The sequence below is a fragment of the Hydra vulgaris genome, chromosome 01 (assembly GCF_038396675.1).
Source record: "Hydra vulgaris chromosome 01, alternate assembly HydraT2T_AEP".
Lineage (NCBI taxonomy): Eukaryota > Metazoa > Cnidaria > Hydrozoa > Anthoathecata > Hydridae > Hydra > Hydra vulgaris.
In genome coordinates this window covers 28,260,312-28,332,400 of record NC_088920.1, presented here as the reverse complement: position 1 = coordinate 28,332,400, position 72,089 = coordinate 28,260,312, and the positions used below count along the sequence as shown (strand labels likewise).

General features: G+C 28.3%; 3 protein-coding genes and 3 long non-coding RNA genes across 8 annotated transcripts; 2 read left to right on the top strand and 4 right to left on the bottom strand.

The window, feature by feature from the left end:
• Positions 1 to 3,427: 3,427 nt before the first annotated feature.
• LOC136074856 (uncharacterized) lies at positions 3,428 to 5,342 on the bottom strand. Of its 2 annotated transcripts, XR_010635506.1 has the most exons (5): positions 5,307 to 5,342; positions 4,945 to 4,968; positions 4,830 to 4,853; positions 4,023 to 4,165; positions 3,428 to 3,862 (listed from the first exon to the last, which is right to left on the bottom strand). It is a non-coding gene; the product is annotated as an uncharacterized LOC136074856 (long non-coding RNA). The 2 variants fall into 2 exon arrangements; XR_010635505.1 differs by lacking the exon at positions 5,307 to 5,342 and having other exon boundaries at positions 4,945 to 5,161.
• Positions 5,343 to 17,636: 12,294 nt separating this feature from the next.
• Positions 17,637 to 18,630, bottom strand: LOC136075260 (uncharacterized). Its single transcript, XM_065787832.1, has 3 exons — positions 18,474 to 18,630; positions 18,178 to 18,389; positions 17,637 to 17,920 (listed from the first exon to the last, which is right to left on the bottom strand). Exons 1-3 carry the CDS (start codon positions 18,508 to 18,510, stop codon positions 17,642 to 17,644), a joined length of 528 nt encoding a protein of 175 aa, XP_065643904.1. The 5' UTR covers positions 18,511 to 18,630; the 3' UTR covers positions 17,637 to 17,641.
• A 1,935-nt stretch (positions 18,631 to 20,565) lies between these two features.
• Positions 20,566 to 31,567, top strand: LOC136074855 (uncharacterized). The gene is made up of 3 exons (XR_010635504.1): positions 20,566 to 20,684; positions 20,815 to 21,038; positions 31,003 to 31,567. It is a non-coding gene; the product is annotated as an uncharacterized LOC136074855 (long non-coding RNA).
• Positions 31,568 to 34,644: 3,077 nt separating this feature from the next.
• Positions 34,645 to 35,391, bottom strand: LOC136074303 (zinc finger MYM-type protein 1-like). The gene has a single exon (XM_065786609.1). It carries the CDS (start codon positions 35,389 to 35,391, stop codon positions 34,645 to 34,647), a length of 747 nt encoding a protein of 248 aa, XP_065642681.1.
• A 520-nt stretch (positions 35,392 to 35,911) lies between these two features.
• On the bottom strand, positions 35,912 to 36,718 carry LOC136074302 (uncharacterized). Its single transcript, XM_065786608.1, has one exon. The coding sequence runs from the start codon at positions 36,716 to 36,718 to the stop codon at positions 35,912 to 35,914; it is 807 nt and encodes a 268-aa protein (XP_065642680.1).
• Positions 36,719 to 69,396: 32,678 nt separating this feature from the next.
• On the top strand, positions 69,397 to 71,540 carry LOC136074854 (uncharacterized). 2 transcript variants are annotated; one of them, XR_010635502.1, is made up of 4 exons: positions 69,397 to 69,698; positions 69,803 to 69,986; positions 70,711 to 70,795; positions 71,165 to 71,540. It is a non-coding gene; the product is annotated as an uncharacterized LOC136074854 (long non-coding RNA). The 2 variants fall into 2 exon arrangements; XR_010635503.1 differs by lacking the exon at positions 70,711 to 70,795 and having other exon boundaries at positions 69,411 to 69,698.
• The last annotated feature ends 549 nt before the right edge of the window (positions 71,541 to 72,089 follow it).

Sequence of the window (72,089 nt, the reverse complement as noted above, 5' to 3'; positions counted from 1 at the left end):
GAGATTTATAGAAATAGAAAATAGAATCTAGAGAAAGAAAGTGGCGAGCTCGATAAAGAGATGCAACCTTAGCAGATGCTAATTTTGCAACAGATTTGATATATGGTTTCCAAGAAAAATTGGAAGTAAGAGTTAATCCTAGAAGATGAAGAGTAGGTGACTCATCGAGTACATCACAGTTCATAAATATAGGAAGATCTAAATTATTGCGATAACGATTGGCTGAAAAAAATTGAGTTTTATCTGAATTAAAGTTCACAAGCTACTGTGAGCCCCATGCTGTAGCAGAAGTGAGATCCTTTTCAAGCTCAAATGCCCCCTCCAAGCAATCAGAGGGTGTTGGTTTCTTATCACGACAAGAATAAATGGTAGTATCATCAGCAAACAATGCCACCTTAGATGTGAGAATTTCTGGAAGATCGTTAATGTAAATTAAAAAGAGTATAGGGCCAAGAATAGGACCTTGAGGAACCCCTGAAGTTACAGAATAAGAAGAAGAGTGTTGTCCATCGAGGACAACTTTTATGCAACGATTGGAAAGGAAGGATTCAATGATCTTAAAGATGTTGCCGGATACACCATAAGAAGAAACCTTATGGAGAAGACCAGCATGGCAAACTTTATTAAACGCTTTTGAAATGACAAGAGCAATGGCCTTAACCTCTCCACCTTCATCTAATGCACGATAAAACCTGTCAGTTATTACTGTTAGCAAATCAGCTGTAGAACGAAAAGATCGAAATCCATATTGATGGTCAGAAAGTAAGTTATTAGATTCAAGGTGAGAAATTAAGTGTTTGTTAATTAAAGATTCAAAAACCTTGCTTATGATAGGAAGAAGACTTATGGGACGGTAGTTAGACAAATCAGATCGCTCCCCAGAATTTTTGAAGATAGGGATAACAGATGCGGCTTTCCAGCAGGCTGGAAAACAAGACTCTGATAAGCACTTGTTGAATAGTTTCAAGAGAATAGACGACAGCTCCGGAGAACACCTCTGCAAGACAATAACAGGTATGTTGTCCGGGCCACAAGCTGTAGAAGAGTCTAGGCAGGAAATCACTTTAGATACAGATGCTGGAGTGAAATGAATGTCAAGCAATGGATCAACCTGTTTGTTGGCAATATCAGGTAGAACGTAACTAGTGGAATCAAGAGATGATATTGATGAAAAGTTTTTAACAAACAATTCGGCTTTGTTATTAGGTGAGGTTACAAATTCTGAACCATACAAGAGAGATGGAATTATAAGTTTGCCTTTATTATTGATATTATTAAAGATTCTCCAGAAGTCACGAGAGCCTAATTTTTGAGATGAGATACGAGATTTCATGACCTGAGAATAGCGGGTTTTGGCGTTAGACAAAACCTTTTTACAGTTGTTTCTAGCAGTAATAAACAGACGTCTGTTTTCTGGAGAATTGTTTTGCTGATAAATATGGAAGTAACGGTTTCGATTGGCAATCGCAGCAGCACAGTGTGAGGAAAACCATGGAGGAGAGTGAGACTTGACCTGGAATCGTCAAGAGGGAATAAAAGATTCCGTGCCAGCCTGAATCCACGAAGTTATGTAAGAAGCACATTTGTCGACAGGAAGTTGAAAGATTTCTACCCAAGGGCCATCACGAAGAAAATCACGGAAAGAATCCCAATCAGCTTTACTGTAGTTGTAAGAGGTTCGATAATAGGGGTAATCAGGTGATGGAGAAGAATGAGATTTTAGTTTTAAAGAGATCAAACTGTGATCAGAAGCACCTAAGGGTGAATGTGGAGAAACTGAGCATTGACTATGATCAGAAGCAAGACATAAGTCGAGTAGAGATGGTAAATGGTTAGGGTTGTCAGGAAAGCGAGTTGGAAAGTTGACTATTTGAGTTAGGGATTGAGAAAGGCAAAAGTTGTGGGCTTTAATGCCTGCACAGTCACTGACACTAGAGCCAAGCGATTAAGAGTGGACACTAGAGCCAAGCCATTCAGATATATATATATATATATATATATATATATATATATATATATATATATATATATATATATATATATATATATATATATATATATATATATATATATATATATATATATATAGGTACGTGGACTGAAATTTTTGAAATTCAGAGTAGACACTAGAGCCAAGCCATTCAGATATATATATATATATATATATATATATATATATATATATATATATATATATATATATATATATATATATATATATATATATATATATATATATATATATATATATATATATAGGTACGGGGACTGAAATTTTTATATTGAGAGTATACTAGAATGTTATATATCATTTGAAAGCCCTTTAATACTGTATTTTAAAAGTGAAAAATTTATCGAAAACGAACAATTCAAAAAAAAGTTATGACGGTTTTAGTAGCATATTTTAGATATATGGATTTGTTAAAAAAACTAATGCCAAACTTTTTTTTTTTAACTTAAACTGTTATAACTTTGTCAAATCTTATTCAAATGTCTATAATTTGGTACCAAAATATAGATGTAAGAGTAGGCTACAAGTTTTTATTAGTCTATAGATATAAGGCGTCTTTAGTGGGCCCGGGGGATACCGGAAAACAACATCATAACCCTGAAAAACTACAAGTTTTCAACATGAAAAAGTGTTATTTTGATGAAATTAGTTATAATTATACACAAAAATTTGTTGCAATTTGCTTCCATTTTATTTATTCCGAATATTAGAGTTGTATCTTCGATTAACGGTTGGGTGTCTTTGTTATGGTCTAACACCCTCGCAGTGAAATGTTACATTCTAATAAATATTTTAAACTAGAGAACACCCAGATAATATTGTGTGTTCATAAGTATAATCTACATTTTCTTACTTTACAGCCTACATGAGTGGTATAGAAAACCAATATGGGTGGGGCGAGTGCCACGCCTAACGCCCTAACTCTTCTCCAACCTAAAAAGAATATATAAAAAAAAAACAGATTTGAAAAACGATTTTAAATTGTGTAACTAAAATAGAAAATTATAATACAAAATTTTTTTACCACATAAGGTAGGGTGAGGTGTGTGCCACGCCCGCCACCCTTCTCCAACTAAATTTTTTTTTTTTTCAAGAAAATTGAAGAACGGTTTTAAATAGTGTTTCTTTTAAAAGAGAGAGATTAGTTGAATTTTTTTTTTATCACATTTGTTAGGGAAGGGGCGTGTACCACGATAATAACCCCCCACCCCCTTCTCCAACCTGAAACTGAAAAAAATGGTGTTAAATTGCGTTTTTTTTAAAAATAATTAGTTTAAAAAATTATTTTACACATTTATTAATTATTTTACACATTACAATGACCCCCCCCCCCCCCCCCCCCCCAAAAAAAAAAAAAATGCAAAAGGTAAAACCAATTTTAAAATTTGTATTTTAAAAATTTTTAAAATATAAAACGTAATTAATTTGTGTCTTGGCTTTTAGTAAATGATAATATTTAAAACTCCAATAGTGAAACTAAATAATTCATTTTTAACAATAGACACCACGTGAAGGCCTGTCTCACTGACACGCTTGGGGCTTGGTATGTAAAGGGTTGATTACAAAATTCAATAAAATTTGTACAATCCCTTTCATAATTTCGAGTCAATTTTTTAGAAGCATTAATAACATTATAGAGTTGACGTGTACTTGTGTTTAAACTAAATAACTCATTGACTAGTTTAAGAGTTTTCACAAATGATTCACCGTTATTAGTGAATAAGAGAACTACATGTCTGTTTTTAGAGTCTGTGTGTATGTGTATTTCGCCATGTAAAGTGAAGCTTGTGGCTAAATACTTTTTCACTGCATCCTGCAACACACATCCACTATTTTTTGGACCCATATTTCCTGTAAAAATGTAAAAAATACAGATAATTTCTATATTATAATTTTAATTAAACTTTGTGAAAAGTAAATCTATAATATATAATAATTTGATAACATTTTATAAGATTATAAGCAACATGTAAAGAAATGCAATAAAAAAAATGTACAATTTCTTACAAACCTTTCAACAGCAAGTAATTGTTAAAAGAAACTAGTATTTCAACCACAATAATGCCAATATAATTTTAAGGAACTGTACACATAAGCCATACTAGTTTAAGATCAAACAACTGTTATTGAAGTCAAACAATCAGTTATTAGTAACTAAAATAGAAATAGTAAATAAATATGCCAATTCTCCTAACATTTGAAAAATAATAATATATTTAACATTGTATTTAATTAGGGATATGAAATCCGCAAAAAAAAAAATCTACTTTAAATATCTATAAATATGTATAAATATATATACCAATTTACTAATTTTTATACTGCAACTTTTATTCACATTGAAAGTACAAAATATTTAGTTGGAACTATTACACTCCAATGCTTTGTTTTTAAATTATTTATTAAATTGAAACGAAATGGAAAAAAAAATTTATGTTATTACATATATATTTAAAAAAAAAGAGGAATGGTGGCGCCTAATAATTGTGACTTTCACCATTGACCACAAAGCTGCCACCATTCCGTCTTTGCCCACGACTTCCTATTCTGCTAGAGTTTCCAGCACCCCTCTTAGGAGGATGATAGGCCCAATTAATTTGGTCCCTATCTTTTACTTAACCCATTGCAAATACGCGCGATTTCCAGTTGGTCCAGGGTGCTGGAACCTATATCTTCTAAACTCACCATATGTAAGCTCTAAATGACAATAACTTGTTAATAAACACGGTACTGAATGAAATTATGTAACATTTGATATAAACAATGATTTGTAAAAGTGATTAACTTGATAAATATTTTTAAAAAATAAAAAATTTACCAGTTGTAGCAGGGGAAGATGTCACTAAAGATTAATAAAGTTTCAATCAAAAATAAATACTGTAATTGACAAGAAATGCATACACATATTAAAAAGTAATGATTGTTAAACTTACCACTTGTTACAGATGCAGATGGAACTAAAGTTAAAAAGTTGTAATAAAAAATATTGTAATATAAGAGAAACACATAGACATATTAAAAAGTAATAATTTTTAAACTTATCACTTGTTACAGATGAAGATGGAACTAAAGTTAAAAAATTGTAATTAAAAAATAAATTTAGCAATTTATGAATCTGAAATTGGTATTAAACCTATTCACAAATTAAAAAGTACTAGTTTATAAAATTACTAAATGTATACATTTAACAAGTGTTGAAATGAGGTAAGATTGAAAAAATATAAACTAAAGTAAAGCATACATTCTTATTCAGAATTTTATAATCATTACAAAAAATTATGCTATACAAACTTACCAGTGGTAGGCTGTGTTAATTGGACTAAAGATAACAATAAAATTGTACAATTACACAAAAAAATTTGAAATTTTTAACAGTATGTTATAAGCAATGAAAACGTTATTGGTTATGGTTATAATACAATTATAATATTACCATATAAATCACATAATTTATATATAACTTTTATATAAATTATGTGATTTATACTTACGAAATCTTAAAAAATCAGTATAATGTGCTAGGATCTAAACAAGAATCAAACAGGTAACATTAAGTAAACATTATAATGTTTTAATATTAAAACTGTTACTTTTAATTTGATCATAAACTGATAGTATCACTTAATAACAAAAAATACAATAATCATAATTTAAAAAACGTCACTAAATAATTGGAATTTATTTTTTAAAGAAGTACACAATTCAATTAATGATAAAAAATTGATAATAATAATATATTTTATTGTATTTGGAAAACACGAACAAGTTTATTGTTAAGATTAATCAATTAAGTATACGATTTGTCTTAATAAAATTGTCAACCGATCAGTTAACAATCAAATCAAAATCAACAGTTTTAATCTGACAGTGTCAGAATAAATCAAGTAAAAAAATTTATGATAAATATAAAACCTTAATCTTTTTTTTTTACGTATCAATTAAAAATAGATTAATGTGTCAATGATACATGATTTTTTTTAAATAAAAAGGTCATCGAGTCAGTGGACATTATTCTTTTTTTAAATATTACATAAAAAATAATAATAAAATTTTACATTTTAAATAAACATATGCATAATAAATAGTATTTATCATTATTGTTTTGATTTAAAAATATTTAATAATATTTTTATTATTTAAAAAAATATTAAACTTACTATTCATTAAAGAATCCAGATAATTTTTAGTTAAATTATCCATTAATCTAATCTGATAATAAAAATCAAAATAACACAATATTGCAATTTTTTCTAATAAATGGCCCCTCTGTCCGCTCCCGTATTCCGCTTAGCGAAAAAAAACAACAGAAAAACTGAATTTAGGTACCAAAAGTCCTAAACTTTTTTTTGCTGATTTTTGGCAGGTGTCAAGAAAATAGATGTAAAAAATAGGTTAACTTGCAAATAAAGCGGGATCAATATTCCTTCAACAACAAATTGTTGTGAGAACAGGGACACAATTTTCATGTAAAATTGTCAGTAAAATAATCCATGAAAAAGTATAGTAACCATAAACAAATATCATATAAAAATCAAGCTCAACCTTTCTTCTTTATAAAAATAATTTATGTTTATATATGTTTCTAATAAAAAAACGCATTTAAAAACGTTTGCCTAAGGCTACCTAAAAAAAGTGTTATACGTAATATAACACATTTTAAACTATCTGCTACCAATTATTTTTCGTTGAAGTTTGGCATGTTCATAGGAAATAAATATATAAATTTGTTAGAAAAATAAAAAAAGCGGAATCAACATTTCTTCGACAACAAATTAATGTGAGTACATCAACTAAATATTCTGGAGCAAAATAATCCATGAAAAAGTTCAGTAACCATACATAAAAGTTTTTAAATAATCAAGATTAACTTTTCTTCTTTCAAAAAAGTATCTATGTGTATATATGTTTCTAAAAAGAGACTCCACAAAACTTCGTCTACCTCACGCTGCCTAAAAAGAAGTGAAAAAAATGTTTCACAAAAGTTTAGCACAAAAATCGGTTCCGTAAATCGCGATTTCCGCGTACCTAATATATATATATATATATATATATATATATATATATATATATATATATATATATATATATATATATATATATATATATATATATATATATATATATATATATATATATATATATATATATGTATATATATATATATATATATATATATATATATATATATATATATAAAACATGCATACATAAAGGTTATTATATTCTAATATATAAATATATATATGTTAAAATATAATAATTTATAGGTATGCATTTTGTGTTTGAGAATGACTGAACCTATAAATGTAGGTATAACTTATATGGCATAATTTTTAGAACTTCTCTAAATGAATACTTCTATGCCCTTTTTGCTGTTGACTATAATCTATCAATGCATTGATTTCGATTCATATATGATGTCTTTTTCTTTGTGTTTACTTATTCGTTACATTTTTTCATATCATATTTGTCATATGATGGATTTATGCAATACAGAAGAACAAAGTATTGTAAATTTGTATAAATTTTTTAAAAACATCTACTAATAATAAGTACAGTTGATGTCTAAACTTCATTGTTGCATATGTCATTTTTAAGTAGTTTCTAGGCTTTTCTAAATGTGTTTCTTATTCACATGGTTTTACAAGCATGGTCTGCAAGCAAATTTGTGCTGAAATTTTTTTTTAGCCTTTAAGGAGAATTGATGTTGTTCTTTGTATAATATAATTTGTTTAAATATAGTAGTTTTAATAAATAAATGTTTGTTTGTTCTTGGTTTTTTACTTATCTGTTTTCAGATTCTTATAAACTAGGTAACTCAGCTAAGCAAGTTTTGTTTTGTTTTTTAGTGCTATTGGAAAGAGTTAAAAGTTATTTTTAGAGCAATTGAAAAGAACTGAAGTGTTTTTTAGTCACTTCACACAGTATAACCGGAATGATTTTAGTAAGTTTACTATTTTTTTTATTTATTTTATATTGGATTTATTTTATATTAGATATATACTTTATGTATTTAACATGGAAAACTGACTGCAATTTGTTGACACAAAAGTGATCAAAAAATTACAGTCAGTAATTTGTTGATCACTTACTTAAATAATTTTGTGCATTGTAGTCTAGATTCTTTGTTAAATTAAAAACAATTGATGTAAATAAATATAATTTAATATCTTTAATAAACGACTTATATACATAAACATAAAAAGATATGGACTTCAATAAATCTTAAGTTTAAATGTTTACAATTTTAGGGGCCTTAGGCCAAAAAAAAGACTGTAGCCCCATATTTAGAAGTAATATGTTAGTTTAAAAAAATATAATCTTAGTTTAGCGTAATTAAAACTTTTATTTCAATTCTTTTTAAATATTTTTTAAAATCTACATAAATTTATTTCTGTCTTTGTCATTAACGAGATCTTTAATCAATGAATCTATAATAATTGACTTCATTTTGCCTGCGTTGCTTGATATTAATGCAAAATTGTTTAACATTTTTTGTGACATAGTTGATCGAAAATCATTTTTTGTTAATTTTAATTTAAAAAATGACATTTCTCCAGAGCAGTTGGATATCATGAAACATTTGAAAATCCTAAGAATGATTTCAGTATTTAGAAATGTAGCCTCCATTTGTTTTTCCTTTATAAGCTGGTACAAAAACAAATGGGACAATTCAGGAGCTTGAGAATTAAAATGTTCTATCAAATACAGATGTAGATGTTCAATTTCTGCATATAAATTATCATCAATATATTCCGTGTTGTCTTCAGCTTATCTTTGTTGAATCTCGTGTCTATTAAAAATACAAATTTGTCATTCAATTCCTGATAGCATTGAGCTCTTTCTTTTAAATTTGTAGTAAGACTATTGATAGTTTTTAAAAAAACGTTTGTCTTAAACTCTTCACGTGGACTTAAATAAGGTTCTTCTGATTGGTTTTCAGCTAGTAGCGCTTTCTTATTACAGTCTCTCTTTTGTAAATAATCTGTCTAGTAACAGTAACTTTGCATCTTGTTCTATTAAATCGAATGTGTTAGTTAATCTAAGAAGATAATCTCCAAGAGATAAATAAAGTTCAGCTCATGAATCTAGAGTAATAGTTGCACTTTGCAATGATTTGGAAAAAGATTCATTCGTTGCAAAATTTGATCCCATATTACTGTTGTAAAGCAAATTCAAAAGTTTCCATTTTTGAAAGTAAATTTCCAGCCGCAGCTCTTGTTTTATGTTTCAAAACTTTAATTTATTGTAGTTCTGGTGAATGGTTTTGACCGAGTCAGCATGAGCGCTCCACCGAGTATTCGATAGTGATTTCAATGAATTACTTGCAAACTGTTCCAAAACACTCCACAACTTTGTAGAAGCAGAGAAAAAATTGTACAGTCCTTGAACAAAACCAGAAAAACTGATTCCCTCGATGCAGTAATCTACAGCAGCCTCTCCTACCAAGTTAAGAGACCTGAACATGGTAAGAATTTTGCCAGCTTATTGAACTCCAAAATTCTAGTTTTCATTCCATTATATTTTTCAGTCATATTGCTTGAGTTATCATAAGACTGGCTTCTGCAGTTGCTGATTTCCAAGTTCAATTTTACGTTAAAAAAGTCCACGGTTGCATTTGCTAAATTTTCCCCAGTGTGATTATTGATGTGAATGAAGTTGATAAATCTTTCAATAATCTCATTAGAAATTTGATCAATGTACCTCAAGATCACACATAGTTGATCTTTGTGACTTACATCAGGTGTTGAATCTACTGATAATCCATAATACTTAGATTTTAAAACATCGTCGCAGATTGATTGCAAAACTTTTCTTGCCATCAATACGGTTAATTCTTTACATGTATTCTTTGAGAGGTAGTTTGTTTTTCCAGAACCTATGTCACCATAATTTTTTATGTGTTTGGCCAATAAAGGATCAAAATGAGCAATCAACTCAAGCAGACCAATAAAATTCCTGTTGCTCTCTGACCAAAATTTTTCGTTTGAACCTCTAAAAGCTAAGTTTCTTTTGATCAATGTGCAAATTACATCTGTAACTCTTCTTTCAACCTCTCTCCAGTAGTTTTTTTTCTTTGCGATTTTCGTTAAGAAGTTGATCATTTAAAAAAACCTTGTTATTTTTTCTGTGAAAGTATGCTAATGAAGCTTTTCTGTGGTCTGATGAGTGTTCATGTCCCTGAATTGATGCTCCTGAATTTTTTTAATCTTTATATCCAGTTGAAGCTAAAGCACATTTTGAGGTTTCAAAAAGCTTGCAGACAAAACAGAATACACAACCTAATGCTGGGAAAAAAATGAGCCATTCTCTATAAAATGTTTCACCATTTACTTTTTTCCCCATTAACAAGCTTTTTGAGCAATATCGATCGCGATCTTGATACATCTTTATAGAGGATTTAAAGTCATAATTTGCATTTTGACATTTTAACGGGCCGTTCTCTATCCAAAATTGTATATCCTCAGTTAAAAGAATTTCCCTAAGTCCTGGATTACTTTTCCTATTCAATGGCAAATTGATAGGGAAATATACTCTCTCCATGTTGAGTTCCGATTCCTCGTTTAAAGTTTGAGTTTCATTAATTGAGTCCACTACAAAATCCAATATTTTTGCCTCTTTACTTATGTCACAGTTTGCAAGATTAGCTGAAGTTGGTGAATTACCATGATATTCTGCTTTTAATAAAAAACTATCAAGTTTTTATTGTTTCTTAATTTTTTTTTCTTTCGTTTTGCAGCTCCACTTTCGTAGCTTCTTCCCATATCTGTTAAAAAGTTCTGAAAATGAACACATTTAATTAATTTAACTGCTATTGTTTATGAGCACTGATTTTACTAATAGATAACACTGCACTATTTTTAATTATTAAAATTAAGTAAAATAGCCTACATAAGTAAGCGAAAGTTTGTTAAAAATAAACAGGAAAACAAACGTTAAAAATTTATGATTACTTTTTTCCCCGTGCGCTTATTTACTTTACTTAAAAGCGTCCAAAATATCGCTTAAATTTAATGCAATTTAAAATTTAAAACAATTACTTTCTTCAATTACTAAGATATTTTACTTAAAAGCGTGCACAATTTTTCTTAAAATAAACGCATTCATTTTATTTTTAATCGAATATTTTAAAACATTGTGCACAAATAATATAAAAACAAATTTATTAACTACCGTTTTTAATATCAGTCTGGAAAATTAATCAGGCTGTTTTGCAAATAAATAATGTTTACTACTATAGTAAACCTTAATTAATTAGAAAAGCAGCCCCAATTATAGTTATTTTCTTGGTTCGATAAGTTGAACCAAGTAATTCTAGAAAATTATATTTTTGAAGATTCTTGGTTGAACTTTTAATAATAAAACGTAATAATATTAAAAAAATGTCACATGTTAAATAAAATTGTTGAGTTGATTGTTTGTTAAAGTTGTTATTTATACTAATGAACAAAATGTTGCAAAATGCTTTTTGATTAATTTTTGTCTATTTAAATATTTTTTTTTTTTTATCACGAAAATATTTAGAGAAATAAAAAAGCAAAGTATGCACTTTCCAAAAATTAAAATTTAATTTTGTTGCAATTTGATTTTAAGGCCCCTTTTTTTGCAGGGCCCCTAGGCCATGGCGTATTTGGTTACTGGCAATATGTTTAATGATAATAGTGAAATTGAAGTGGATAATATTAGGCTCTAAGAAGTTATTAATGTAAATATTATTAGGCAACTTGAAAATAGTTGTGTTTAAGTAAAAGAGATAGGTCTAGGCAAGATGAGACTAATCGTTGTGAGAAATAAAAATTCTGGCAAGTAAATTTTCTACTCAGCAAGCAGAAAATTTACTTGCCAAAATGAAGTGTCAAACAGTATAATATTTGTTAATTTGATTTTACTGATAGACAATTTAGAACAAAGCAAAGAATGAATTTTACTATTTATAGTAACAATTAATAACAGTTTTGAATTTTAATGATTTTAAATTTTTTTACAATTTCAAGCATAATTATGTTCTTTTTTTTTTAGTTGCCTTTGTCATCACTTGGTTTGTTTGCTTACTGTTGAAACATGGTTTTAATTTTGTAAATTTAATATGATGTGAAATTGACTCTATTAATCATTAGTCAACAGTCAGAGAGAAGCTGGAGCTTAATTAAGAGATGCTGGAAATTTAAACAAAGGTAAAAATAATTTTGTTTACTGGTAACATAATAAAACCAGTTACTACTATTTATTGCGTGTTTTTTTACTTTAATTAACATGCTGCTTCGGAAACACTTTCTCTCCCTCTCTCTCTTTCTCTCTCTAGATGAGAGGGAGAATTAATAAAACTTTTTAATAAAAATAATTACTCGGGAGACAGTATTGCGTGCTTACAAATATTTTATGCTATGCGCAATTATTGCTGTGTTTTGTGTTGATAAACCTAAGCTGTTATAGCTATTTTTTATTCTTTATATTTTCTGTTATATTATTATCCTAATTCTACTAACAATAAAATGCAAATAATACTTTTTTAATTAAAAATAATAACTTTTTTTTAATTTCTTTATTTAGGTTTTTGCAGGCTTTACTTGACTTCCATTTTCTTGTACCTGTGTTGTGACAGATTTTAAAAAGAACTTAACTGATGTTAATGCGGTCTTTATGTCGTTAACTATAAGCAATGATATTGCTGATAGGGCGTCCAAGTTAAAATATTATTTATAGATAAATTTGTATTTAATTTTTTAAATAATATATCAAGTTAATAATGTGTTTTTGTTATTAATGGTTTAATTACTCATAACCCCTGAGGGTTGCTTACTGTTAGTTTTTTGTATTATTGCTACTGTTGTAAATTTCTACTGTTATTATCATAGTTGTAGTTGTTATTGTTATTACTACTGTTATTATTACAATGATTATTACTGTATTATTACACAGGTCAACAAAAAAAATTTTTTTTCTGGTGCTGAGCAAACAATTTGTTTTTTGTCTAGCATTTCTCATTTTAATTTCAAATACACAACTCATTTTTCACCATCACGTCAAGTTGTAAAAATAGTTGTAAACATTAATAACATTTGCACTTTCAATTAAAGTGCAAAAGCAAATTTAAAAAATCGCGAAAAAAATCATATAGTTGGGCCAGTAATGATACCAACTGTTAGCCAACTGTTTTATTATTGTTGGGCCGTTAATGGTATTAACAGTTTATATAACAGTTGGCTAAGTGTTGGTAAAAGCGTTACGGTTTTTTCACGGTACCAACTGCAGCTAATAGTTGGTTATTAGGATCGGGCCAACTATTTACCAACTGTTCAATGTTTACTGGGATGTATATCATAATATTTCCCTCTAATTTAAAATTTCATTAAAATCTTTTTTTTACTTAAGATCTGAGAATAAATACTCTTCTTCTGTGTTTTCTACGGCTTTTGTTTAAAGAGTAAGTGAATTTCCCATAGGACTCATATTCTACCAAAGTAAACGATAGCATCAATTTTACACTCTTTTCGATTAAATATTCAATATTATAATTTAAAATTTTCTCCCCATTTACTTGTGCTACTTTATATCTTGGTTATCTTGCACAAAGTAAAATACTTTTTTATCATAAAATTTAGCTTTATTCATGCTCAATATAATTTTTATTACTGATTGCCCTTCTTTAACCATGATACAATTTTAGAATTAGGAACAATAATCACTCCTTTTGCTAAAATATTGTAATCTGTTACTATTAGGAAGAAATTCTTTATTTCTTCAGCCATTTGTGTTGTAATGATAAAATCAATTGCTTTTTTTGTATTTGTTATACCTCTTACATTATTATTCTTTCTCACTCTTTCAAAGTACTCTTTACCACGTTTAAGACGTTGACTAGTCACTAATAAAAGCTTCGTTTAATGAAGAAACAAATTCATTAATACCGTCTTCTTTATTCATTAGCAATACCATTGGTCTCTTTTTTTCTGTGTCACTTTGGTGAATAACATGTCCTGCTTATGTTTCATTAGTTAAAGAAATCAAGGCTCCACTATGCATCGCGTTGATAGAAAAAACGGAAATAGCTTTAACATTTTAAAGTAATTTTTTTAACAAAGCATTAATTATGAGATATTGTTTGTTTATATATATATTTATAAAAAAAGTCCCGTCTTTTTTAAAACCGTTTTTTTGGCGGTTTATTTTCAATCCAGTTTTTTTGGCGGTTTATCCGTACTTATTCGATTTTTGATTAAAAATACATAAAACCGATAGTTTTTGATATTTAAAACTCTAAGTCTGATATATCAGTTTATCTTTTTTAGGGGTTACAGGCATTTTTTGTCTCCTACTTATATTTTCATGTTAAAAAAAAGGAAATAACATGCACAGCACCTTGTTTAAAATGTATATTTTAATGTTAAATAAAAAAAGAAATAACAAAAGTATTTTATAATAAATAAAAGTGAAATAAATTAAAAAAATCCATTCCCTTTAATTGCAGAATAAAGGTTCTGATGCTAAAATAGGTTTTTAACAATATGTGGCTATGAAAATAACCATTTTTTAAAACTTGCCTATCAATTACAGCTGCATGGGTTAATGATACTTCCTTGATTTTTTTTCTTAATACGAACCATTACTCTTTGACTTCCTAAAATTATTTAACAAAAAAAATTAAAATTTTAAAAAGTTTCATTATTGTAATAAATAGTATAGTTTAAGATATAAACATTTATTATAGAAATTATCTATTATCAAATTCTAATTCTAATAACTATATACACAAGAAAAAAACTGTATTCACTGGAATAAATAGATATAGTAGATTCTTTTTTTTTTTTTTTTTGCAAGCATAAAAAAAACATACTGTGTTGATTATGTGAAAAGACCTCAGAAATATCAGATTGGCTACCACCAACACCTAAAATGTATCATAAATAGAATTAAACGATAACATTAAATATCTAAATTTAAAGATACACATAGCTTGCTCCAATATTTACCTTTAGAACAGTTATCAGCTGAATCTTCTTACAGTATAGCTTTTATACCTCTTGCATTTTGTTTTTCTTGCAGTATAAATACATGTCAGATGTCATAAATAAATAATTAGCTGTATCCCTAGTATTTTTGGCAAAAGAAGTTAAACTTGCATGACCTACTTGTGCAGTTTTGTTGGCTTTGTTCCTGGCTTCAATGGCACTCTCAGACAAAGAACCTAATGAATACTTAAAATATTTAATAAAAGAAACACCATGAACTATCATTCTATGCACAGATTTTGACATTGGAATGGCTTTTAAAAACTGATCATTAGAAATGAGATCAAACAGACGTTTAGATTTCTGCTTAAAAATTTTTACATCTGGTCTTGTGGTTGCACTGTTCATGTCAATGAGCAGGTCCCTAAATAGTTTGATCATATTGGTATTCAAACTTAAAATTCTTCCAGTCACAGATGAATTGTTAAAGAATTTTCGTGCAACATTGCCAGTATTGGAAATACCACTTCCCTTCCTGACAAAAGATATTTTTAATTGTGTTTTGAATAAGTGCTGGAACTTTTTTTTGTTTTCAATAAACTCTTAGCTTTTTTTTGCAAGAATTTTTCTTCCTTGTTTCACTGCAGGAAGTTTGCAAGCAGTATTGAAGACCCACTTTATGCTGCATATCCATAAATGAAGACTGCAAACTCCAAGTTTTAATATATTATTGTCTACAAGTTTATCTTTATTCCATATAGTTTCCAAATTAAACTCCTTAGGACATGCTTGGCATACATGACAGTACTGAGATGCTGAACTTTTTTTAAACATTTTTGATACCACAGCATTAAGTGTTTTACCATCATTCATTGTGATATAAATAGTTGACAAACTTGAATTTATAACAAAGTATTTTCATGAAGTGTAAACTTAATATTCTCTAAATATAAAATTTCATTTTTTAAATGTTCAAATTTCTCTTGAATAAAACTAGCAGTCTCTTTGGCAAAACAAAACAAAAGATGACGGGTTGCATCTGGACTATTTGGATTACAATTTTTCCATATTATCTTTTTTCCACCTCGAATCTCCAAGAGTACAAACACTATGGTATATACATATATTTAACAAAAAAGCAAGTTTTTTAAAACCATGAAAAAGCCCTTAAAATATCAAAAGTTTAAAAAAACTAAAACTGATTTTTTTTTTGATAGAATTTTTTGATAGATTAAAAACTAAATGCAAAAAAAAAAACAAAAATTGAAAAGTTTAAATATAAAAAATCACTAAAAAATATGTACAAAATCCTATTTCCGCTAAGCGACGCATAGTGGGCTCCTGAAATTCCAACAGGACCTGTATACGTCACATTTTCTCATAAAACATCATTATTACCTTTTTAGGGTGATTTCATTTAAATCTTAAGGCTGGTTACCATCAGTCATTTAAAGCAGTATTTTTCTTTTTAGATAAATAGCTAACAAAATCGTTTGTGTTAAAAATCATTTTGCTTCCGTTTGCTAACGTATAATATATAACCACATTTTCTAATTGTAAAATTTTTTAGCAAACAATATTTACTTGTGTTAAAATAAAAAGTGTCAAAAAACAAATAAAAAACACTGATGTGGAACTCCCCTCCATGGAATGGCCGCTTGATAGTAGTAAACCATGGAGGGGGTGATAAATATGCAAATAAGCGGTGTAAAGACTTGATAGGGTGTAAAAAGTTTTCCGGAAAGGTGTAAAAATTTCCGAAAGAAAAGTAGTGTCAAAAACGGCGTCAACAGAAGTGATAGCGTCAAGTGGCGTCAAACACAATGCCAAAAAGTTTTCGAAGAGTGAAAAAAGCTAAGTGAATTCGAACCCCCATTATACTGCGACACCATTCGCACTTATGTCAGTTCCCACTTGTTCAGTCTTCCCCAACGCGAATTACTTAATGACGTTATTCATTTTGTAAATAAAAGCTTAATGAAAAAGCGCCAGGACTTTAGTAATAGCATGTAGTTTTAGCATACCTTACACAAATTTAAAATAAAAATGTGCTTTAACCAAGCATCGTTATTTAAAACTTTCAATGTAAAAGCGTATTATGTAAAAATTTTTTTCATATATTATTAAAAAACTTAAGTTTTTTAACTAAGTTTTAGAAAAAATAAAACTTTATAATGTTTTTGTTAAATTACCTGAAAATTGCATTAGTTTTTTCGTTATTTTCTTAAATAATATATATTTTATAAAGTGTTAAATTTGACCAACAACAATTTGAATATGTTAACTCCATTTTCACGCTAAATTAGTTCCGATTGTTTAATTTTCATTTTTATAATATAATAATTCCGATTGTGCGACTTTCATCACACTAAATTAATTCCGATTGCGCCATTTTCATGCTAAATTAATTCCGATTGTGCAAAATCATTGTTAAAATAACGTTTTAAAATAATACCTTATTTATCAAGCGATAATAAAAAAAACCGTAACATTCGGAAGCCAAAAAATGACTTGAATAAATTTAAAAAAATCGAATTGCAGAAATGACAAGATATATATATATATATATATATATATATATATATATATATATATATATATATACATATTTATATATGTATAATATGGCAAAGCATCCTGTTACTAAACGTTGGGAAATCAAACAAACAAAATAATTTATCTAAAGTAAACATTTCTGCGCTAAACCAACAAATAATATTCCGAAGAAAATTTTCCAGTATAAAAATGCCTTTTCAGTACCTTGCATAACACCATTGTAATAAGGGACGTTGGTAAGAAGAGCGTCATTACTACCAGTACTTTGCATATCACCATTGTAATAAGGGACAGTATAAAGAAGAGTGTTGTTATTACCAGTACTTTGCATATCACCATTGTAATTAGGGACGTTATTAAGAAGAGCGTCATTATTACATAGATCAGTTTGACAACAAGTTGCCTATAAAATAGATTTTAAAGTTATTTTTCTATCAACTTGTTTAAAATGCGATATAAATTAAAAGTATTAGATTCATAATAAAAAAATTATTTTTCGTAGATATATATACATTTGTATACATTAAAATGCTAAATTTATTTATTTTATGCCCTTATTTTTTATTATTTGCTCTATTTTTCATGTAATATAACTCATAGCTTGACAAAAATAAGAACATCCACATTAACATGTATAACTATTTATGTAAAAAGACAGACCTTACAAGAAGTAATTTTTATTGAAGAATCCATAATTGCTATTAACCTAATAGAGTCGTGACAAAACGTATTGCATTTTGAATTATATAAAGGACACGTCTTCATAGTTGAACTATATGAAGACGTTTCAATGCGAGAAATTGCGCACAATTCACAGCTTTGGGTTGTTGTCGGAGAATCGTTTATTTGGCTCCAACACAAAAAACACATTGCTAAAGAAAAGTTTGGCTTTTAAGTTTGAGGAAAAAATTGAGGTGAAAACTGAAAATACATAGAAAACATTTTGAAACACTTACCACATGGAAGAAAGAATATTGTCTGAAATAAATTCATTTTACATACGTCTTAATTATGTCGATTTAATGAATCCAGAACTTTATTCTATGCTTCGATTTCATAAATCCAGAACTTTAATCTATGCTTCAAGGTAAAAAGTAAAATCAGTGTCAGATATTGCTTTCGGTTTCATAGATATTGCTTTCGGTTTCATAGAAACCGAAAGCAATATCTGACACTGATTTTGTTAGCCTACATATACTTTTAAGTAATTGTGTAATGTAAAATAAAAGGCTTTTGTTAATATCCTTAAAATCTACTTTGTTTAAGCATACTCAAATAGATAAGAGCATCATTTTCTTTCAACTTTGTTAATCTCAATAAAACGTAGTTTGCGACCAATAATAAAATTTTATTTTCACGTGATAGAAATCTTTTTGCAATATAAGAAGATTTGTTAGGAAAAGTCAGCATTTATTTTTACTATTATATGAACGAAACTAGGAAAAAATTGTGACACAAAAACTTTCAATAGGTTATTACATATGTAATTACAAAGCCGTAGACAACTTTTTTTAATGTTTCAGCTAAGCAACCTTGAAACATGAAGAACTCCATATTTAGGTATGTTCATATATATGAGGAATGAAGTTTTCAGTTGCCTCAAATTGAGGGGGCTGTAAACTTCATACCCAGTGGGCACAGTACGTTTTTAAAACGTTCTTTGGACGTTTTTATTTGGTTTAAACCTTATAAAAACGTTTAAAAAATGTTTTAAAAACGTTTTAAAAATGTACCGTGCCCACTGGGTAGGGTCATAAAAGCCAATCAACAAAAGAATATTGAATCAAATTTGAAATTCGTTGATGAATAATAATTGAGTTTAGGAAAAAAAAAAAAAAAATTTGACTTATTTTTTTACTATTTGAGGCTGGGGGACGGGGGGCTAACGTTAGCACTTTCCTCATATATATGAGAAATGAGGCAAAGCATTCTCATTCCTCGCATATATGAACATACTTAAACATGGAGTTTTCTTTATGTTGCAAAGTTGCTTAGCTCAAACATCAAAAAAAGTTGTTTACGGCCTTGAATTACATTTGTAATAACTTATTGAAAGCTATTGTGTTGCACATTTTTCCTAGTTTAAACGGAGACTGGCCTTGAAACATGAAGAAAACTCCATATTTAAGTGCTTCATATATAAGAGGAATGAGGATGCTGTGCAAAAAATTGCGGTAATTGAAGACTGGGAACAACAAAATATCCAAAACTTCGGCCCCCCAGCCTTAAATAGGAGAGCAATAAGTAAAATTCGTTTGTTATTTATAGATCCTTAACTTAATTTGTATTCACCGACGAATTTCAAATTTGATTTAAGAAACTTTTGTTGATTGGCTTTTATGACCTTATAAAGTTTAGAGCCCCCTCAATATGAGGGGGCTGTAAACTTTATTCCTCATATATTCAAGCATACTTAAATATGGAGTTTTTTTCATGTTTCAAAGATGCCTAGCTCAAACATTAAAAAAAGTTGTCTACGGCCTTGTAATTACATATGGAATAACCTATTGAAAGTTTTCGTGTCACAATTTTTTTCCTAGTTTCGTTCATATTGTAGTAAAAATAAAATGCTGACTTTTCATAAGAAATGCTGATATAAAAGTTTTATTATATCAATTTGTATTCATTTCTAAGAATAGAAATGATTACAAATCTATTTCACATGATTACAAATCTATTTCTAAGATACAAATCTAATTCTAATTACAATTATTACAAAACTATTTCTAGGAATAGAAATGATTACAAATCCATTCATTATGGAAATCTTTTTCTTACAAAAAGATTTCTATCACGTGAGTTTAAAATCTTTTTATTGATCGCAAACCACATTTTCATTGAGATTAACTAAATTCATAGAAAAGGATGCTGTTATCTATTTGAGTATAGTTAAAAAAAGTAGCTTTTTAGGATATCAACAAGAGTCTTTAATTTTACATTACACAATTACTTAAAAGTATATTTAAGTAATTGGGTAATAAAATTTTTTTTTAGCTTTCGGTTTCATAGAAATCGAGAGCAATATCTAACACAGATTTTGCTTTTTACCTTAAAGCATAGATTAAAGTTTTGGATTAATAGAATTAAACCATAGATTAAAGTTCTGGATTCATAATATTGTAGCATAGATTAAAGTTCTGGATTCATTAAATCGACATCATTAATACGTATGTAAAATGAATTTATTTCAGACATTATTCTTTCTTCCATGTAATAAGTGTTTTAAAATGTTTTCTATGTATTTTCAGTTTTCACCTCAATTTTTTCCTTGAACTTAAAAGCCAAACTTTTCTTTAGCCATGTGTTTTTTTTGTTGGAGCCAAATAAACAATTCTCCGACATCAACCCAAAGCTGTGAGTTGTGCGCAATTTTTCGCATTGAAGCGTCAAAGTATGGATCTTTGTTTAGTTCAACTGTGAAGACGTGTGCTTTAAATAATTCAGAATGCAATACGTTGTGTCACGACACTATTAAGACTGCAGCAATTATGGATTTTTCTATAAAAGTTACTTCTTGTAAGGTCAGTCTTTTTACATAAATAAATATGCATGTTTATGTGGATGTTGTTATTTTAGTCAAGCTATGAAATTTATAACATGAAAAGTAGAGCAAATAATAAAATAAGGGCAATAAAAAAATAAATTTAGCATATTAATAATGCCATTTTTTTTTTCCTTTCAACAACACATAAACTTATCAAGAGTTGATCCTGACACTAATCTCAATCAAAACAAAGAATACCAGAAAGTTGTTACCAAAATGAAAGAACGTTAAAATCTCCCTTCATAGACAGAGTTGATAGTAAGCTTTTTTTACTTTAACAATCGAAGAGACGACAAATGTGGAATGAAACTCCTAACAAATTAGTGGTTCAATTTAAAAAAAAAAGTTGAAAGGAATATTTCCTACTAACATATATATTTTTGGCCCGTTTTTTTCTGTCTTTTTCAAAACACATATTTACGCTCAAGGATGTTATAAAACAATATAAAACTATACTTTACAACTTAAAAATTATTTTGAAATGTTTAAAATATATATATATATATATATATATATATATATATATATATATATATATATATATATATATATATATATATATATATATATATATATATATATATATATATATATATTTATTTTAAACATCTTCCAACAAGGCTGCAAGCAACTATTACATTATCAAATAGCTCTAGACGTTACGACTCGCTGGTGTAAAATTCTAAACACGATCGGCTTGGAGTGGATATGGGCCAAAAGATAGCAAAGTAGGACATACTTCTTTGGAAATATAATTTCCATGCCATAGTCGAGAAAACCATTTCGAAAAAATTAATTAAAATATGCAATTAAATTAAAAGAATTTGATTAAAGCTTTTTTGAGCAATTTAACGTCCTTAATTTATTATTTATTTTATTATTTATTATAACGTTATATTCTCATTTTTAATAATTTGACCCTAAAAACGTTTTTGAAAAAATATCTTTTAATATTCATTAAAAATTTCACTTATAGTTTTGTCAAATTATAAACACCAACAAAAAAATTAAATTCACAATCTTTAATTAGAGATTGACCGATTCAAAAAAATGACAAAAATTCCGATTCTAACTCCAATTTTTCGTTGGGATTCTGAATCTATGCCGATTCTAATTCTTTTGCGGTTCAAATTACTTTACACACGCTAATAATATTAATGCAATTAAAATGATGATTAAGTACTTGGTAATAAGAAACGCATTGTTAATTTAACAAATGCAAACTTTAATGGTGAAAATACCGACAACGTTTTTAATGGCACAGGTGGTTAACAACTTAATAAATAATATAATAGAGATACGCAGAATGTATGTAGCAGCATGTATGTTGAGCCTTATATTTATAAGTAACAAATAACATTATTATAAGTAATGGTCTAAAAGATACGCAAAATGTTTTATTTTCAGTATTTATATGTGCTCCTACTGTTAGTACAAATTGTTAAAAAATGGCAGGTTCTTGTTCAAAAATACGGCGATTTTCCATCTAAAAGTAGTTTTATCAAGGCACGGCTAATGCATGCAATCAATTAAAAACTACCTAATCATGTCTGTCCGCAACTTGAAAAAATGTGTGGAGTTTAAATCGGGCTTCAATTTTTTATTCCAAAACCCTTTTTGCTCACCGTCATCATATAAATAACTGCCTCCGTTTCACTCATTTTATTCTGCAAAATTTAATGTTTTTCACAAAGCCTATGTCGCAGCTTCACACTCTAAAACCTATGTTGTAGCATCACACTTTAAAGCTTTGGCCTAACTCTTAATATTATATTTTCGCATTACAACTTATTTTGAATTAACAACATTAAATCGATAGCACTATCCTTTATATATATAGATATATATGTGTATATATATATATATATATATACATATATATATATATACATATATTATATATGTCTTTATACAAATATAAACAGGTATATGTATATATATATAAATTTATATATTTAAACATATATATATATATATATATATATATATAAATATATATATAATAATTTTTACAACGTGTAGTGGTTTCAAAAAAATATGTTATATATATATATATATATATATATATATATATATATATATATATATATATATATATATATATATATATATATATATATATATATATATATATATATATATGTATATATATATATATATATATATATATATATATATATATATATATATATATATATATATATATATATATATATATAAATATATATATAATAATTTTTACAACGTGTAGTGGTTTCAAAAAAATATGTTAGGCTTTAGATTTAACTTGAAATTAGTTTTAAAAATGACAAAAGAAGAAGACGTTAGGGAAAATTTATGCACAAATATTTACAAAATCCTAATAGAAGCTACAATTCGACAGCAAAATTGCTGCAAATACATCCACACACCTTTAGTCGTGTTATTCAACGTTTTTCTCAAATAAAATTAATCAAACGCAATTCTGGTGGTGGAGGAAAGTAAGGTTTTAAAGATATAAAACTATTTAGAAAATTGGTTTAAAGTTTAAGAATAACCTGAACCATCACTAAGGGAACGCGGAAAACTATATGGATTTTCTCATTGTTTTGTTGCAAAAGTTAGAAACAAACATGGCTTTCATTCTTTCAAAGAACAAAAAGTGCCCAACCGTTCTGAAACTCAACAAAAAAGTACAATAACCCGCGGTAGAATGTTGTATGACAATTTAATTTCTAAAAATTTCTATATTATTGAAGACAATGAAACTTATATTAAGTACAATCATCATTAAATTCCTGGTGCTGTTTTTTGTATTGCCAAATATAGAGGAAAAGCAGATGAGAAATTTAACAACATGACAAATTCGCTAAAAAAGCTTTGATTTGGCAAGCTATTTGCAACTGTGGCAAAAAATCAGCACCTTATATTTCTCAGTCTACACTTTCTGGTCATATATATATTAAAGATTGTTTACAAAAACGGATTTTACCTCTCATTAAATCACACAATAACAGACCTGTGTTCTGGCCTGATTAAGCTTCAATTCATTATTGTAAACTAGCTATGGAATGGTATAAAAAGAATAATGTGAAATTTAAGCCTTAAACAGAAAATCCTCCAAACTGACCAGAATTGAGAGATATTGAAAAGTACTAAGTATTAAAAGTTATTAAAAGAAAAATGAAAAAAACAAAAACGCTTTGCAGAAACATTAAAGATATTAAAATATCATTTAAAAAAGTATCAAATAGTTTTGATTCTTATTCTGGGCGTAAGCTTATGGGTACCACTAAACCAAGAGCTCGAAATTATATTAGATTCCCGCAAGAATAATAATTTTTTTTTTAATGTTTGATCTTCTTATATTATTGTATTAAAATTATTACTTGGTTCGAAATAAAAATTGAGAAGTACTTTTTTTAGTTGTTTTTCTACATTCACATTTATTTCGTGTACACGCTTTATATATATATATATATATAAATATATATATATATATATATATATATATATATATATATATATATATAAATATATATTTATATATACACACACACACATATATATATGTGTATATATATATATATATACATATATATATATATATATATATATATATATATATATATATATATATATATATATATATATATATATATATATATATATATATATATATATATATATATATATATATGCATATATATGTGTATATGTATGGAAAAGACTTAACGACCTTTAAAGCAATCACTTAAAAAGAAAATTTAATATAAGAAACGGTGGTGTTATTATTTACGTCAAGAATAAGCTACGGTAAATCTTGTTTTACGTTTTACAAAAATGCAACATTCGCTTAAAAACGAAAAATCTTCATTTTCCGCGAGATATATTTTTGGACTACTTGCTTACTTTTAAATTTTAAATTAAACGACATTTACGTCAGAGTTTTTTTTTAAATGGATAATTTATAGAAATATAAGTTTGTACTTCTATTTTTCAAATTAGAAAAATGTAGGAAAACCTGTTTTTATTTTAATATGAAGTTTTATGTGCCCTAATTGATTTAGTATAGCACTATTTACTAATTACTGGTTAAAATCTTTAAAACAGTTATATAATAGAAAATGAAAAGTTTAAATACTTTTAAATCATTATTTTTGAAGTTACCAAGAGAGAAGCTTGCATATATTTATTCTTCAACTTGAACGTAGTTGGTCACACTTACGTAATTTGTAACAGCATAATTTGATCAATATTTAACTTAATACATAAAGCGTAGCACATGTCTAAATTTAAATGTATAAGTTTATTTAATATAGAATGCTACAGGATTAAGAAAACTTATATTTTTACGATTTACAAGGCTCAATTAAAGAAACGATAGTGTTAAAAGGTACGCCGAAATCCGTGTTTTACAGAACCAATTCATGTGCTATAAAATTCTGTTTCGCGTTTTTTAAACTTTGTTTTTCACCAGTACGATAGATTGATGTTTTAGATTCTGTTAATATCAGAAATATGCTCTTACTTTTTTCAATTTTATTCTTACCTTTGAGTTGGCCTATTTTTTATGCACCTGTCAAATTTAATTCATTAATTTAATGCTGCACATACCCTACTTATTGCAGCACTTTTTGTACCTTGATTAGTTTTCTTTCCGTTTATATAACAGATGAAGGAGGAAAAACGCTGAGGATTTCAATGTTTGCTTAAGATAGAATAATTTTGTGAGGTTTTATAAATAAAACTAATTTGTAAACAATGCTTTTAACAAACATTGCATTACTACTCTATAGATCAACTAGAGAAGACATTCAGTAAGAAAAGTCTATACAGGGCACTAAATTGATGAAAAACAACTTAGTTACTAAACTTTTTATGAATTTGACGAAAAACACTTACTTAACCTTTTCTTTGCAAAACAACGATGTTCTAACATTGTTAGAAAATTATTGTTTTCTAAGTTAGTTTATTATTAACAGAAAATAACTATGTTGCTGTTTTGCTTATTTTAAGGTTTGCGTTGTTATCAACAAATAAAAAAACGTTCATAAAAATGTTATTGTTAAAAAAAAATAGATGTTGTAGAAAAGTAAAAAATTAAATAAACTTGTACTAACACATTTTTACTTATTACAAACAAGGCCACTCTACTATTCTTAACTAAATTTATATTCATAAATAAATTTTAAATTTCACTCAAATATATTTTAACCGATAAAGGTTTTACGTGAATATTTTTTAAGCTACAATATCATTTGTCATGGTACAAAGACCATTGAACCATGGTTATAATATATATTTTTTCAAAATTTATTTCACAATTATCCGCTATACAAGTATATCAGTTAAAACTGTTTTTGGCTTTTTTTTCAACACTCAGGTCAGATTTGGTTTAAATAAATATAAAAATAGTTAATTTAAACAATTATTTTATTGTGAGAAAGTTGCTTCAATATGATTAATGTCATTCGTAGAATAAAAGATCTTCTGCATTAAGAAATTTAAATTATTAAATTAGAGTTCATTTTAAGACCATAAGGATTTGTTTTTATAACTTTAATGAAACATGAGAGCAATAGACTATTTTATGGCGGTTAAGTGTTTATAATTCTAATAGTTTCTTAATATATTTGTAATTATGTTGGGCCGTGTTTTAAAAGCAATTTTTATGAAATACTTGTGGATTTTTATCTAATTTTAATTTAGAATAAAAGTCGTAAAGAACAGAGTTTAATTTATTGATGATAAAGCCATTTTAATTCATAGCTGATACCAAATAATTACAAAAATACGTTACTAAAAACTGTCGCTTACAAAAATACGTTACTAAAAACTGTCGGTTACAAAAATAGTTTACTAAAAACTGTCGACTAATTTCACTAATCTTGCAAGCAAAACTTTCGAAAAACTTCTAGAGAACAAAATTTTAAAACGATAATAACCTGCTCTCTAAAAATAACCATGACTTTCATCATCATAAATCATGCGTAACTAATCTTATTGAGACTTTTGATATTGTTTTATTGTCCATAGAATCTCACCAGTTTATTAAAATAATCTCGATTTCGGCAAAACTTTTGGTTCTGACAAAAAATTTATGTTGAGATTAAGATCTTTTAAAAGATTTTGATTTTTAATTCATTAATTTTAATTTCAACATAAATATGTTGAATTTAAGATTTCTTGACAAATCCCACAATGAATTCTGTTTTGTTTTAATTATGTTTTAGTATGTATAAAGACTAGTAAAGTAAAGGGTGTTTAGTTTGACTTTAGTATTTCAAATTCTGTTTTAGTAGGTAAAAAGCAAAGCATTGTAATAAGCAATACCAACACTGTTTGGCTTGATTTTTTTAGTGATGTTCCTCAAGGTACTGTTCTAGTCCTACGCCTCTTCATTCTCTACACAAATAGTTTTGTCTAACTTACTGAAACTTAAGATGGTTGCCAATAAAAATAAATTTTTTCTGAAACATTATTGCAGGCTAATCTTGCTGATCTGCAGGGTTGTCGACGCGATACGAGTATTCGAGTAGTTGAACACTTGGTTACTTAAGTTTCAAAATGCTGTTTTATTCATTACTGTCAAACCAACCCTAATTACATTTACTTTTTGCAAAAAAACTAAAGTATAAATGAATGCCTGCGAAGCTCTAAAAAAGGCTAAATTTGGGAGTCATTTTTACCTCTTATCTTAAATGTAGCTCACTTATTCAATCCTTTGTCTTTAAATCCCTACAAACTCTTGAAAAGTGCTAAAATACAATTTCTAAAAAAGATATTCACTTTCGTTCACAAAAGTGAAAATGAATGTCTTTCTTTTTTGTAAATAGGCTCTCAATTTTTATAAAGTGTTTATAAAATTTGAGCTTCTAATTTAATAATCCTAATGTAATAACTGATATAGCCTTGGTTGACTTTTTTCAATGCTATATAACTTGAGTAATAAAATGCGCTTATAGTCTGAAACATAATAAATACTGTGACTTAAAAGATGAGGGGTGGAATGCAAGAAGCAAACATGAGTGAAGTGACTTTGACTTGAACTTCGAATTCTAACGTTGTCAAGTTAGACTTCAAAAAAGGCTTTTTTCAATACAAGGACTATATGATATATAGAGGTAGAGAACAAAATCAATAATAAGAAAATGGTTAACACGAGTTAGATTTTATATAATATACGACAGAACCTTTTTGTTATAACGGTTTAAAAGTTAGCAGTAGAACAATAGAATCAAAATCTGTTTAGGTCAGGGGCGGATCCAGCATTTTTTGGTCTTTAAGACAGCTAACCTCCAGACACGGAGCAAACCCCAAACATTTATATGTTTATGCTTATGTCAAATAAGGGTGCTTTGCAAAAAATTTCTTATCAATATGAGCTGACTTGTATCATTGACAGAAAGAGTGTGACTATTTGGTTTAATATTTGAGTTAGAGAAAAAGTACTTTGCATTTATTAGATTTATCATATAAACAGTTATTTTCGGCTAAATAATTTTTTTTTTGCTGCTTTTTGCTAAAATTCAAAAAAATCTATTTTTGAAAAAGAAATATTTTTTTGAACTGGCCTAACTTGCCGAATCAAACTCTAATACCATATCAAGAGATAATGTTTTGCAAATATTGCTACAAAACCATTTAATTTATAATTAGAGTTTTATGGGAATAATGCAAAACTAGAATTTTTATTAAATTTTTAAAAAACTTAAAGGTTATTCCATAAGTATATTTTTAGGATACAACTAATGATTCAAAACAAACATAACTTTTTTTCTTGGTCTTTACATATAGCATTTTGTAATATCAATATTATTATTTACCAATTAACCACTGAACTGACCATTGAGTCATTGAAGTTTATTTTTGAAGTAAAGTCTTCTGAAATTATCAGAAAACTTAAAGTACCAGAAAAGCTAAAAAAAAAATAACAAATGACAATAAAATGAAAATTTACAAAAAATATTGACAATGTTACATATTAACACACCGGTTTTAATAAACGCAATTTTAAGTATTACTTTTTTTGCTTTTGAATGTTATATTTAATTCACGAGATAATACTTTTTTTTCAGATTGAGTTCTTTATTTTCTTTATCAATAAAAAATTTATTTGTTGATACTTTTTGATTATTTATGTTATTATTCTCTGATATGTTAAATATATATAAAAAGAATCAAGTCATTATTTTAATTTCTTTTTGTTTCTCCTACAAAATCACTATAGATGCTCACCTGTAGATGTTTCGGAACCATTTTCGTTATTATAATTTTACATTTCATCGTATAAGGCAGACCTAGGCTAGTTGGCTTGGTTTTTACTCTATAGGCTTTGTAGCCCTAACAGTACATTTTTTTGAAAATATTAAACTGTATAAGTATTAAATCTTAAAGAGTATGAATTTGGGTAACTTCTAAAATTTGCATTCATTTACAAAAAAAAATTCTGGGGCCTTTCCGGGCCCTAAAAAAAAAAAATTGCGTCAACTTACCCCACCACGAGATAAGTTGGCGCAAACTATAAAAATGATTATTATTCTACTATTAAGTGCAATATTAATAAAAAATTTTTTACTTTTAATTTGGGCAAAAATTTTATCCCAAAACTTAATATTAGTTCTAGCTGGTACCAAATATTAGTCCGTATAACAGCCAAAACAGTAGCCCATTTTTTATCTGTGAACAAAAAAACATAAAAAAATTTTATTTTTTATTTTTTTTTTAAGAAATTTTTTCAATATTGTTAAAAATTAAAAAAAATAATAATAATAATTTTATAAATTTTTTTTTTTCCCATATTAAATGCTATGAGCCAACTTACCCCAAAAGCCTTTTTTTCAATAAACAGTCTATAGATCCTGAAAAATGGCAACTTTGAAAAAAAGTCTGGCTGGATATAGTAAACCAGTTTCGACAAGAATTTTTACAATAATTCTTTTTTCATACGACTAACTATTATCTTTGTAAAGTTAAAATAAAGCGATGTTCCAAAAGTTACGTTTTTGTCCAAAAAATGCATAAATCCTAATATCTCCCATGCGCATGCGCAATTCCTGACAATGCTGTAGTGAATGATGAAATGGTCAATTAGGAAGGTTCTGTGTAATTTTTGTCACTTTTTGATGAAAGGCTATGAAGATAAATGCAGTTTATCAACTTACCCCTGCGGTCAACTAGCCCCGGTCTCCCCTACCCAAAGATCATTTTGTAGAAAGACAGCGTTGTGAAGCAAATCAAGGTTTAATAATGTCTATCTAGTTTTGTAAAAATAAACTTTTTGCGAGATACAATAATGTCTATAAAATTTGTAAAAAGATATTGCAAACCGATCTTTTTTTTAAAATTCCAAAACAAAGTTCTACTCTCACACTGTGCTGATAATATCGGACTTATAGCCCAATAACATGGACATGCTTTTGAGCTTCTAAAACCTGCTTAGTTGCTGAATTGGTAAAACTCTTGATCCTTGCTCAAATCTAGTCAATCATATCCAGACAAAAAATTTTTGAAGGACCTTTAATTACCTGGAAGTTCAAAGAAAATATTCTTTTCTGTTTCGATATATATGTAGTGTTCCACTCTACATACTTTTTATAGCCCAATGTCAACCTTAAAATTTAATGTCTGTTACAAAAAAAATATAAATAATAACATTCTTGTTGTTGAATGTTTTTCGCATGTCATTTTTTGTGTCTTTTCAGAGTTTAAAAACGCTAACTATTGCCAAGCAAATACTTGAGGGGCAGTTTGGCCCTAAAATATTTGCTTGAAAAAAGTTTGAATATCGCCATCAATTATTTGTCTCAAAATTTTAACCAGACTTTTATAAGCTACTTAGGGAAGTGCATTTTTAAGCTCATTGCATTACCTTAAGGTAAGTAGGGGTAAATTGTCTATTTTAAAAATTGGGGTAATATGGCCACTTATTAATTGATAAACTTGTCAATTTTTTTTAGATCAGGTGCGATATGCCATACACATACAAACCATAGAAAGGTTACGAAAACAGTAACTACCCCATAGAGCGAGTGGACAAGTCTATGAAGGCCATTGCTGCTGGTAATCCAGTTAAAATAGTCTCTGAGACCAACAAAGTTTCCAGATCAGCTATTCAAAATTATCCATGTGGTAAAACCAAAAATATGCAGACACCTTGTTGAACTGCTTTTTCTGCTGAGTAAGAGCTTGTCATTATTCAAAATTGAACAATGACAACTTCATCACCAGGATAAAGAGCTTTTGGATCTGGCTGCATTAAAACACTTCGTCAAATGTATCCTTCACAAACTAAAGTGAACTTCTCTGGACAAGATTAGGCTGACGGATTTTTGAAAAGACACCAAAACAATTCAAGGTGACAATTCATCCACATTCAAAGTGACAAGCCGTATATATTCTTTTTTCTGAATACGTAAGAAACATAATTATTACTATTTTTTTAAATTTTTATTCAAAATTTTTTTCTTGTCGTTTTGTTTGCAAATTTTTATAAACTTCTCTATCTTTCTATTTCATTTTTCTTTTCTTTTTTTTTCCTTTTTTTTTCTTTTTTTTTTTCAATTTAATTTTTAGTCGATATATATATATATATATAGATATATATATATATATATGTATAAATATAATATATATATATATATATATATATATATATATATATATATATATATATATATATATATATATTTCGTTTTCTTTATAAAATTTATATAAGATAATAAATATAACATAATAAAAATTTTTTTTTCTTTCAGATTATTTTAAATTGTAAATTTTATTTTACTATTATTGTTATTATTATCCTTTTATTATATTCATATTTTACATTATTATTATTTATTCATTATTAATTTCATAAAATCGACACGACGTCATAACAATATTCATGATTAAGCAAAGTAAACTTAGCAGTTCGGAACTATCCGATATTATACGTGATCAAAACGAAACTATTCAAAGACTTATAAAAAGAATTGAATTATTAGAATCGAAAAAAGAAACCGAAAATAGTTCAGCTACATTTTGGTCAAATCTTTATAACAAAAATAAATCTGCAGAAAATGCTAATGTTGTAAACTCAATTGGCAAAACTATATTATCTGAACAGGAAGAAAAAAAAAAGCGTGAAAAGAACATTATCGTTTTTGGAATTCCAGAATCAAAAAATTTAAATGAACTTGAAAAAAATTACGACGACAAAAAAATAATTGACGAGATATTTGAGGAAATTCCCAGTCGGCAAATTTAGTTGAAAATGCGCATTAGAAACTCGTTTAAATACGTATCGATGTGGTATGTATGTTAGCCATTTTATCATATCGAACACGCATTAGGAATACGAATTAGTTGCGTATAAAGACAGGTATACAATACGACGCCTACTGGGTATCAGACTCGCATTTGAAACTCTTGTAAACACGTATAAAACACGATAATCAGAAAATATTCAATACGATATTTTCCTGGTATTACATGCGCATTTAAAACTTTCCAGAATACGTATTATTTACGAATATATGTTAGCCATTTTATCGTGTCAAACGCGCATTAAAAATAGACATCAGATGTGTATAAAGACAGGTATACAATACGACACCTACTGAGTATCAAACTCGCATACCAGAAAAGGAAATTCAAGGAAAGCCTGCAAATACCTAAAAAAAGACATGAAAAAAAAAATTACAATTTTTAATTACAAAAGTACTATTTGCAGAAAATTAACAGAAAATATATGAACCTGTCATTTCGAAAAGGGCACAAGTCCATTTGCTAAAACTTTTCAAAATCAACAAAAATATGATTTTTATTAAAATAATGTCTAGGTTACTAAAGAAGTTAAACATAGAAATAGATAAATAAAGAGCGTATATAACTTATGTATTTTTTATTTTTTATAAAAAAAACATAAATCATACAGAAATTTTTAATTCAAACTTATAAACTAAATGCTAAAAGTTTTGGACTTATGTCCTTTTCGAAATGACAGGTTCATTTATTCTGTCTACAGAATAATTAAAAAAGATTATAAAAAGGCTAGACAACACAATTTATACATTGTTACTATAGTAACGCTGGCAAATAACACAACAACTTATTAAGATATTTTATTAACTTAAATACTTGGACTAAAAAGATTTTATTTATTACAATATTTAAACATTCAAGGGACAATTATAGTTAAACAACTTGAGCAACTATATCATAAAATAGCAAGCAACTCGTAAAATATTTCTTATAAATGGTCATTATCATTTGTGGTATTAAGAATTACGTAAGAGCTCAGTAATTACATAAGTTTTATTAGATCTCCCACTCATCTAAGAGAGAGAGAGAGAGAGAGAGAGAGAGAGAGAGAGAGAGAGAGAGAGAGAGAGAGAAAGAGAGAGAGAGAGAGAGAGAAAGAGAGAGAGAGAAAGTGTTTCCAAAGCAGCATGTTAACAAACGTAAAAAAGCACGGAATAAATAGTAGTAATTGGTTTTATTATGTTACCAGTAAACAAAATTAATTTTAGCTTCTCTCTAACTGTTGACTAATGATTAATAGAGTAAATTTACAATCATACTAAATTAATACAATTACAATTAATAGAGTAAATTTACATCATACTAAATTTACAAAATTAAAATCATGTTTCAACAGTTAGCTAACTAATCAAAAGATGACAAAGGGAAGACAAACTATAAAAAAAAAGAACATAATTATGATAGAAATTATAAAAATAAAATAAAATTATTTAGATTTAAAAGTAATAATTGTTATTATAAATAGTTAAACTCATACTTTGCTTTGTTCTGAAGTGTCTAAAGTAAAATCAAATTAACAGACATTAACACTGCTTGACACTGAATTCTGTCAAGTAAGTTTTCTGCACGCCGAGTTACATTTCTTACATTTCAACAACAATTAATTTCATCCTGCCTAGATCTATTTTTTTCATTTGACAACTGTTTTCAAGTTGCCTATTAGCATTTTACATTAATAACTTTGTTGAGCCTAATACTATCTATTTCAACTTCACTGTTATCATTAAACATATTACCAGTAATCTTACTATTGTTACAATTGAATAAATGAACGTAAAAGAATCTTACAAATTGTGATCATTTCTAATCAAAGACTTTATTTAAACTTAAGATTTATTGAAATCCATATCTTTTTATATGTTTATAAACATAAGTCGTTTATCAAAAATATTAAACAATATTTATTTACATCAATTATTTTTAATTTAACAAAGAATCTACGATGCACAAAATTATTTTTGCCTTAATGGGCAAAAATAATAAATGCACGATCTTGTATAAAAAATTGAAGCAATGTCAGTCAGTATATTTTACTCTAAAGTAATTATATATATATATATATATATATATATATATATATATATATATATATATATATATATATATATGTACAGAGCCGTACCCGGCCAACTTTGCGCTTCGGGCAAGCAAATAAAATTGCGCCCCCCTCCCAAAAAAATATCCAAAAAACACATTGTTTATATATATATTTACATGAAAAAAAATTAATTATTGATCACAAATCTTATCGCATCAAGTTAAAAGAACAATTTGTCACCAATGTTTCACAAACTTCAGTTCAAGGTCACTTTTCTGGCTTTTTTGGAGGCAAAGTCACTAATGACATCATCAAAATCAAGTGCGTTGGCCACTTCATGTTCAATTGAAACTACTGCCAGACAAGACAAACGTTCTTGGCCCATTTTTGATCTCAAATAGTTTTTTATGATCTTAAGTTTACTGAAACTTCTTTCACACGTGGCAACTGTAACTGGTAAGGTGAGGAAGATGCGAATAGCAATTGCCGTGTTAGGATAAGCATCAGTCAATGAGTATTTATGAATGAGCTGCAAAATGTCTATCGGGCTAGATTTTTCAAAGTTTTCCATGATGGCAGCAGCTTGATATTTAAAGCTTGCCATTTCTGACTGGAAATCTGAAGAATCTAAATCTGCCTTGTAAATTTTAGACAAATTTTTGGCTTTAGTCTTAAGTTCATCCACTGAACTTTTGGAGAGAGAATGTCCACTGAGGAAGTCAAAATCTGAGGATACTGCAGACATAGCTTCAAACCGCCACTCAATTTGTGTGAGAATGCTGTCAAACAAAAGGTTGCACTGGGATCCGAAATCTGTTTCTGGTGACAAACGGCAAAAGTCATCTTCAGCTTCATAAAGTGCCATCTGCTTCACTTTGCGCTTTCTCTTCATAGGAAAGTCTCCTTCAATTCCAATTTGGATAGCTGTTTCTGCAGCAGCTTTGATAATGTTGTCCACCCCAACATCTCTCAGATTCTGAATGGAAGCCTTCAGTCCTTTCATTTTTTTGCTGCAATGTCAATTGAAATGTTTTTAGACTGAAGTAGTTTATTTTCCCGGTCAATTAAAGAAAGAATTTGACACCAAAAATCCAACAAACACAGAAAACTTAAATCAATTTGAATGATGAGCTCTTTTGCACTGCAAACTGAGACAGCATTTGTCTTGGGAGTGTGAATTATGGGTTCCAAAACTTGAAGAACTTCTTTTATCTGTCTCTGTAGTGGAATGATTCTTTTTTGGCAGACCATCACTATTTCCCTTTAGTGTGATGGTCAATGTTTTCATCAGTTTTTTCCATCTTACGGTAGAACTTGAGAAAAAGTTAAAGATGGCTTGAACTTTTCCAAAGAATGTAATCATGAGTGGAGAAACTTCAGCAGCATGGACACCAACAAGGTTTAGAGTGTGAGCTGCACATGGAACAAATCTTGCAAACTCATTTAGAGAATGGATGTTAGCTTGGACGCCATTATATTTTCCAGACATATTGGCTCCATTGTCGTAACCTTGGCCCCGACAATCAGAAATGCTCAGGCCATCCTTTTCCAGTTTTTTCGTGAGATTCAATGAAGTCCACAAAGCTTTCCTCAATTGTACAGGTTTCCTCAGTGATGTGGACATACCTGATTATTTGGGTCATCTGCTCTTTGTGGGAGGCATCTGGAGTGCAGTCAAACAAAACAGAGTAGTATTTAGCTTCTCTGACATTTGACAAAATTTCATTCCTGACTTTCAGCCCAAGTAATTCAATCAGCTCATTTTGAATACGAGGAGAAAAGTAGGATGTTGTAGTTTTCTTTGCCTTAACGGATGCAACGTGTTCAGCCACTAAAGGATAATAATGGCTTATCAGGTCAATTAAGTTCAGAAAGATGCCACTGTTTTGCTCTCCAATTACTTCTGTTGAACCCCGAAGGGCAAGATTGTTCTTGGCACAGAGCAAAATTGCATCAACAATCACTTTCAAGATATCTCTCCACTTTTTCATCTCTCCGTTGATAACTCTCTGCAGATCAGAATCCAAGGTCTTTCCTTTCTTGAGATTTTTTTCCAGATTTTTCCAATCAGAATAGCATCTTTGGTGTTCATTGCTGTTTTCGTGTTCTTGAAATTTCTGAAAAATTGTTGGTTTTTGTCGTTGAAAATAGCAGACAGCAAAAACAAAACAAAGAATCTTTTTTGTTGCTGTACAGCAGCCAGTAGCGAACAAATTTTTCACCATTGGGATGAATTTTTTCATACTATTTTGAGCTGAAGTGTCGCATTCTGTTGTCAAAGTCACAAAGTATGTTTGGGAAAAATTTTCTTCTTTCTTGCTCCGGCCCATGCTGAATCAAAAACCACCTTGTTTTATTTGTCGTTTTAGGCCATGTAGCTGGATCACTGTGTTGAAAGTTTTCTGAGGTTGCTGAAATTTCTGAGATTTCAGGAGGAAATTCACTGTTGCCCATTATCTTCTTGTGCTTCTGAATCATTTGGTCCAAATTCGTCTTGACTTTGGCCAATGAAAATCTTCTCTTCAATTAATTCCAATGGATGATATGAATTTAAGTCAGTAATTAAAGATGTAGCAGCAACTTCAGCTGTTGAATCATTATCAACTTCATTGCAAATATCCTCTGAAATAATTTGTTTTTCCACAGAAGAGTTTGTTGCCAACCACTTCTTGAAACAATTTCTTAGTTTTGCGTCACTTTCAAGACGGTCTCTTCTTTTCTTCTTAAATTCAGCACCAGATAATTTTTTTGCACGATTCATTGTAAAAAATAATGTTCAGAAAATACAACTTTTTGTTTTTTAATTGCGCTCATCTATTATTTATTTTTTCTTTTTTCTTTTTTCTTTTCTTCTCCCTTTTTATTTTTATTATTATTTGCTTACTTTACTTTCTTTAGCTTTCATTTCATTTGTTTCTTTATTTAAGCCGCTTAAATTAAGCGTTCTTTTTTTTAAATTCGAAGTTCTTTTTGTCTTTTTTTTTTCTTTTTAGAATAATTTTTAATGTGTGCGTTAAATTAATTTATATGATCCTTAATGAATAATTTGTTTATATTATAAATAATTATTGGTTTTTAATTGTCGTTCTTAAATTCAGCACCAAATAATTTTTTTGCACGATTCATTGTAAAAAATAATGTTCAGAAAATACAACCTTTTAGTTTTTAAGGGCGCTTTTCTGTTTGGTAAATGAGCTTTTATTTTAAAGTTTGTCAGGAGGCGCAATTTTAATTAATTTTCTTATCAACATAAAAGTGACGCCACGCAAATTAGTTTCATAATGTGAAAATAAATAAATTAATTTGGGGAATTTTGCGCCCTCCCAATATATATATATATATATATATATATATATATATATATATATATATATATATATATATATATATATATATATATATATATATATATATATATATATATATATATATATATATACGTAATGTTAAATAAATATTTTATTTAACTTAATTTGATACTCTTAATTTTTATTTATTTATGCAAAACGCGAATAAGTAACATGAAAAAAGCTATAGGTAATCGACTGTAAATTATTTTTAGTTAGTGTAGAAGAAAAACTATTTTCAGCCCCCCTCCTTCTCCCCTTCCCTTTTCTCTCCCCGTGATTTTGTGTTAAAACACAAAATCACGTATAGTTTAGAGTATAAAACTAAGATTATAAGATATCAGATCTAGAGCTGATATCAATTATAAGATATCAGCTCTTTTAGATTATAAAACTAAGATTATAAGATATCAGTTTCGTATTACAGTTAAAATAGAGAAAAACCATTTTTTTTTTTCTGACAAATTCACTAACTAAAGCAATTCAAATATAAAGCTCGTGCTAAGTTTCAACATCCACTTTGATATAAGTTTAAAAGAATTTAAATTCTTTATAAATCAAACAAAATATTGCAAAAAAAAACTCTATGAAACTTTTTTAATAAGTCTATTTGTATACTAAAAAGTAAAAAAACTTTTGACAGATTTTTAACTTAAAAAATCTCCATAAATAACATAAAAATAGTCAAAAATCTAACAATACATATTACCAAGGATTAAAAAAACGCACCGATGAGGCGGTTTAACGTACGCTTTTTTAATCCTTTGACATTAGTCAAGTTTAAAAAATCTTGCAAAAAGCGTACCCCTCACCGCTGCGTTTTTTTAAACCTTGCATATTACAACAAAATATTAAAATTAAGTAAGTAAATCCTCTCTACGATGAAACTATGTTTTAGCAATTTCTATCATGTCATAAACAATGTAAGAGTTGCTAAGTAACTAATAATAATGCAGGGCCGTCAGGAAAAATCTTTTGACCATAAAAAGGCAGATGCCAAAAAGCATGCGGAATAACCTTTTTTGGCGAGCCCTCGTTAAATGATCAGTCGTAAACCCAGAAATACAGAAGCGAACTAGCAATATTTTGGATTTAATTTAATTAATTGGGAAATCGAAAAAAGAAGTTTGTAATTTTGATTACTTAATATTTATAAAAATACTAAAGAAAAAAAAAATAGTATAAATAAAATGTTAATATAGTAAAAATAGAGAAAAAGTATACAAAAATAGTGTAAGATGAAAATAATATTATTTTTACAATCACACACACAATGAATCTTTCACAACCTCTTTTCAGGCCTGGTTGTTTGTTTATTATTTTTTAGATACTATGTTAGAACTAAGTTTCCGCAAGTTACTTACTGTTAACATTACAAATTGTTAACTTAGGCGGAATTTAATTCTAGTTACCATACATAATTACCAGAAGACGTTATGAAGCTACTCTCAGTATATTATAAATTACTCTTAAATACTTTTAGTTGTTCTCAAGTGACCGCAGATACCGGTACCGGTAACTAAAAGTAATTTTTTTGGAAGTTGCTGAAATCCTCAAACCCTAAATAAAACTTCAAGAGAGTAAACCGAAACTAGTTTTTCTTCTATACTAACTAAAAATAATTTACAGTCGAGTACCTATAGCTTCTTTCCTGTTTTTCGCGTTTCGCTTAAATAAATAAAAATAAAAGTATCAAATTAAGTTGAATTAAATGTTTATTTAACATTATATATATATATATATATATATATATATATATATATATATATATATATATATATATACATATGTATATATATATACATATATATATATATATATATATATACATATATATATATTAGGGATATGACTTTTTTGCAACCTACTAGGCCTGTATCGTAATTCAATGAACTTTTATGTAAAAAGAACGAATAGATGTTTCATTTTGACATATTTTGAAAAAAGGTCACCCCAAAACCAAAAAATCGAATTTTCAATAGGTACACTTTTGTACAGTAAATGAATATTAAAGGCTGAAGATGTTGTAAGAGTCATACTCCTGTTGTTATTTTATTTATTTATGCAACATGTACTGTGATATAACAAAAAACATTATGTGATATATAGTTATACAAGTATTACAAAATTAACAGTATCAAAGCGTCTAGTACAACAATATACATAACTGTCTGTGTCTATAGGCCTACTGTGTTTAGTACATGGGTCACATGATGCTCACGTCTCATAAAGAGTCTAGCGCTTATTACTTAGAATGAATCGAAGTTGCAGTTTGTCTTTCTTTCTGCAGGAAGCATACAGGTCTTGCATCACCTTGATTGCACGTTCAGCTATCTGATTACTTCGTGGTATGTTGATGACGGATGGCTCTTTCTTCCAGTGATTTTTGAATGACTGCAATGCCTTTTTGTAAGGCTTCAATACATCAGATAAATTCTTGAAGTCATTGTCATTGTACTTTTGACTACTAAACCAATGTTCTGCCCACTCATATGAAATGAACCTGCAAACCTTCTCCAAATTCTTTCTCGCTTCAGGCATAAGAATGAACGCCAGAGTGGCGAGAATGGCTCTTGAATTCCATCTGGCATTGCTCATATTAGGAATGTTCTGAAAGTGAATCAGAGGGAAGTTTCTTTGTTCTTCATAGAACCTAAACACTCTTGTTAAATGGTACAAAAACTTCATATCGTCTCTCCACCCTGATTTATCAAGAATTTCTACAGTTCCATTCACAAACTTGTCCTTCAGTTCATCATACTTATTCAACAGTTCAGACACAAATGGGTATTCAATGTTTGGAGATTTGGTATTACCCCCAAGTTCTTCGTCCATCACCAGACGGAGAATCCTGTCTAGTACATGATGCTGACAACCGATAAATTGTGATATTGTGACACCCTTTAATTTAAACATACGTTGCAACTTCACAACAACTCCATTTCTCTTCCCAGTATTGACGTTTGTTGTATCAGTAATGATCATCTTAATTGAATTCCACAAATTGTATTCATCAATAAGTTTGGCAATTTTTTCAGCAACAGTTTCAGCTTTGCCATCTTTTAAACGCAGTGCATCAAGTTTCACGTCAGTTCTTTCATTCTGAAGTACAACTACCTGATATTCCTTATCATCTATTCGTTTGCCGTCAAAGTGTAAGGACCACTGTTCCATTTTAAGTTGTTGTATCATTTCTTTTTTTAATTTACCTGCCTCTTTGAATATGGACTTGTAAATTGCTGATTGACTTGGAGTTGGAATATCAATACCTTGTTGTGATAATACATTGCATATTTTAGCAGCTTTCTTTGTGGAAACTCCACTTGATGTAACCATACTTACAGCAAATTTACTTTTGTAGTGCTTTCTAGTTTTTTTCTGAGTGTCCTCATCATCGTCTTTACCACCGTCGTCGTCTTCATCATCTTCACTCTTACTTTTGCAGTTTTCAGATTCAGTACCACTGTCTGTGGTAGACAGGACTTGTGATGTGGAAGGTATTGCTGTTCCAGACTGGACTTTCCTTCTCTTGGAAGGGTGAATGGTTTCTTTACTTGCCACTTGTCCTGTTGAGTACCCCACCTGTCCTTTACTTTCTTTTTGTAGGTGGTATAGACGTTTATCTTCCGAGGATAACCACTGGCCATTCACTTTCGTGATGTCAAATAATGCATTGAGAACGTCATATTTTCCACGCTTGACACATTCATCATAGACCTTCAGCACCTTCATAAGCTTTGCTCTTATCACTTGATCAAACACACGTGGAAAATTCAGTTTATTGTCCCACAATTTTGTAACTTCCTTAGAAATTTGGTCTATTCGTTCTTTTCTTCCTTTAACATATGCTCCGAGAAACTGGTATCTTCCTACGATCTGCAATTGAAGTGGTATTCTGGATTTTTCATCGAGTGAATGTTCTTCTACAGCCACGCTTCCTCTTCTTCTGTGTGACTCTTGAAATCTCACCAAATTTTTAGTCCAAGTCTTCTTGTTCTTTGTTACTGTGGTATGACTTTTCTTGTGAGACATCATATAATATTGTTACGACTTTACGGATAGCTGAGCGCAAATATCCGTTTAATAAAGTCGTTTAATTAATAAAATACTTTAACTGTATAGTAATCCAATTATAGTTCGATAATCCAGTCAATGTTGATAACAGTTCGATAATCCAGTCCGTATCCTAACGATAATGCTACAACTACTTATACTTCGTACACTTACAGCGTCTTTAGTTCGCTACAGTAGTTCCTTATTAGCTCAGTTACACGCAGAGTACTTCATAGAACTATTCACATTATCAACACTGAGCTCTGACAGCAGCTCGCTTATATAATTATTTAGAGCTTCCAGAATGTTCTACTAAGTTCTATAATCTTCTACAGTCTGTTACAGTCGTCTATATCACCGTGGTAACACAATGACGTCATCACATAACAATTCCAAGTATTTGCCGGCACACGGCCGTTTCGTTGCCATGGTAACGTGTGGCGTTATATTTATAAATTCATAACAAAATAATGAAATAAATAGAATTAAGCTGAGAATTAAGCTTAAGATTAAAACATCGGTCAAAAATGAATGTATAAAAATGGTAAATCAAATTTTTATTTTGGGGGTGACCTTTTTTTGTTGCAGAAAGCTATTTGGGCCTTTTTTCATGATTTTAGGTAAAAGTTCATCGATTTATGATACAGGAAACATTTTATTTGAAAAAAAATTAAAAAGTCATATCCCTAATATATATATATATATATATATATATATATATATATATATATATATATATATATATATATATATATATATATATATATATATATATATATATATATATATATATTTTTTATTCAATTTTTTGGTTCTTTAATCCTTACAAATTCGTAAAATATAATAGAATCTTTACAGAGTAAGTTTTATTAAAAAAAAAAAATTACAAAGTTACGTTATACAAAAAAATATATAAAGTAAAACTGTAAAGTATTATAAATTACTTCAAAGAACGCGGAAAACTTGGAAAAGACCGACGGTCTTGTCATCAAGAAACCGCTATGCGTTACTAATCTTTTTGGATGCTTTATTTAAAATAAGTTTATATTTTTTTAAAAAAACAAAAAAATGTTACCGGTTTTTAGTAGAATGAGAATAAAAATCCAAAATGCAAAAAACAAAGACTGCAGACAAAAAGAAATATAATTTTTTTATTTTATTTCAATACACATAAATATAAGTAGGTACACGATTTGCTAAATAGGTAATATATAGTATATATACATATATGATTATATATAGTATATATAATATATAATATATATATATATATATATATATAAAAATGTATATATATATATACCTATATATATATATATATATATATATATATATATATATATATATATATATATATATATATATATATATATATACACACACACACATACAAAATATATACCAACGAAAGATTGATAGTCAAGTACTTAAATAACAAAGTCTATATTTCTCTTTTTCGTTTTAGAAAATGTGTCAATTATATCTTCAATGGATATAAATAATATGCCTGTGAACATGCAGCAAAGCCAAACGAATATTAATCGATTTAGGTTTAATCTTAATCTTAACCATGTTTTCAATGTTCAAAAATTTGTTTTAGGTTGATAAGTAATGGAAAAATCGAAACAAATATGAAAAAATATGCATGCATTTGTGCACAAAATAGTAAAACAATTTAGGACCTATAAAACTATATATATATATATATATATATATATATATATATATATATATATATATATATATATATATATATATATATATATATATTTTTTTTTGCTTTTTAATTTGGTAAGAACTTAGTTTTAAATTAGATTTTGGTAATACTATATATATATATATTTATATATATATATATATATATATATATATATATATATATATATATATATATATATATTTAAATATATATATATATATCTATATCTATATATATATATATATATATATATATATATATATATATATATATATATATATATATATATATATATATATATATATTATATAGATATGGAATATATTTATATATATGAAATAATATTTATATTATATTAATATAATATAAATATTAGTGTTGAAATATAACGCATTATATCAAAGATTAACAACGACATAAAAGTGTTAAAGTTTTTCAACAAAAAAATTAAATAAAATCAAAACTCCAACAAAAGAGAAGTAGTGTCAATAACTTTTTTTAGATAATTTATATTATTTTATGGATTTATTTTAAAAGAGATATTTAAAATCAAAGTCATTATTTGGTAGTAAGAGACTCTTAGATTCTTTCGTGAATTGTTCCAAAGAGATGTTTTAAATATTCTTTTTTTTTGTAATATTATAAAATTGTTTCCATAGAAACGGTCCACTGTATTGGATTTGGTGAGAACTTAGTTTTAAATTAGATTTTGGTACAATAAAGTTTATAATTGAAACTTTAGTAGGATACTTGTGCGAGATTTCACTAAAGTAAGACTGAAATACAATAGGAGAAAGCCCATGTTTTATTTTAAACATGAATTGTAGAACTTGGTGTATATTAAGTTTATAGATACTTAGGGAACCAAGCTTCCTTAAAAGAGGTTCGCAATGAAAAGTCCTGTGTACACCAAGTACAATCCTGCATGCGAGTTTTTGCTTACGAAAAAGTTTTTTTAATTTACTATAATTAGTACTACCCCATACATGATATGTTATTGCAGATACGGGTAAAAGTCAAAAATGCGAAAATTTTTAATGTGTAAAATGTGGGGAAAAAATGCGTCGATTTTCTCTTAACCCTTAAGCTTACTGGTGCCCCAACCAAAACATATAAGTTCATTTTGTTGCTTTGCGCAAAGCAACAAAATTTAACCAAGATTTTATCAGTTTTTAAATAAAAAGCCCAAATAGACACTCTTTATTTATGGTGCGGTTTAATAAACACTTTACATAACTTGAGAGCCATTTTTCCATTAATAAAAGTGAATGTCTTTTTGCATACCAAGAATTTGTAAGGTCTTTAAAAAAACAATTCGAAATGTGTGCATCACTTAGCGTTATGTAAAACAATGACTCCTAAATTATGCATTTTAGTAGAGCATTTTAGGGATTAATTTAATATACCTTTTTTATTTTGATACCAATTTATTCCGAAATATTTTAATTTGAACTTAAGTCTGTTTTGAGGTAGAGAATCAACGCTTTGGCGAAATTGAGATTATATCTATAAATCGGTGAAATACTTTAGAAGATAAAATAATTTTAAAAGTCTCTATAAGATTAGTCACGCATAAATTATGGCGAAGAAAACCATATGGAGGGCATTTTATTAACGTTAATTTGCTTATTAATTTTGTTTTTAACAAGTATTTTGACTGTTTTGCAGGCAACGAAGTTTAGTGAAATAAGTCGATAGTTTTCAGCAAGTAATTTATTTTCCGTTTTATATGACCGAACTAAAATTTGCTTGTTTTTAGAGAGTGAGCAGAATTTATAAAAGATTTTTGTGAATGGAAAAATATTTATCGGGGTTTATATTATTAAGTTAATAATGACTTAAATGGAAAAACCCAAGTTGTCGTTATAAGTTTATTCAGGGTATTATCACTTTTTTAACGATGAAAATTGTTAAGAAGAATAATAATATTATTTCTTTTTTATGTGCTCTTTTTGATTAAAGTTTATTTAAAGTTTATTATTCTTCCATTTAATTAGCAGCTGATATACAAAGCGGATTTATTTTTTCGGATTAGGTTTTTAATATTTGGAGTAGCCCAAGGATTATATATATTTGTTATATTAATCTTAGAGATAAAATATTTGCAACCAGTACAACTGTTAGAAATTCATAAAATAAACATTTGATCCTCGGTTTTATGCAAAAATAAAATATTTCAGGCGATTGATGCAATAAAGTTTGAAATTGAATTGTAATCAACTAAACAACTGAGATTCACTTTTGGGAAACGGCTTTTAAACTGAAATTCCTCAAGTGAGACTAAAGCGACCGTTAGTATATTTACCTAATATAGTATTAGGAAACAAGTTTTAAAATAGAATTACTGCACAGGTAAATAACAAGTCCAACATATTAAATTATCATTTGATCAATGTTAAGATAAGTTTTACCAAAACTTTAAACAAGTTTTGGTAAAAGTTAACAATAAACACAATTTTGTAGCTTCATATCTATGTTTTGTTAAACATAGATATGAAGCTACAAAATGGGGTGATATTTTGCAATTTTTAACTATTCGTATAGCAATATTGTTAACCTATATTTCTACAACAAATTAAGTAACTTTATAAACACATTGTAAATATATATTTCATCTAATCAATTTTATGATGCAGTGTGCGCTGCAATATATGAAGTTTGCTTTTATCAAAGAATGAATAGAGATATAAAGATTTTTATAATAAGTTATTTCTTGTGTAATGTCTCTCAAAATACTTTCTGTGAGTATTCATGTGTTAATAAACTATATAAATTTACTATCGACACCGTGCTCTCTATATATACCAAGACCGATTACCGGTGTTTAAAAAAGAGTTAATAATAGGCAAATAATTCAAAAGAATTTCAACAGTTCACGTATTGAAGTTTTAAATAAAGCAAACTTAGTATGAAATTTAATGCAAAAAAACAAACATTTGTTATAAGTAGACCAGCAAGAAGACCGTCATCAGGTAGTATATGATTAATGACTGGTTATCTACAATAAGACACAATTAGTGTCAAATAAAAATAAATTTTAACTTAACCCGGGGGTAAGCTAGTGCAACATATAATAAGCAATAATATAAAAATGATAATTTAAATTAATATTAGATGTCGAATTTCTATATTACATATATATATATATATATATATATATATATATATATATATATATATATATATATATATATATTTATATATATATATAGATGTATATATATATATATATATATATATATATATATATATATATATATATATATATATATTTATATATATATATATAGATGTATATATATATACATATATATATGTATATATATATATATATATATATATATATATATATTTATATATATATGTATATATATATATGAATACATATATATATGTATATATATATATATATATATATATATATATATATATATATATATATATATATATATATATATATATATATATATATATATATATATATATACATATATATGTATATATAAAAAGTAGTTGAGGCTTGAATTAAGCTAGAGCCTTTCCTTTTTGAGTTAAGCTAGATTCTCCAAGTCTCACAGACGTATAAAATTTACAAAAAGTTGTAAATTTTATTTGGCTATGAGACTTGGAGATCTGAAAACCAGTCGTGGCATCTTAAAACTATACCAGAGTGAGGTTGGTATATTCTGATCTAATTAAGAAGTCACAACTATTTTTGGTGCAATTATAACAAAATAAAATGGAACATTATACTTAATGTTTTTATTAAGAAAAAATTTAAAATTTATAATTATTATAAAAAATGTATAAAAAGCATTAAAGATCCGTTGCAGTGCTAAACATTTCGAAAATAAATCGTAAAGAATGTTTAAATTGGCAAAAGAAACTCATAAAAAACTAATAACTATCGTGCCTAATAGATTTAGCAAACTAATTAAGAAGGAAGTAATTATATTCTTTGGGAATAAATAGGAAAATGATTCTAAAGTTTAAATTTTCGGTATTCTATATCGGATTTTTTTAAAAATGAGTCATAAAATTTTAGATATGGTTACGTTGTTTGATAGTAAGGTTTGGGATTTAAATCCGACGAAAGACTTAAGTCTCCTGTCGGATTTAAATCCCAAACCTTAACATAACTATGTTAATCGACAAGATAACAATGAGAGAAATATTTCCGAAGAATAGAAAAAATGCTTTGTTTCATCGAGCATTGCTCCGAAGAGCAATTGCTGTGTATTGGGTAAGAGTTTACGTATATATTATATATTATTATAAATATTTGTCAATAAATTAAAAAAGTTTGTATATTATATTGAGCATAATTTTATAACATACTTAACATTTTTATTCAGTTAATTTAAAAAAATAGTTTATTATAGGAAAATTTTAGGATTTTTTATTCTATGTTATGTTTGATATAATGGTCGCGATTTTTTTTATTTATTTTGAAGTTTTACATTTAAGTTTAAGTTTTGTATTATAATATGTAATAAGTAAATTTTTTTTCAAATAATGTCACTATGACTATGTTTAAAAGATGAATGTATACGCAGGGTTTTTCTTTAGATTTGTTGCGCACGAGGCCAACCTAATTGTGACGCCCCTCTCTCTAGAAATTGTAGCGGTTTTTTGTACTGTCACCAATACTAAAAAAAATTTGGCCCGGTTACCACCCTTTTAGGATACGCCCTGCATATACATTTATCTATACAAATGTATACGCCCTGCGTATACATTTGTATAGATATATATTTATATACATACTTATGCACATATGTATATACATTTTCACATGCATATACACTAGATAAAATCCTTCAGTTTAGAATGTATGCACTAGTATACGCACAAACATATACATTCGTGTATGTATATATAAATAAACATATTATGTATATTTACTTACCTGCATATTTATACATATTATATATATACATATTATATACGTATATATATATATATATATATATATATATATATATATATATATATATATATATATATATATATATATATATATATATATATATATATATATATATATATATATATATATATATATATATATATATATATATATATATATATATATTATACATACATCATATATATTCCTTTATGTCTGAAATATTGTATTAATAGACTTGTATACATATACATACATGCATGTATATGAACATCAGAATGAATAAAGTTAAATGTTTTTCATTCTTATACAAAAGCGAGTATTTATAAAATATAACAACATTTAGTTACACTCAAAGAATAAATCCGTTATGTACAACGAACTGTATCTGTCGCTATTGCACCAACGGGTTTTCCGTTATGTTAACGGATTAAAATTTTAACGGATTGAAGTTCGTCGATATTGGTCGTTGAAATAACGGATTTATTCCGTTTGTGCAACAAGCAATTCGTTAAAATAAAGGAATTATTACACTTTTGTTGTTTTGGTAAAGTAGATAAATTACTACGTCAGCTTAATTACTTTAATTGTTTGATGTACATAGAGTAAAGTTACTAGAATCTATGCAGTTTTGGGATTTTAAGTCCTTTGATAAGTTTTTATAAAAGCTCAAAAGTCATTGAGAAAAGTTAGGTAATTTTGTGATATGATATTTAATTTCGTGATAGTGGTTAGGTAATTTCGTGAATACACAATAATATTTAAATTTTTCTTTATTAATTAAGTATAACATCTGGTATAATATAACAAAAAATATCAACACTTGTTTTGAATTCATAACTATTCAATCAGACTTTAAGTTCATAAAATATAAATATAGCCAGGCTTATAAGTTAACAAAATTATAATAATACTTTCATTACTTTATATTTATATATAAAAAAAATATACTTTTAACATAGGTAGCTTAGAAAATAAAATAACAGACCTACAAAAAACTCTTAATATAATAACTATAATATTAACCATACTTATATCTGATTAACTTATTTTTCTAAACCACATTCTTGTTGACAACATGTATCACACATAAATACTTCACCAATGTCCTCATATGTTTGACAACTCTCATGATAAGGTACTAAACAATAGGAACACTGCACCCATTTTTTTCCATTTTTTTTTTTTACGTCACTGTTGTAACTTTTTTTACAAACACCGCACTCCCAATCATCATCTTTTGAAGCATTTTTATTTTTTTACTTTTTTTAGAACATACAGGAATAGAATCCTTTGAAGTTAATGGAATAGGTTGATCAGGAGGAGTCAGACACTTTGCACTTGAATCCCTTTTTGGCCTATTAGGGTTAGGTGTGGTTGGCTCTACAGATGGAATAGTTAACAATGTTTGTATAGCAGTATTACTGTGTGGTTGAATTTCTGTACTTTGATACAATTACAATTTTTAATGTCATTATATTTAATAAAAGAAACATGATTAAAAATGTAAATTCATTTGAGGTGAAAACGTTAAGAAAATGTGTAACTGCGATAAGGAATCATAAGTTATAGGAAGTTAATAAAAAAACAAAAGTTTTACCATTAAATCAAGCATCTTTTCTAGTTTAATATTTAATAAAAATAATTTACTTACCTTAAAACACAAGTCTGGAAATAAAAATGTTGGACAAGTACTCCAAACAAATGTGCTGAACGCACGTTAAATAATGCTAAAGAATGTACAAACTGATAGTAAACAATTGACGTATCACACGCACCCAACGACTATTTGTGAATCGACAGTAGTACCCCGGGGTACCATTTGACGCAACTTCGATGTTTTTGACTAATAGGTATGTTCGCTACAAATGCCGAGCGAAATATCACGAAATTACATAATCACGAACATACCTTCCTTTACCCTATATTCAATAAATACAGCTAGAATATTCAAGGTTAAAAAACATATATATAAAAAACACAGCCATGTATACAATTGTTACTATACTAGGTTTCAACTTTAAATACTGTTGTAAATTCATGTGTGTGCACATTTCAATTCCAGCAACCTGTTGTCGATTATTTAAAGATAAACAAACCTTAAAACACAATAAAGAAAATATTTAATAATAATGATATACCATAATACAAAATGGAAATAAATTTTTACTAATAACCCTGTAAAAAACATTTGTTGCTAACTCTTTATTTCTTAATTTTGAATAAAAATTATGTTATTTTATTAGTTCTACATTTCAATTTAATAAACAAAAATTAAATGCGCTACAAAAGATAACATTACTTACTAAGTGAAGAGTTCTAAAATTTTTACACATATCAGGAATAAAAGAAAAAAAGTCTCTCACCTTTATATCTAATAAAAAATAATAGTTTACAACAAATTTAAACTTACTGTGTAATGTAGCATGACATGCATCTAAAATAGCAAATTATAAAAGCATATAAAAACTTAAATAAACAAATTATAACAATCCATATATAAACTTTGCTTTAACTAGCCTAAATAAATATACCCATAAAAAAAAAAAAATGTAAGTAAAAATTTTACAACTGATTTATTTTACAACTGATGAAATTTACAGTGTAATATTGCATGCCACGTGCCTAAATTAGTCTATTATAAAAGCATATAAACAAATTATATGTAAACTTAGCTGCAACTAGCCTAAATAAATATACCCATTAAAATAAATGCAACTAAACATTTAAATTTGATACCTCAAGCCTGAATGCCACATGTCTAAAGTAGCAAGTTCTATAAAAATATAAACAAGCAATATATATTGCTTAGCAATATATATAAACTTAGTTGCAACTGACGTGAAAAAGTTGCAAGTAAAAAGAAAAAAATAGTTTTACAACTAATTTAAACTTACAGTGAGATATAGCATAACACGTGTCTAAAATAGCAAATCATAAAAGCATATACAAACTTAAATATAAAAATTAAAACAATCCATATATAAACTTTGCTGTAACTAGCCTCAGTAAATATACACAAAAAAAATGCAAGTAAACGTTTTACAACAGATTTATTTTACAACTGATAAACCTTACAGTATGATAATGCATGCGACATGTCTAAAATTGCAAATTAAAAAAGAATATATACTAGTTCTACGTAAACATAGCTGCAACTAACCTAAATAATGATGTCCATCAAAAGAAATGTTAACATTTTAAATTTTACAGCTGATTCAAATTTATATCGTAAGTTAGTACAAGTCACCTCTAAAATAGAAAATTATACAAGAATATATACAAGCTCTTTAGTCTATATTATAGAAATAATTGTTCAACTAACCCTTTAGTTTATCATATAAAAAAAATTAAAATTATGTTCAATGCTTTATATAGAAAATCTAAATTAAGTTTAAAAACCTTCGAAGTTACAAATAACAGAGTGTAATTTAACTGTGTTTATCTATTTGCTTTCTCTACTGAAATTTAGTAGAAAAAGCAAATGGCTAAACACAATTTAAATTACGCTTTTTAAAATAGTTTCACAAACCTTTTATCTACGATTTAAATGTGGTTTAAGGAAAACGCCTTTCAAAACTTTATCATTTATAAATAAAAAACTATAATATATTGACAAATCTGAATAAAAACAAACAAGATTTAAAAATATAATCTACACAAGAAGAACTTCATAATTTCTTATGGAAACCCTTTTTAAAAATAATTTCAGTTGTTTTTTGACGGATTTGAATATTTAATCCGTCGAATTAACGAAATTTCGAAGAATCCGTTAATAGTTAATTTTACTCCGTTAACTTTGTGATTTTTGGCAACGAATAACTTTGTTAATTTAACGGAAAAAAGCAATCCGTTGCTTTATCTAACGGATTGTTTTTAGAGTGTAAAAACACAACCTTATCCTAATCTACATCATCAGTCGACGGTGTAGGTTTATAAACAAAATTGTTTCCACAAACGTTTATTCTTGTATCTGCTTTTTCAAAAGATTTATATATTTTTAAAACCGTTTGAGTATTTAACATTAAAATTTTTTTAATTTACTGCATTTTTAATTAAGTTATAACTTTTGGGAAAAACTCAAAAAGCGGATTATTTTTCGTGTTCAGAAACAAAAAAATCACCTTGAATAAATAAAGTTTCGGTAAAATGTTGGTTTAATTAACTAAACGATATTTGCATGAGTTTGTTGGATAAATTTACCGGGGAATGAAATCCAATTCGAATAATCGGGAATTTTAATAATTCTCATCCTAATTCCGCAACTACACTGTGTATTATCAAGCTATGTTGTAAAAACACTATGTATTATCAAACTATGTTGAACAAACACTGTGTATTATCAAAATTTAATATAAACACATTCACATAATTAAGATAAAATCGAATAATCTGGAGCTTTCTAAAATGGCATCGTTTGGCTTCAAAATTTGCACTAAAATTCCTCAAGATGCGTTAACTAGTTATTATAGAGTGATTTGTTTATAACTTTTCCTGTCTAAAATTTATTATTGGCAAGCAGTATCGGCTAGTTATAATAATGAATCAATATTACTTAAGTTTCTAGTAATACGGGTTAATAGTGAATTATTTAAATTAGTATATTCAGCGGAAATTATTGTGATTCAATATTTAAGCGTTTAACTTTAATTTAAAATAACAACATTTTAATTTATCTGAAATATATAATACATTATAAAAATATAATATTTAGTGCTCGCTTATAGTGTTATCTTGGCTTTTATTTAACGCCATAAAAAAACTCTATTACATCAGTTTTAAAGGTACTTTTTAAAGTCAGTTATGAAAGTAGACACCTCGAGAAGGTTAGCTAAACAGCCTGTTAAACCTGAAATAAATCGTTCTTATGTGTCAAAATGTTTTATAAATAGAGAAATATTTATGAAATTAACTATAAATAAGAAAAGTACAAATAACTAAAATACCTGCAAAATGGTTTTAATATAAACGTTTTATCAGTAGAAGTCGCAGTTTGCGTAAAAAACAAAAATTAAAAGAATGTATTTGCTATAAACTTACACAAAAAAAGTTTTTTATGATTAAAACTTTACTAACCCATTGCTATAAACATCAGAGGAAATCCTTTTTTCACATAAAAATACTTTTCTTAGATTAGAAAAACTTTTAAATTTAATTCTATTTATCATATGATTATATTTATCTCATGACTTCAAAAATTACTTTTTGCCATTAAAATTAAATTTTTCAGAAATGAATTTAATAAGGCTCTATTCTCTTTTCAACACACAATCCTATTAAACTCCTACTTTTTTAGTTGATTTAGTGCTAACCTTCAGAGAGGATTATAATTGATTTTAATCCATATTGAGAACGCTGTTGCTAATAAAAGTTAGACTACTGATTGTAACAACAATAACTATACTGTTGTAGATATTGTTTAGAATATAAATTGGTTTAAAATATTTATTTGCCAAATTTTATAGCTATGATTTTGTAAAAAAGAAAAAAGTGTAATGCAGTATAAAGTTGCGTTATATCAGCCTTCAAATTGATTGTTTATCCGCGCCTAAAAACAAGATAATCTTGTTTTTAGGCGCGGGGGAAAATAGAAACTTATTTTTAATACTTAATATTTTAGAAGGCGCCCCAAGCCCACCCGCGCCCTAGGCTAAATCCGCCTCTGGATCTTAAAAATTAAACTTTTGACTAAATTACTATAACCTATAAAAATTTTTTTTTTTTTTCCAGAATCACGAGAAAACCTCTAATGAAGGTAATTTTTTTTGTTTACTTTATTTTCAATTACATGGTAACTGTGGGTTTTTTTTCGTTTAAGTATTTTGAATATTTATTAAATAATAGATAGGAAATCTTGTGCTGATTTCAGAAAAATTAGATTTATGGTTTAAAAAAAGTTGTTTTTAAAACATATTTTAAAAAAACGCCTAGAAAATTTTCTATTTTTTATAATTTCTATTAAAAATCTCATTTGGTGTTATTTTTAACATAGTAAATCCTAATATTGCTTTTTAAAAAAAATAAAAATAACGTAATGGAATTCAGCATTTGATTGCGGCTTTTATAAAATTGGACCGATCGTTTTAGAGGAAAAACTACATTTTCTGTAAATTAGAAAATTTAGCATAAAATACACGCAAAAAAGTCAGTTTCCGCGAATTGTTTTTTTTCTTATTAGTTTAGATTTTTAGTTGAACGTGAGCTATTTACGCAACCGTATGTCTATCAACTGATATGATGTTAGGAGAAAAAAAAATTAATTCTCTACTTTATATTATTTTAGACTTAAAAATTTATTTATTTTTATAAACTTTATAATAAAAAGATAAAATATTACTATTTATTTAGATATATATTTAAAAATAAAATAAAAACTTTTTTCCTTTTAAATAATATGCTAATATTAATAAGTTTAAAGAATATTTTCTCTCAAAGCATTGTTTTTAACGCTGTTTTTGTTTGAAACTTTTTCATAAACATTGTTTTTATACATTAAAATGCATGAAAAATTAACTTTCCCCAAAAAACAAAGCAATTGTTCAAATACTCCTTCAGAGTGATATTTTAATTTGCAATAATACACCCGTCTCTACCAATCCAATAACTCAGTTTCAAAATTGACCAGCCCTATTATTATTAGAACGCGTAAATTATTATTAGAACGCGTATATTATTATTAGAACGCGTAAAAAATAAAAAAATAATGTTAGGCAAATCCATAAGCATTTTAATAGCCGCACTCTTACAAAAAAAAAATTATTCCACTAAATTGTGGGACTATAAAAAGTCCACAATAGTGCAAATTAAGTACACAATTGCTTCGGTGTTGTTAGAAAGCAGAAACAACACAAGAATGAAACCGTGACAGTTGATAGAGGTTCTTGGCGCAGTCGCTTTTTCAGTGTCTCCTTCTACGTCCGGAAATCTCAAAGCGTTCCGTCTACTCGGGACGTTATATGGAGATAAACCATTAAGTTGGCGCTGCTCAGTTTCGGCTGAGTGGCAACTAAACCCTTAAATGGGCATAAACAAACCCTTACATGGCCCAAAAAACCTTTAAATGGGCTATAAAACCCTTTAATGGGACAAAATATGGAGTCTCGGCTCCTAAATAACACCGCCTTCTAGGGTCCTGTGTAAGCCTGGTTAGTATATTAAAAAAAAAAAAAAAAAGTAAACAATTGGCCTTGCTAGCCAAAAGCACAAGGCAACAGATCGTCAAAAATAACAAATGCAAAAATTGTGGTAAAATCGAGATTAACATCCATATTTTTGCCTTCTGCCCTCCTTCTGTTGAAATTTGGAAGTATTTTAAACATGTATATAACTCTTTGACATCCGAAACAATTTTTCTTCATGAATTCGATTGCTTCATGCACTGCTGCCTTGTTGATACGCCTTCTTAGACAAAGGCTAGGAGATGCCAACTCCGACTTAAATCACCCCCTGCCTTGGGGCTCTTGGTTGAGTAAAGGCTAGAGATGGTGTCTCGATAAAATACTCATCTTGGGCATATGTTAAATGCATCCGGCTACTGTCTTGTAGAAGGCCTCCTAGGCATAGACTTAAGGGGTAAATAGATTCTATCTGTTGACCAGCCTCGCACCCCTTCTTCATCTATTTGGCTAGCGCAGATGTATTTTTAATACATTGTTTCCAGTTTAGGATGTTGAATGCTGGATCTTCATGACTAAATGCATAGAATTTGCTTGTATCTCTGTTTTTATGACTAGGCAACTCATTCTATTATCTCCAAATGAGGCTGCAGCTCCAAAACTCGATTTTATGGTTCAGCGGCCAGCTGGTAGTCAAGTTTCCCGAACTCTGTGGTGACTCTCAGAGAGGCTGATTTCATCAACAGCTGAAAAATATCAAAGTATTAACAGTGCCATGTAGTGCATAGATGGTGTCCCTGTGTCTACTTTTGGTGTGCATTGCAAAGGCCACATTTGGAGCCCTTTGTTACGGCTTAGGGTTTATTATTAGTAATGAGGCATATGCTTGGGCTATTAAACGGTGTTCTGAGTACTATCAATGCTTTGAGTCAAGTTCTTCAATCTAATTTTAAAATGAATAAAGTACCAAAAACTATACAACACAAAAAACCATCATCATCACAAAATTCATTCACTAACATTCGTGGTCTTCGAAGTGACTTTTCTTCTGTTGAGTCTTATCTCTTGAAAAGTTCACCAAACCTACTTGCTCTTTGTGAGACTAATTTGAGTTCAGCTGTGTCATCTTGGGATCGTAGTGTTGATTGTTATCTTTCTTTAATTCGTAAAGACTCCAATAGTCACATGCTTGGCCTGGGCATTTACATTCCTAAGAATTCACTTATTTGTCGTGAAACTAGGTTTGAATCCACAGACTAATCTTTTATGTGCTTTTGTTTAGTACCACTTCACTTTATCGCCATTCTCTTTGCTCTATATCGCTCTCTTTCATCTCAAGACTGCACTCTTTTTGATGTTATTTCTGATCACATTGACCAAACCCTCTCTCATTATCCATTAGCTAATATAATTGTTGTCGGTGAATATAATGCTCACCATTCTGAATAGCTTTACTCTAGTGTCAGTGATTCTGCAGACATTAAAGCCCATAACTTTTGCCTTTCACAATCCCCAACTCAAATAGTCAACTTTCCAATTCGCTTTCCAGACAACCCGAATCATTTGCCTTCTCTACTCGACTTATGTCTTGCTTCTGATCCTAGTCATTGCTCAGTTTCTCCACATTCACCCTTAGGTGCTTTTGATCACAGTTTGATCTCACTAAAACTAACATCTCGATCGTCTTCATCAACTGAATCCCCTAATTATCGTACCACTTACAACTACAGTAAAGCTGACTGGGATTCTTTCCGTGATTTTCTTTGTGACGGCCCTTGGGTAGAAATCCTTTGTCTTCCTGTCGACAAATGCACATCTTACATAACTTCGTGGATTCACGCTGGCATGGAATATTTTGTTCCGTCTCGACGACTCCAGGTCAAGCCTCACTCTCCTCCATGGTTTTCCTCAAACTGCGCTGCTACGATTGCCAATCGAAACCGCTACTTCCATATTTATCATATTTATCAAAAGAATTCTCAAGAAAACAGACATCTGTTTATTACTGCTAGAAACCATTGTAAAAAGCGGTATCTCATCTCAAAAATCAGGCTCTCGTGACTTCTGCAGAATCTTTAATAGTATTAACAAAAAGGTAAATCTTTAGTTCCACCTCTCTTGTATGGTTTAGACTTTGTCACCTCACCGAAAGACAAAGCTAAATTGTTTGCTAAAAACTTTTCATCAATATCATCTCTTGATTCTACTAGTTGCGCTCTACCTGCTATTTCCAACAAACATGTTGGTCCATTGCTTGACATTCATATCACTCCAGCTTCTTTATCTAAAGTGATTTTTTGCCTTGACTCTTCTACAGCTTGTAGCCCGGACAACATACCTGTTATTGACTTGCTGTCAAATAACAGGTATATTGTCCGGGTCAAGTGTTCTCCAAAGCTGTCATCTATTCTCTCAAAACTATTCAACAAGTGCTTAAAAGAGTCTTGTTTTCCAGTCTGCCAGAAAGCGGCAGTTGTTAACCCTATTTTAAAAAATTCTGGAGAGCGATCTAATTCGTCTAAATACCGTCCCATAAGTCTTCTTCCTATCATAAGCAAGGTTTATGAATATTTAATTAACAAACACCTAATTTCTCATCTTGAATCTAATAACTTACTTTCTGACCATTAATATGGATTTCGATCTTCTCGTTCTACAGCTGATTTGCTAACACTAATAACAGATATGTTTTATCGTGCATTAGATAAAGGTGGAGAGGTTAAGGCCACCGCTCCTGACATTTCAAAAGCTTTTGATAAAGTTTGGCATGCTGGTCTTCTCCATAACCTTTCTTCTTATGGTGTACCTGGCAACCTCTTTAAGATTAATGAATCCTTACTTTCCAATTGTAGTATAAAAGTTGTTCTTGATGGACAGCACTCTTCTTCTTATTCTGTAACTTCAGGAGTTCCTCAGGGTTCTATCCTAGGCCCTATACTCTTTTTAATTTACATAAACAATTTTCCAGATATTCCTACATCTAAGGTGGCATTTTTTGCTGATGATACTACCATTTGTTTTTGTTGTGATAAGAAACCAACACTCTCTGATTGCTTGGAGGGGGCATTTGAGATCGAAAAGGATCTCACTTCTGCTACAACATTGGGCTCACATGGCTGGTGAATTTCAATACAGATTAGACTCAACTTTTTTTTCACCCAATCGTTATCGCAATAGTTTAGATCATCATATTTTTATGAACGGTGATATACTCGATGAGTCATCTACTCTTCATCTTCTAGGATTAACTCTTACTTCCAATCTTACTTGGAAACCATATATCAAATGAGTTGCAAAATTAGCATCTGCAAAGGTTGCATCTCTTTATCGAGCTCGTCACTTTCTTACTTTGGATTCTATTCTCTATCTCTATAATTCTCAAATCCTACCTTGTATGGAATACTGTTGCCATATCTGGGGTGGATCTTCTAATGATGCCCTTTCTCTTTTAGACAAAGTGCAAATACGCATTGTAAACATAGTTGGACCTGTTCTTACAGCCAACCTCCAACCATTATCACATCGTCGTAATGTTGCTTCTCTTTCTCTTTTCTACAAATACTAAAACGGGCGCTGCTCTAAAGAGATAGCGTCTCTTGAGCCATCTACTAAATTCATTCTCGTGTTATTCGTCATTCAATAAAGTCTCATCTCTTTTTGTGACTGTTCCTTAGTGCTGCAAAAACACTTATTTGTCTAGTTTTTTTCCTCGAACATCACCTCTTTGGAATTCGCTTCTTTTATCATGCTTTCCTGATTCATATAATTTGCAATCCTTTAAGTCGTCCGTCAATCGTTATCTTGCTCTACAATCTTCATCTTTTCTCTTTCAGTAACTTCCAAATTTGAAAAAAATGCTGGAAGCGAAGATGTTTAAAATAAATAAAAAATTCGAATTTCTCGATAGAAACAGCGAATTTTTCAGTGAAAAACCCCACTTCGCAGCTGATGTTGACACTTACTCAAACCATCCTGAGTGCAATATGGAATATTAGATGCCACTACATTTTTAGTAACAAAAAAATTGACCCAATGGCAGTGATCAGGGTAATAATTAGGAACATCAGGAATATAATTTCCTTAAAATATAGTTATCATGTCCGTACAAACACCGCGGACTTTTTCTGTGAGTATTTTTTGCATTAAAAATGTTTTCTGCCAAGTAGAGAACGGAAATCTGAAACTAAACATATGAACTAAAATAAAACAACGGCTCGTTGTATGTTTAGTAAAGATTTCCTTCCCTCTGCAATTTTTTCTATGTTATACAACAAAATTATTTTATGAAATATTATTTTAACACATAAGTGTTTCTCTATAGTGTTCGTAACGTAATGTTTGTGTAAAAGTCCGGTTATTCTGTTTAATTTGTTTTGATATAAATTTTTTTTCCTTATGAATCTTTTTTTAACCTATTTTAGAATTTCTCCTTTTTTTAACCTAATCTAAACTCTCGATTTCTTTCCGCACAACAGCAAAAAAATACAAAAAAATATATAACCAAAAAACACAAAAAAATATAAAATCAAAAAGCACAAAAATAAATCAAAAATACAAAAAATATATAATAAAATAAATAAAAAATAGAAAATTTATATATTTACGAACATTTGTAAAAACTTTATATTGTAAAACTATAAAACCAGATTTAATGTAATTTTAAAAGAAAAAATTGTAAATATTGATTACTTTGTAATAAAAGAAACAAAAAAAAACAAAAAAAAGTATTTTTGCGTTAAGAAGAAGTCTTGCTTGTAATATTTTATTACTTGAAAGTGGTGTTCTGAAAATTTATAATGACTAAGAGTTATGCTGGTACTCTTTCATCATCAAACTCAACTTCTGGCTTAAAGACTAAACTTGGTATTTTTAATACTAAGCAGGTGGGTGAAAACAATGTTTTATGTTGCAGAGACGGAGATCTTAAAATTAGTGTTAATGAATTTTGGCTGTCTATTCTGAAAAAGATTTACTAGCAATTGTATGGGGTGTTACTAGACATTATGCCCATAAGTGTTTTGAATTTGCAATTCATGATTGCACATTAGTTCCTTTGTTTTTTAAAACTGAGATTGTGGTGAAAGGTTGTATGTTAAAAACTTGTTGGTTCAAAATATATCCATTGGTTTTCTTCCAAATTGATGAGTGGAGGCAATCAACAAACTTGGAAACTACTTAGCTCTAGGGTGTAGACAATATGAATCATTTTACTGCCAAAGCTTGAAAGTTTACGGAGAAGAAATTTTCACATGTAATATTGTAATTATTATCAAACATTGGACAAATCCCTGCATCAACCCATTACCACGTTTTGAAAGTGTGGATGGTTTCACACTTAGATACAAGCACAATGGTCAACCTGGAAATAAAACAATTGCTTCAGAAAAACGTATTGTTGCTGAAGCAATTCTAAATAAAAAATCAAAGGTTTTGAAAAGTGCAAAAGAAACAGAAGAGATTTTATCCGTTAAAGTTTCACTTGAACAACCGAAGCGAAAAAACCAAAGGTATTAGAATTAAATATAGAAGAAAAAAAAAACTCAAAACGAACAAGTAACAAGGTTGTTTGCGACTTGAGAGAAAAAACGAAATTAAAAAGAAAAACAATGTCAATCAGGAGAACAAAACGAGGAGCTTGATATTGACTATGAAGAGTACGACATTTTAAAACGTGCGGAAACGAAATCTCAAGGGTTTTCCTTTTTATATATATTCATAAATTTTTCTCTTTCTAAAAATTTTCTTCTTTTTTTTTTCTGTTCTCAAATCTGCTAAATTTTTCGATTCTTTGACTTTCTTTCCTTATAATCCACGTTTCTATTTGTAAAAAGGTGCGTAAGCTGTTTTAATCCGTTTTGTTGGCGCTCATTGAGTAAAATGTTATGCTTTAGTGAGCCCAGCTGTTTGTATTGCAAAATTTTATTAGAAAACTCGTGCTTTAAGGTTAAGGTTTATATGTTAATGTTATTATGTCAGGTTGTAAAATTATTATATTTATGTTTAAGCTACACGAGTTTTCAAAATAGGAAAATTAATCCTCTCTGTCATGGCTATTATTATTTTAACGTGCAACATTAACGGTCTAAACAACCAAGACAAACGCGACAAATTTTTTGGGTTTCTTAAGAAATCCTCCGTCGATCTTATTCTCTTTAAAACAGTGTCCAGACCTTCCACGGTTAAACAGTGAAGCGACGAATGGACTTGCAAGTTTATTTGGATCTCCGGTCCGAGTCATAGCTGTTGTGGGGTGGCGGTTTTCTCTAAATCTAACGTTTCTTTAAACGAACTAAAAAGGTACAATAACAGTAGAATATTAAACGTCATGATAAAAATTGATAAACACAATATGCAGGTGCTGAACATTTATGATCCTAACGAGCCGAGAGAAAAACACCTTTTTTTTGGGACCTTGAAGACTTCTCGCAGGACACAGGACTACCCAACCTGTTGGCCGGAGATTTCAACATGGTGGAAAGCCTGCCTCTCAACACTGAAGGCACAAACAACTCTAAATCTCACACCTACGGTATTGACAAACTCGAGGTTTTCCTAGGTAAGTATAACCTAGTAGATATTTTTCGTTTTAAATTTCCAAACAAAACAGAATTCACATCGCGAAATCAGAAGGTAAAATGTTGACTCGATAGAATTTACAGCCCTGATAAAGTCGCCAAAAAAGCAACATACACCAAAATTCTCACCAACCCCTTTTCCGACCACGAGTTCCTAACAACAACCGTCATTTATTGTAAAACTATGAGAAGAACAAGGATACTGGAAATTAAATTGTATAATAGAGTTGCATAAGCAAAAAATTGAACTCTTAATTCAAGATTGGAAAACTAAAAACGGTCCTATAAGTCAATTTTAAAATGGTGGGATGACTGCAAAGTTTTTTTAGGGCTGAATTACAACATATATTGATACAGAAAAGTGCAAAAAACAAAAAACACATCAAAAAGATTGAAAACGAAACCCAACTGGAGCGACGAATCGCTGACCCGAACTTAGATAGCATCAAAGAAAAACGCGATGCTTTTTTTTTGCTCCAGTTTCTCGGAGCGTTTATTCGCACAAAACAAAAACTAATCGAAGAAAGAGAAAAACCTTCAAAATTTTTGTGTAATTTAGAAAAACCTTAACAGCAGAAATCAATTACCAAAATTCGCAAGAATGACGGTACATTGACGAATGAGCCTGGTGAAATACTCAACTCCCTGGATTCATATTATAAAAACATTTACACCAAAACTAATTTATGCAAAGACATTATGTAAAGACATATGTCTTGTCGAAACAAAGAAGGCAGGGGTGTTGTAATTTACATCTTTATATGTTTGCGGTATAAATACGTTTTGCGGTATAAATTACAAAACAACCTATGCATATCTAATTACGACAGGAAATTTGTTTCCATTAAAATCATTAACAATGACTCTAAAAACACCATAATATCATGTTGTTATAAACCGCCACAAACATCAACAGAAATATTCTCAAATCATCTTCAAAATATTCATTTGAAAATTTTTCAAGAAAATAACAAATTATTTATCATAAGGGATTTTAATCTTAATGCTCTAAACTATGAAAATAATAAAGAATCACAAAGTTCGGTGTAATACCTTTTATATAACAATTAATTTTTTTTTTTTTTTTTTTTTGAACATCTTCGCTTCCAACAAGGCTGCAAGCAGCCACTAATTAAAGTTGAAAGTTACTGAAAGAGAAAAGATGAAGATTGTAGAGCAAGATAACGATTGACAGACGACTTATAAGATTGCAAATTATATGAAATAGGAAAGCAAGATGAAGGAAGCGAATTCCAAAGAGCTGATGTTCGAGGAAAAAAACTAAACGAATAAGCGTTTTTGGAGCACTTAGGAACAGTCACAGAAAAAAGATGACACTTAATTGAATGACGAGTGACACGAGAATGAATTATAGTAGATGGCACAAGAGACGCTAGCTCTTTAAAGCCGTGCCCATTATAGTATTTGTAGAAAAGAGAAAGAGAAGCAACATTACGACGATGTGATAATGGTTAGAGGTTGGCTGCAAGAGCAGGTCCAACTTTGTTTACAATGCGTTTTTGCACTTTGTCTAAGGGAGAAAGGGCATCATTAGAAGATCCGCCCCAGATATGGCAACAGTATTCCATACTTGGCCGGATTTGAGATTTATAGAGATAGAGAATAGAATCCGAAGTAAGAAAGTGACGAGCTCGATAAAGAGATGCAACCTTAGCAGATGCTAATTTTGTAACTCATTTGATATATGGTTTCCAAGTAAGATTGGAGGTAAGAGTTAATCCTAGAAGATAAAGAGTAGGTGACTCACCGAGTACATCACCGTTCATAAATATAGGAAGATCTATACTATTGCAATAACGATTGGCTGAAAAAAATTGAGTTTTATCTGAATTAAAGTTCACAAGCTACTGTGAGCCCCATGCTGTAGCAGAAGTGAGATCCTTTTCAAGCTCAAATGCCCCCTCCAAGCAATCAGAGCGTGTTGGTTTCTTATCACGACAGGAATAAATGGTAGTGTCATCAGTAAACAATACCACCTTAGATTAGAGAATATCTGGAAGATCGTTAATGTAGACTAAAAAGAGTTTAGGGCCAAGGATAGAACCTTGAGGAACCCCTGAAGTTACAGAATAAGAAGGAGAGTGTTGTCCATCGAGGACAACTTTTATGCTACGATTGGAAAGGAAGGATTCGATGATCTTAACGATGTTGCCGGATACACCATAAGAAGAAAGCTTATGGAGAAGACCAGCATGCCAAACTTTATCAAAAGCTTTTGAAATGTCGAGAGCGATGGCCTTAATCTCTCCACATTTATCTAATGCACGATAAAACCTGTCAGTTATTACTGTTAACAAATCAGCCGTAGAACAAGAAGATCGAAATCCATATTGATGGTCAAAATGTAAGTTATTAGATTCAAGATGAGAAATTAAGTGTTTGTTAATTAAAGATTCAAAAACCTTGCTTATGATAGGAAGAAGACTAATAGGGCGGTAGTTAGACGAATCAGAGCGCTCTCCAGATTTTTTGAAGATAGGGATAACAGATGCCGCTTTCCAGCAGGCTGGAAAGCAAAACTCTGATAAGCACTTGTTGAAAAGTTTTGAGAGTATAGACGACAGCTCCGGAGAACACTTCTGTAAGACAATAACAGGTATGTTGTCCGGGTTACAAGCTGTAGAAGAGTCTAGGCAGGAAATCACTTTAGATACAGATGCTGGAGTGATATGAATGTCAAGCAATGGATCAACCTGTTTATTGGCAATATCAGGTAGAAAGCAACTAATTGAATCAAGAGATGATATTGATGAAAAGTTTTAAGCAAACAATTCAGTTTTGTTATTAGGTGAGGTGACAAAGTCTGAACCATACAAGAGAGGCGGAATTATAGATTTGCCCTTATCATTGATATTATTAAAGATTCTCCAGAAGTCACGAGAGCCTAATTTTTGAGATGAGATACGAGATTTCATGACCTAAGAAAAGCTGGTTTTGGCGTTAGACAAAACCTTTTTACAGTTGTTTCTAGCAGTAATAAACAGACGCCTGTTTCCTGGAGAATTGTTTTGCTGATAAATATTGAAGTAACGGTTTCGATTGGCAATCGCAGCAGCACAGTGTGAAGAAAACCATAGAGGAGAGTGAGGCTTGACCTGGAATCGTCGAGAGGGAATAAAAGATTCCATGCTAGCCTGAATCCACGAAGTTATGTAAGAAGCACATTTGTCGACAGGAAGACGAAAGATTTCTACCCAAGGGCCATCACGAAGAAAATCACGGAAAGAATCCCAGTCAGCTTTACTGTAGTTGTAAAAGGTTAGATAATAGGGGGATTCAGGTGATGAAGAAGAATGAGATATTAGTTTTAGAGTGATCAAACTGTGATCAGAAGCACCTAAGGGTGAATGTGGAGAAACTGAGCACTGACTAGGATCAGAAACAAGACATAAGTCGAGTAGAGAAGGTAAATGGTTCGGGTTGTCTGGAAAGCGAGTTAGAAAGTTGACTATTTGAGTTAGGGATTGAGGAGAACAAAAGTTGTGGGCTTTAATGCCTGCCGAATCACTGACACTAGAACCAAGCCATTCAGAGTGGTGAGCATTAAAGTCACCAACAACAACTATATTAGCTGTTGGATAAAGAGAGAGGGCTTGGTCAATATTATCAGAAATAGCGTCAAAAAGTGTGCAGCCTTGAGATGAAGGAGAGCGATATAGAACATAAAGAAAGGCAATAGAGTGAAAAAAAGTGGTGCTAAATGAAAGCACATAAAAGAATATTCTGTGGATTCAAACCTAGTTTAAACCTTTAGTTTACGACAAATTCTTACGAATGTAAATGCCCAGGCCAAGCATGTGACTATTGGAGTCTTTACAAATTAGAGGAAGATAACCATCAACACTAAGATCACAAGATGAGACAGCTGAACTCAAATTAGTCTCACAAAGAGCAAGTAGGTCTGGTGAACTTTGCAAGAGATTAGACTCAACAGAAGAAAAGTTACTTCGAAGACCACGAATATTAGTGAATAATAGGTTTAGAGAACTTGGTGATGATGATGATTTTTTGTGTTTTATAGTTTTTGGTACTTTATTTATTTTTAAATTAGATTGAAGAACTTTACTCATTTACTACAGAATTACAAAAACTACAAATTACTACAGAATCACAAAAAATTACAAATTAATACAGAATTACAAAAAATTCGGCAACACTATTAGATAATTTACTAACAAATTCTTTATTTAAAGTCTTCCTAAAGAAAGGAGTAATTAAAATATCTTTAGCGGATCACTTTCAATAAATACCTCAAATAAAATTACAATAAATAAAAAAAAAACAATCGCAATGCGGCATTTTTCTTTGGATGGCCAGATTAACTTTAAAAGTGAGTTAGTCAATATTGCCTGGTCAGATTTGGAATGCTCAAATGATACCAATTTAATGTATAATACGTTTATACATATTTTTTTTATTTCTTTATGATAAACAATTCCCCGAAGTTGTAAAAATAATTAAATTTAAAGACATAAATTCACCTTTGGTTGAGTAAAGGTCTTAAAAAATCATCTAAGCGGAAACAATGATGATATATACACATCAAAATCCAAGATTCTAGGTCAAGAATTTTTGTGCTTATTTTAAGAACTTTTGTTCTTATTTTAAGAACTTGATTCTTGTTTTAAGAATTTGATTCTTATTTTAAGAATTTGATTCTTATTTTAAGAATTTGATTCTTGTTTTAAGAACTTGATTCTTATATTAGGAACTTCATTCTTATTTTAAGAACTTCATTCTTATTTAAGGATATTTCAATAAAAAATATTATTTGTAATTTTATAATATCATAATGGTATAATAAAATTAGGAATAATAATAAGTCCTGTGCAATTAGGGTTGGAGGGGTGGGGGAAAGGGGTGTGACACCCCTCTATCAATGATTTATTCGCTCATTTAGTCGGCAAATTTAACCATTTTTGACAAGTCAGTCGGCAAATGCAGACCTTTCAGACAAGTTAGTTGGTAAATTTAGACAGTCAGTCGGCAATTGTCGATAAGGCAATTGGCATATTCTAAAAAACAAGGACATTATTCATTTATTTATTTTCATTTTCAGTCAGCAAAAGCTGCAATGGACCCCCCCTCCATGTGACACCTACTCGCGCCGGCCCTATATATATATATATATATATATATATATATATATATATATATATATATATATATATATATATATATATATATATATATATATGTATATATATATATATATATATATATATATATATATATGTATATATATATATACATATATATATATATATATATATATATATATATATATATATATATATATATATATATATATATATATATATATATATATATATATATATCAAAGGCCCTTCCTTTTTACAGAAATACTTAAAAAAATCATTAAATTTTGAATGTGACCCCTAAATTCAGTGAAATTAAAGCCACTAAAATTTCCCTCCTGTTCCCCCTCCTCCACCATCTGATAGACTCTGCGTTCATGATTTTATATAATCAAATAATCTAATCCATTTGATCGCCATTAAGACTAAAATACCAAGCAGAAGGAGTCAGATATTACAAGAATTCTATATAATTTGCATTCAATAAGTGCGATTTTCATATCTGTGAATCTACATAAATCTAATCTAGTATAAATGTAAAACTTTGTAAGGGCGAATTAGTTGCAAAATAATATAAGTGTTAAGTGCAAGCATAAGTGCAAACATGCATAAGTGCAATTTGGTTTGAAGAGCTCCAAAGCTGTGCAGTTTTTTATAATAAATAAATAAAGCAAAAATGAATATACTGCCAAGCGACGTACCAAGGAATTTTTGTAGGACAGTGCGTGGCTAAAAGGTCTGCCCCCCCCAACCTATTAGGGCCCGAAAATCTCAAAAACTTTTAATTAGGCACGGTTGATGCGTTTATGCCATATGTTATGTGCGCACATGCCAGAGATTTTAAAATGGCTGCGGTTCCTAACTACATAATCTTTTTTTATATGGCAACTGTTTTTTTAAGTTTATTTTTGTAAAAATTTATGTTGCAACCATATTATTGATATGACTCAATAAATAAATGTCTTTTTTTTACTAGTAAATAAATAAAATTGAGGCTAAAGAGAGTGAACAATCCAAAATGTGAACTGTACATATGTTTTTTTTAATTTAATAACATGGCATGTTATACATAAGCATGTTTTACATAAGCATGATACAAGATGTTTTACATAAACATGCTTATGTAAAACATTTATATTTCTGGTAAATATATTGCTTTTGGATGTTGTTGTTGTTGTAATATTGAGTGATTTTTTTATTTTTTTGAAATAAACTTCGAGAATTTTCAACTGCACAAATTAAAAGCTTTTTTTTACATTATTATTATTATTATTATTATTTTTATACTTGACTATTTTTTATTTGTTGCTTAAATTTAATTTTGCTGTAAAAATGTATTTTTAAATTAGGTGTATAAAAATGTAATAAAGATCAAAAGAGCTTTCTGTTTATATATATAAACAGAAAGCTATTTTGATCTTTATTTATTTATTTATTGAACCATATATATGGTTAGGTTTTAATGGCTGTTGTTATATTTTTGATTTAAGAATACTTTTTAAACCCTTTTTTTTGGAGAAAGAATCGATATATGGTAAATAATTTATTATACTCATTATAAATGGATTCGCCTCCTTCTTTGTAGTATGCCTTGTTGTTTGTACCTGGTTTGTATTAAAATATATATATATATATATATATATATATATATATATATATATATATATATATATATATATATATATATATATATATATATATATATATAGTTTCAGTGAAATACCCTAAAACTATTTATCAACCTATACTTTACTTTCTATCCAAAATTATCAAAAAATTAAATTGTCTATTTGTCTGGAGTCATACGCAGGTTACCATACCTCTCTCAATCTGTAATTTTTTTTACTTTTATAAAAAGTTCTCGTTATTATCTTTAATCTTTTAGTAACGACCATAAATCAAAAACTAATGCATAAAATTATGGAAAAATTTACCATATTTTATTCATGGAATAATTTTTTTTATATATTCAATTTAAATCACTAAACTATATTAAAACTCGTCTTTATGCCTTTTTTTGGAGAGACTGTTTGTAAAATGTTGGGCTCATTGTGGGTTATTATTATTATTGCTTATGGTATGATGATATGTAATATAAATATTATTATAGCATTTTTTTACGATTACTCATAATTATTGCTTATTGTTATTGTTTATAATATTGCTATTTTGATATTGTTATTGATAATTTTTTTTAGATTAGTACTAGTATTATTTCTAAATATCGATGTTTTCTTTTTAGCAATCGCAAGTTTCTAAATATACACAATGTAAAGTAAGTAAAGGAAACATTACTTTTCAATTAGTAAATTTAATATTATTAATTAATTTTGTTTGTTTTTTACATTTTATAATATGATCTAATTAAATGCTCCAGAACAAAGTTATTAGAAATTGGATGCTAAATTTACTCAAAAAAGGACTCGGGTAAATAAATGTATAGTTGATAGAAATCGCAAGAGAGTTGATAGAAATCGCCAATTCTTTCTAAAGTGAGTAGTTATTTTTTCAAAACTGTTCTAATGGGTTATTCTATAAGTATCCTCTGCTTTTTATAATTGTTTTTATGCTTTTCTTTTATTATTGTTTAATTCAGATTGTTGGCGAGTCTTCTGTCACAGTTGACTCAGTAAGAGTAAGCTTGGCTTAAGAAATTCACACACTTACATTCTGGAATACTCAAGTTGGTAGTTAATTAAGAAATTAGGAAATTTTCAGAATTAAGAAAACTAAAGTGGACAATAAATTGCCGACCTTAAACTGTTGCAGATCGACATGCTGTAAGTATATATATATATATATATATATATATATATATATATATATATATATATATATATATATATATATATATATATATATATATATATATATATATATATATATACATATATATATATATATATATATATATATATATATATATATATATATATATATATATATATATATATATATATATATATATATATATATATATATATATATACATATATATATATATATATATATATATATATATATATATATATATATATATATATATATATATATAAATATATATATAATTTGCAATAACAATATTAAAATAGCAATATATATATATGTTTATACATAGATATATAGATATAGATATATACACAAATATACATATATACATATATAAATACACATATACATATATATACATATATATACATATATATATATATATATATATATATATATATATATATATATATATATATATATATATATATATATATATATATATATATACGTACATATATATACATATATATATAAACACATATATAGACACACACACACACACACACACACACACACACACACAGATATACATATATATATATATATATATATATATATATATACATATATATATATATATATATATATATATATATATATATATATATATATATATATATATATATATATATATATATATATATATATATATATATATATATCAGCCCTCAGGATTAGGGTCAGCATTCAGCAGTGTCAACCTAATTGCTAACCTCAAAGGTGTTGGAGATTGCTGACCTCGTTTCTATGTTTTATGGTAGGATCTTTGTATTAAATTTTTCTTGCCGACCTCTAAAAGATTGAGGTTGGCAAAATACTGCTGACCTCATTTTTCCTAATTTCGAGGGTTGATATATCTACTATAGCATATTTATGTAAGCATTTGCTTACTTTTTTTGCTTATCTAAATCGATATGGCTTTTTTGGGGAAAAAAAGGAAAAAACGAAGAATAATGAATGAAAAGATAGCTGCCCCATGCCAAAACCTCAATGTAGTAGCATTCCACTGCTAGTCAGGGTATTTGTCAGTCGATGTATGTACTGAAAAAAGATGTTTATAAGTATGTACTAAAAAAAGATGTTAATGTTAAATTTTAGATTTGAGTTTTGTTAAATTTATTTTTAGATAAAATAAATCCTTATCATAACAGACGATGGAGACGAGGCAATCGTTATGCATAGCAAAAAAATTATTTTACGAAGTATTTTATTTTCTGACGCCGTGATTGGACTTATTGGAATACACTATGTAATGGACATGGATTATGACGCCCAAGTCATGACGGCATACACAATTTACATTATATTTTATTTAAAGATAAAAGCTCAACAAAAACTCGTTCGAGTCAGATGAGTAGCCTATGGGAGGAGTATTGCCGCTACAAGCATTACCAATAACTGGACATTCCAAAGAACAACAAGTTTTATTTCAACGATGAGATTTATTTAAATGTATAAATACTTTTTGAATATTCTTATTTTATATCATCCTAATTTCAAAATGCTTCTTTTTTTCCATAGAAAAAATACTCTTGTAATATTGTTTTACCGTTCAAGGAAAATATTATTGAAACAAGATAATAGAATCTTATTTTAAGCAAAAATGTCCCTGAAATAAGAAAAAAATTCTTATTGATAAAAATAAATCTTAAAACAAGTAAAAAACATCTTTATTTGAGCAAAAATATTCTTAAAATAAGAAAAAAATTCTTATTTTAAAAATATAAATACTTGAAACAAGAAAAAAAATTCTTATTTTGAGCAAAAATATTCTTGAAACAAGAAAAAAAATTCTTATTATAAGAATATAAATACTTGATACAAGAAAAAAAATTCTTATTCTGAGCAAAAATATTTTTGAAACAAGAAAAAAAATTCTTGTTTTAAGAATAAAAGTTTTTGAAACAAGAAAAAAAAGATATTTAACAAAAAAATTCTTAAAACAAGAAAAATAGTTCTTATTTTAAGAATAAAAATTCTTAAAACAAGTAAAAAAGTTCTTAGGTGGCGGACAAGTCTATTTTTTCTTGTTTTAAGACTTTTTTTGCTTA

Coding starts and splice junctions, on each gene's coding strand:
- LOC136074302 (XM_065786608.1), bottom strand. CDS start 36,718: ATGGGCCGGAGCAAGAAAGAAGAAAATTTTTCCCAAACATACTTTGTG.
- LOC136075260 (XM_065787832.1), bottom strand. CDS start 18,510: ATGAATTTATTTCAGACAATATTCTTTCTTCCATGTG. Junction 18,390..18,473: donor AATATTCTTTCTTCCATGTG/GTAAGTGTTTCA, acceptor ACTTTTCTTTAG/CAATGTGTTTTTTGTGTTGG. Junction 17,921..18,177: donor TAAAAATTACTTCTTGTAAG/GTCTGTCTTTTT, acceptor TCTATTTTATAG/GCAACTTGTTGTCAAACTGA.
- LOC136074303 (XM_065786609.1), bottom strand. CDS start 35,391: ATGAAAGGACTGAAGGCTTCCATTCAGAATCTGAGAGATGTTGGGGTG.